The 70422-nt window shown below is 31.7% G+C and overlaps 8 protein-coding genes across 15 annotated transcripts; 4 read left to right on the plus strand and 4 right to left on the minus strand.

The window, feature by feature from the left end:
* Positions 1-1856: 1856 nt before the first annotated feature.
* Positions 1857-4728, minus strand: LOC114396389 (tropinone reductase homolog At5g06060-like). The gene is made up of 5 exons (XM_028358325.1): positions 4567-4728; positions 4268-4475; positions 3419-3635; positions 3210-3316; positions 1857-2234 (listed from the first exon to the last, which is right to left on the minus strand). The coding sequence occupies exons 1-5, from the start codon at positions 4656-4658 to the stop codon at positions 2040-2042; spliced, it is 819 nt and encodes a 272-aa protein (XP_028214126.1). The 5' UTR covers positions 4659-4728; the 3' UTR covers positions 1857-2039.
* Positions 4729-6276: 1548 nt separating this feature from the next.
* LOC114396390 (tropinone reductase homolog At5g06060-like) lies at positions 6277-9677 on the minus strand. Of its 2 annotated transcripts, none has more exons than XM_028358326.1 (5): positions 9447-9677; positions 9141-9348; positions 8423-8640; positions 7970-8075; positions 6277-6515 (listed from the first exon to the last, which is right to left on the minus strand). In XM_028358326.1, the coding sequence occupies exons 1-5, from the start codon at positions 9563-9565 to the stop codon at positions 6405-6407; spliced, it is 762 nt and encodes a 253-aa protein (XP_028214127.1). In that variant the 5' UTR covers positions 9566-9677; the 3' UTR covers positions 6277-6404. The 2 variants fall into 2 exon arrangements, with proteins under 2 accessions (XP_028214127.1, XP_028214129.1); XM_028358328.1 differs by having other exon boundaries at positions 8423-8637; positions 9138-9348.
* A 2013-nt stretch (positions 9678-11690) lies between these two features.
* LOC114396391 (thylakoid lumenal 15 kDa protein 1, chloroplastic-like) lies at positions 11691-14619 on the plus strand. The gene is made up of 8 exons (XM_028358329.1): positions 11691-11874; positions 11956-12090; positions 12201-12296; positions 12562-12634; positions 12737-12798; positions 13411-13492; positions 14145-14205; positions 14288-14619. The coding sequence occupies exons 1-8, from the start codon at positions 11767-11769 to the stop codon at positions 14337-14339; spliced, it is 669 nt and encodes a 222-aa protein (XP_028214130.1). The 5' UTR covers positions 11691-11766; the 3' UTR covers positions 14340-14619.
* Positions 14620-17477: 2858 nt separating this feature from the next.
* On the minus strand, positions 17478-21500 carry LOC114395960. 3 transcript variants are annotated; one of them, XM_028357828.1, is made up of 3 exons: positions 21266-21500; positions 20203-20502; positions 17478-18705 (listed from the first exon to the last, which is right to left on the minus strand). In XM_028357828.1, the coding sequence occupies exon 3, from the start codon at positions 18631-18633 to the stop codon at positions 17674-17676; it is 960 nt and encodes a 319-aa protein (XP_028213629.1). In that variant the 5' UTR covers positions 18634-18705; positions 20203-20502; positions 21266-21500; the 3' UTR covers positions 17478-17673. The 3 variants fall into 3 exon arrangements, with proteins under 3 accessions (XP_028213629.1, XP_028213627.1, XP_028213628.1); XM_028357826.1 differs by lacking the exon at positions 20203-20502; XM_028357827.1 differs by lacking the exon at positions 20203-20502 and having other exon boundaries at positions 17478-18777.
* Positions 21501-28970: 7470 nt separating this feature from the next.
* LOC114394855 (sulfate transporter 2.1-like) lies at positions 28971-31465 on the plus strand. Its single transcript, XM_028356522.1, has 4 exons — positions 28971-29111; positions 29225-29399; positions 29863-30093; positions 31341-31465. Exons 1-4 carry the CDS (start codon positions 29002-29004, stop codon positions 31347-31349), a joined length of 525 nt encoding a protein of 174 aa, XP_028212323.1. The 5' UTR covers positions 28971-29001; the 3' UTR covers positions 31350-31465.
* Positions 31466-35623: 4158 nt separating this feature from the next.
* Positions 35624-42701, plus strand: LOC114396806 (ARF guanine-nucleotide exchange factor GNOM-like). Of its 2 annotated transcripts, none has more exons than XM_028358979.1 (4): positions 35624-35758; positions 36158-36263; positions 36911-37690; positions 38558-42701. In XM_028358979.1, the coding sequence occupies exons 3-4, from the start codon at positions 36950-36952 to the stop codon at positions 42236-42238; spliced, it is 4422 nt and encodes a 1473-aa protein (XP_028214780.1). In that variant the 5' UTR covers positions 35624-35758; positions 36158-36263; positions 36911-36949; the 3' UTR covers positions 42239-42701. The 2 variants fall into 2 exon arrangements, with proteins under 2 accessions (XP_028214780.1, XP_028214779.1); XM_028358978.1 differs by having other exon boundaries at positions 36996-37690.
* Positions 42702-44539: 1838 nt separating this feature from the next.
* On the plus strand, positions 44540-51252 carry LOC114395652 (ARF guanine-nucleotide exchange factor GNOM-like). 3 transcript variants are annotated; one of them, XR_003663078.1, is made up of 4 exons: positions 44540-44698; positions 45411-46210; positions 46775-50827; positions 50930-51252. XR_003663078.1 is itself a non-coding variant. In XM_028357484.1 (3 exons), exons 2-3 carry the CDS (start codon positions 45470-45472, stop codon positions 50453-50455), a joined length of 4422 nt encoding a protein of 1473 aa, XP_028213285.1. In that variant the 5' UTR covers positions 44540-44698; positions 45411-45469; the 3' UTR covers positions 50456-51239. The 3 variants fall into 3 exon arrangements, 2 of the variants coding, with proteins under 2 accessions (XP_028213285.1, XP_028213286.1); XM_028357484.1 differs by having other exon boundaries at positions 46775-51239; XM_028357485.1 differs by having other exon boundaries at positions 45414-46210; positions 46775-51239.
* Positions 51253-52943: 1691 nt separating this feature from the next.
* On the minus strand, positions 52944-58054 carry LOC114397572. 2 transcript variants are annotated; one of them, XM_028359671.1, is made up of 5 exons: positions 57805-58054; positions 57484-57611; positions 55103-55940; positions 54070-54609; positions 52944-53857 (listed from the first exon to the last, which is right to left on the minus strand). In XM_028359671.1, the coding sequence occupies exons 3-5, from the start codon at positions 55928-55930 to the stop codon at positions 53750-53752; spliced, it is 1476 nt and encodes a 491-aa protein (XP_028215472.1). In that variant the 5' UTR covers positions 55931-55940; positions 57484-57611; positions 57805-58054; the 3' UTR covers positions 52944-53749. The 2 variants fall into 2 exon arrangements, with proteins under 2 accessions (XP_028215472.1, XP_028215473.1); XM_028359672.1 differs by lacking the exon at positions 57484-57611.
* Between the last annotated feature and the right edge of the window lie 12368 nt (positions 58055-70422).

Consider the following 70422-nt stretch of genomic DNA (forward strand, 5'->3'; position numbering starts at 1 on the left):
TTGGAGTACTTTTCCAGATATATGAGCAACCTCAAGGATGATGCCAATTTTAAATTTCATCCCAACTGTGCAGGTATTCAGCTATCTCATTTGGCTTTTGCAAATGATATTATGCTTCTATCTAGAGGAGATATCCCTTCTGTGTCAACTATGTTTGCCAAGCTTCAGCACTTCTGTAGGGTTTCAGGGCTTTCCATCAGCTCTGATAAATCTGCCATATATTCAGCCGGTATTAGGCCTCATGAGCTTTCTCATATTCAGCAACTTACTGGATTTAGCTTGGGTGACTTCCCTTTTAGATACTTGGGTGTTCCCCTTTTATCATCTAGATTAAATGTATGTCATTATGTTCCCTTGCTTTCCAAGATTACTAGCCTGATTCAGGGATGGAGCAAGAAGTCTTTATCTTATGCAGGTAAGTTAGAGTTGATCAGAGCAGTTATTCAAGGAATTGTGAAGTTTTGGATGAGGATTTTTTCTTTGCCGCAATCTGTTCTGGACCAGATCAAAACTTCGTGCCGTAATTTTCTGTGGGGCAAAGCGGATATTGGCAAAAACAAGTCCTTGGTTGCTTGGTCAGTAGTTTGTTCTCCGAAAAAAGAAGGGGGTTTACGTCTTTTTAATCTCAAGGACTGAAACCTTGTGTTTCTTTCCCGTATCCTGTGGGACTTTCATTGTAAGAAAGATTCTCTATGGGTTCGGTGGGTTCACCATTACTATTTCAAAGGGAACGGTGTGTGGAATTACAATACTTCTTCATCAGATTCAGTTTTGATAAAGAAAATCATTCAAATAAGGGACTTTATTATCTCGAAGGAGCTAAGTACGGAAGAGACCAAAAAGAGGATTCAATCTTGGAGCACCAATGAACAATTGCTTGTTGGCAAAGTCTATGAATACATTAGAGGTGTCAAGCCTACTGTTAGTTGGTGTTCTGTTATATGGAACCCAGCAATCCCCCATAAAATGTCTTTCATTATGTGGCTTGCTAAAAGGAACCGACTACTTACTCTTGACAAAGTTATTTTTTTGAACAAGGGTTCCCTCTGCCTTTTATGTTCAAATGAGGCTGAGTCAAATGCTCATTTGTTCTTTTCTTGCAGAAAATCTCTCCAAGTTTGGGCTCACATTCGTGATTTGACTCCTTTTCGCAGACGTTTTACTTCTTTACAACGCATTACTGACTCTTTAATTAGGGGCAGATTCACATTAGGTATTCAAGGAAAATTATGTTGTTTGGCTATAACAATTACAATCTACTGCATTTGGCTGTCTAGGAACAAGCTGATTTTTGAAGATTATCAATTTTCTGTAATAAAGATTATTAGCAAGATTAAGTTTCTTATGTATAGACAAACACACCTGTTGCATTTGTTTTAGTATTTTGATATAGGTCTTCTTGTATTAGGGAGACTTTTGATTTTCTCTAGTTGCAGGATATGCCCCATTTATTATTGTATCATTTTGGATTTAATATAATTTACATTTTTAAAAAAAAAAGAATACACGTGAAAAAGTTAAATCTAATTAATGGCACGCACTATGGGCTATTATTATTGGCAAAACGCCTCATGGCTTGTTAAATTGTTATAAAAATAAAAGTTGCTTTTTTAAAAAACGAGTGTCTTTTATGGCACAATTTAGAACCAAACTGGCCATATATTCACGGGCTAAATTCAGAGAACCAAACTAGCCATATATTCTTCAGCACTGTGTTTAGTATGCATGCATGGCTAGTGTAAAAGTTTTTATATGATTAACTAATGAGAAATCATTTTGTATAAATTTTAAGATAATTTACAATAGCCATGTATAATTTATTTATTCTATTATAAAAGAAAAAAAAACATCAAACCTAGTACTATTAAATAGGATGTTCCATTTATTATATAAGTTGTTCATATGAATTAAATAAGGCCATTCATTTTCATATGCAACTAGAAGGGAGAAAAAACGAAATTGACATGGCTTGTCACACACATGTTGAAATCAAATGAGAATCGTTGTTCTACTCCCACAAAGATGGAAGGAAAGTAATTTCAGGTAATTCTCATGCTGGGTTGAAATCCATTCACCGTTAATCCTCCATCAACACAAATAACCTGTCCAGTGATGTAAGAAGCAGCAGGCAAGCAAAGGAAAGTCACCAACGATGACACTTCTTCGGGTTCTGCTATACGTTTAATCGGAGTTCGAGACATAATATCATCCACAAACTTTTGGTCTCTCAACAACTAAAAATAAAATAAAATAAAGAAAGAAGTTGGATCAAACACATAGACGTCATAATTTTAACAAGACAAATACCAGCACTACGTTCCTTAACACACTCTTTTGAACATATTATTCATGTTGTACTTCTATCCTTCAGTGGAATAAAAAAGTATTAGTCTTTAACTGCACGTCTAATTGTGTTCTATTTTCAAAATAAACCAAACATACAATTGCCAAAACTAGTTCAAAATATCTGCCGAACTCTACCTCTAGTTCAAACTTCCATTGCCAAAACATTGAATAAAAATATTTTCTTGACAATGCACACGTCCATCCTCCCAATATAATAGGCATATAATCTCCAAGCAGAAAAAGTATAAAACTCTGCCAGGTTAGGTAGGGTCTGTAAGTATTGACTTCAAAACCTACCGTATGGCAGGCCTAGAGTACTTAATTTAAAGGTGAGTCAAGAATTTATAGAAACAACAAAATTAAACACGAAACGGTTATCTTTTATGTTAGACACAACCGGAATAGATTCTAAAAGAATCAATGAGTTGGGTTAGGTAGTGGTTTAGTATGGGGAGATTTTCATCAATGAGTCATGAGCAACCAACTATATAATTGAATCTAACACCACACTTTAGTCTAAAATCTAAAAGTTCAGATTTATGGGTTTTCTCCTTACTTATATAATGCTCAACTTTTTTAATTTTATTCGATGTGAGATTTCAAATCATATTATAGTCCAACAAGTTCTGATATTGGGAGTTCATAGTATATGACATGTAGTTATTTTGGTGAAAGTTATCATGAATGTCATTAAAATCTCTCTCTCTCTACAATTAGTTTAGTGCTTCTTAACAAACATTTTCCCAATCTTGCAGGACTTGGATGGTTCGCTAATGTATTGTCTATCAAGTAATATTGTTTTTAAGGCTTTGGTAGAAAGGAAAAGGGCCAAGAAAAATAAAAGTAGGGAACAAGTAACTTACATGTTCTACAAGTGGGGTTCTGGTTGCCCATGGTACAACACAGTTGCTCCTTATGTTGTCTTTGGCCCATTCACAAGCCAGGTTTTTTGTAAGCTGATTAATTGCAGCTGAAAATTCAGTGGACAAAAAGTTAAAATTATCTTAGTTTGTGATAAAAGTTGATTAATCACATGTATACGAAGGAAAGACTTGATGAGTATAGCACTCACCTTTACTTGCTGCATAAACAGCTCCAGTACCCAAGCTCACCACACCAGCAACAGATGAAATAAACACAATGCTTCCATTTTCAGATGCTTTCAGAAGAGGATATGCAAGTTGGCACAGATGGAATGAGGAGTCTAAATTAACTGTCATAAGCTGTGAATATTCTTCAGCAGTGTACTCAATGGTTGGCTTTCTAAAGTTTGTTCCAACATTGTTCACCTAAAATAAAACAAAGTCAGTGATGGAAGCTTATGATCTCAAATAGGCAGCATTTGCACACATTGTTCAGGTCTACCAAATGAAACGCATCTAGCTATAACCAATGTACTTGTTACATATATCATCAATGGTTTTGGAGGATAATTAACTAGCTCCCTCAAACAAATTCAATAAGCTATATATTTAACCGAGAAAAAAGTTTGTTGTTTACTTCAACTCTAAAGATTGATCAATGGATAAATTAAGAAAATAGATGTAGTAACTGTATGACATTTAAGGTGTTTTGGGAGGACAAGTCTTGTATGTTGTTTTGCTTAAACAAATTCACTTACATAAGTGCTTTTAGTACTGCTTTTCAATCAAAATGAAAGTTTCACCTCGTTAATCTAGATTGACCTTTAATGGAAAGCTTTATTATGCAGGTTATCAAAGTGAAACTCTAATTCTGATTGGAAAACAACATAAAGTGCACCTATAATAATTCTAATAATATGACATTAAATGATCATGTACAAAAGTTTTGTAAAAAAAGTGAATTAAAAAATAAACTTTAGATCTAATACTACTAGTACATAAATTTGTAAATACAATCAAATGAAATGTATAGCCTTAGCATTATGAGTAGTACTTACATAGATGTTAAGCTTGCCATTCAAGATGGAAGTGACTTCCTCAATGAGCTTCTCTCTCTGGGATGGTGAGGACACGTCACACACCGACCCAGTTACCTGAAAGCCCAGACTCTGCCACTCTTGTAAGCATTTGTTGAGCTCTGTTTGGGTCCTGGAGCAAGTGTGCACAGCAGCGCCAAACGCGGCCAAGTCACTCACTATGGCGTGCCTGAACCAGAATTTGAAATGAAAGAATCAGAACAGAGCAAAATGAATAATAATCACAAAACAGAATGTGAGAAGGAGAGAATGATCAAAACCCGATCCCACGGGTGCCGCCGGTGACGAGAGCCGTCGTTCCATTGAGAGACCATCTTGCTCCTCTGTTAATGCTGCTTCCTGCTTCTGCCATCTTCCTCTGTTTTTTTCTTTTTTTTCTTTTCACTCTAAAACGCCTTTGGAACTTGTTTATTCAAGTTGACAAAGTCTTCGCCCCTTGATTTATGTTATATAATTAATTAAACATTTAATGATTTAATTAATATATTGCATAGAAAATGATTGAATTAATTATACATTTAATGTGTTTTTTAAGTGCAGGCAATTATGTTCGTCCAAGGTCCATGTCTTGACTAGATCCAGTTAAGCCGCCTGAGCCTCCATTGAAGCACCCTATTTTTTTTTTTTATATATATTTTAAAATAACAATTTTAATTTAAATTATTTGATAGTACCGGCAAGTTATTGGTTCGTAGTCTTGAGTTTGATTGTTACAGATCCAAAAAAAAAAAGGTTAAAAAAAGATATTTTACTAAAAATGATTAAGTAAGTTTTCTGACAAAAAATAGTTATCAATAAAACTGATTAATATTGTTATATTTTTTATATTCTATTATGGTAAATATTATTATATTTTTATATTTTATTATAATATATTATTTATTTAATAAAATTATACTAATTTTAAAATGAATTTAATTGCAATAATAACATCACCAAATCCAACAAAATCCATTCCAAATCTGAAACATCACTAGAGCTCTCACTTCCGCACTTTGACCGTCGCCCTAGCGGATGAGGATTGGGATTGTTTGTGTTGGGGACAGATATTTTTCAGTTTGCAAAAAAAGATGATGAGCTTAATTAATTGTGTTAGAGTAATGTGAACAAAATGATATGGTGTACATGTAATTAATGAAAATTTCAGAGGAGATTTATGTAGTTTTTTCTAATTATTATAAAATTATCACACACGACACATTATAGTTGGATCACCAAGCAAAAACTCTTTGTATTTGCGTTACTATTTGCTGTTTGAAAATATGTATATATTGTTGCGAATTATTAACAAAATTTTATTACTCATTATTCAAAAAGTTATAAGAAAAATATTTTACATTTACTTTGAGAAAATGAATATAATATATGGTATGATGCATAAAAAATATTTTAAGGAAAAGGATTGTAATGAAATCATACATTCGATTGAAGATTAACTCTTTTGATTTTTACAAAAATAATTATTTTTTATTATTTTGTATATATATTAAATCAATTTATTTTCTTTTATTAGAAAATATTAGTTAAATTGATCTTAACTTTAAGTGGTTTTTATGTTATATATAAAAATTTATATTGATTTTTACTTCTAAATTTAATAACAAAAATGTTAATTGAAGTATATTTATTTGTGAGTAATTATAGTATATTTGAGTGATTATGTCAATAATATAAGTAAAGTTATAGGTGACAAAATAGGCTATCTAGCTAATTTGGGTTGCAGGCTATAATGGATTTAGCCAAAAAAAAACATATTAAATTTGGGTCTAAATAATGAAATCAAAATTCTGTAAAAGTTCATTTTTTATGGGCTTAGCCTGCATTTGATCATTATTGGATCAGGCTAAAACCCATATTTAATTTGGACTTAAAAAACTTAAGCTCGAGCTCAAATACTAATTACATCAATTTTGTCATCTTACATCCGCTCACACCTTTTATAACTTATGAGAGTTTAATAAGACCACCGATTCTCATAGACAACTAGAAAGGAGGGAAAATGAAATCAAATGGGAATCATTTGTTTCACAGAAAAACAGTAAAGTAATTTCAGGTAATTCTCATGCTGGGTTCAAATCCATTGACGGTTAATCCTCCATCAACACAAATAACTTGACTTGTCCAGTGATGACACTTCTTCCGCTTCTGCAATGCTCTTAAGAGGGGTCCGAGACAAAATATCTTCCACAAACTTTTGGTTTTGGAACAACTACAAAAAAATAAAACAAGTTAGATCGAACACATGGACATCCATAATTCTAACAACAGACAATTAAGATGGCTTTTGGCACACACAAAATGAAATGAAAAGAAATGGTTCTATTCTTCATATTCTAGTCTTTTTAGTGGAAACAAAACGTATTACTTTCTAACTGCAAGTCTAGTTCTGTTCTATTTTCAACATACACTAAACATATTGATCTAGTTCAAATTTCAAAATATCTGCCAAAATTTACCTCTGATTCAAACTTCAATTGCCAAAACATTGAATAAATGGATTTTCTTGATAATGCAAAAGTTCATCATCCCAATATTAATAGACATGTAATTTCCAAGTAGAAAAACTGAAAAAATTTTGCTAGGTTAGGTTGACTTCGGAATCTACAGTGTTGCATTCTTAGCAGTACTTAATTTAAAGGTGAAAATAGTCAAGAATTTCAAGAAACAACAAAATTAAATACAAAAGTGGTAATTAAACAGGAAATACTTGATAGTCAAAATAATTCAATAATTCATCCGTACACAACTAAACCTTTTTCTTTATTTGATAACATGTTTGAACTCACCCTTTGATGATTTTAGAAGATATCAGCAAACCACAAAGCCAATAAAGCAACTGCCACACCAATAGACCTTATAGATTCTAAAAGCTTCGGTATGTCAGGTTAGACAGTCGTTTAGCATCCAAACTTTAGATTATGTGCATGTTTGGATTAAAGTTTGAAAACTGAGTTTTGTATCTCAAGTCTTACTTCTCCAAAACTCAGTTTTAAGACAAAATTTTACTCTCAAACATACTTTTAGGAGGTAACCAAACATAACCTAAACTGATTTTACTCTCAAATATACTTTTGAAACCATCCCAATGGAAATCCAAACATGCCCTATGTAAACATTTGTAAAATTGGCTTTGATATTGGGAGTTTATAATATATATGGCACGTAGTTATTCTGGTGAAGTTTAAGATGAATGTCAATTAAAAATCTCTTTTTTTGTATAGTTATTGTTCTGAATAAACTTTGCAAGTTAGTGGAATGTAGTAGATCTAGGATTGAAGAAAACGATGGTGGTGACCACATGTAGACATTTGGATGCCTAAAACTATGTTTGGATGACTATTGGAAATCTGATGGAAGGTGTCAAACGTTCTTTTGGCGAACGAACTATAATGAATCTTTTGCTCTCGATGTACTTTTGAAAGGGGAGGCTGTGCCCCAAACATGCACCAAGTAACATTCCAGCAGAGTAACTGTATCCTGTATGAAACATTGGGTGTGTTTAAGTTATGGGGTAGAGTTCATTAGGTAGTTTGACAAGCATGATTTACACATCGACTGTTAGGAGAGACTCATGTCTTGTCTACCAAGTAATACTTTTTTAAGGCTTACATAGAAAGGAAAACAGGTAAGGAAAAAAAAAAAAAAAAGGAACAAGTACATTACATGTTCAACAAGTGGGGTTCTGGTTGCCCAAGGTACAACACAGTTACTCCTTATGTTGTCATTTGCCCATTCACAAGCCAGATTTTTGCTAAGCTGATTAATTGCAGCCGAAAATTCAGATGACAACAAATATAATTATCTTTGTTTTTTGTGATAACATTTTATCAAGGTTTAATTACTTATTTACTCTATATAACCGTTCAATCTTTAAGTGTTTGTTCTTATATCTGAGAACTACTTGTTTTAGTCCCAACACTTCTTAATCTATTTTAGTCTCTACCATCCAAAAATTATAGAGACTAAAATGAATAAAAAAAGTGCATGTGTAAAAACTAAAACGAATGGTTTGTAAGTGTAGGAACTGAAACATAAGGATTCTAGAAGTAATTTTTATTAATCTCACTTGAATGAAAGAAAAGACATAGTGATTAATGAGTACAGCACTCACACTCACCTTTACATGCTGCATAGACAGATCCAGTACCCAAGCTGACCACACCAGCAACAGATGAAATGAACACAATGCTTCCCTTTACAGATGCTTTTAGAAGAGGATATACAAGTTGGCACAGATGGTAACCAGAGTCTAAATTAACTGTCATCAGCTCTGAATATTCTTCAGCACTGTATTCAACGGTTGGCTTTCTAAAGTTTGTTCCGACGTTGTTCACCTAAAACACAAAGTCACGCATATGAATGCTTAACCAGTGTTACTGTAAAGAATTTATTGATGAATATCAAGTGGAAGGAGACTACTTTGAAAGCGAATCATTCTTCATGCACACATTGTTCAGGTCAACCAAATTAAACAAATCTAGCTATATAAAAATGTGCTTGTCAGTTGCCACGTAAATTCAATGAGCTATATAATTACTAGTTTCTGCTTTGACACGGATTATTTATCATTTGACACAGAAGAAAGCACGCAGTTTGTAATATATTATATTTTTCTCACACCCCTCTCCAGTTACCATTCAAATTTCAAAGATTTATACATAAGATTTTAAATAAGTCTTTTTTAGGTGAACCTAGGGTACCCCTAACTGAGAACAAGAATTAATCCGTCAAGATAGTTAGATCCATTTAAAGGGTTGAACTCTCCTAACATATATTAAGCTTATAAATAAAATGTAACGCAATGCATTGCCTTAGCATTATGAGTAGTACTTATATAGATGTTAAGCTCAGTACTGAAGGTGGATGCCACTTCCTGAATGAGCTTCTCTCTCTGGGGTGGTGAAGACACATCACACACCGACCCAGTAGCCTGAAACCCCTGAGTTTGCCACTCTTGTAAGCACTTTTTGAGCTCTGTTTGGTTCCTGGAACAAGTGTGCACTGCAGCGCCAAACGCGGCTAAGTCATTCACTATGGCGTGCCTAAAACATAACACAGTTTGAAATGAAAGAAAGAATGAGAATAAAGCAAAAGCAAAATGAATAATGATAAAAAGAGAGAAGAAGAAAATGGTGAAAACCCGATTCCACGAGTGCCACCAGTGACAAGAGCCGTCATTCCATTGAGAGACCATCTTGCTCCCCTGCTGCTTTCACTCAAACACGCGTTTGGAATTGGACCCTGCACTTGCTTTTTCATGTGCACAAAATGTACACCTTGATTCACCACTCTGGAATTGGTTTTTAAATGCAGGGTATCTTCGTACAAAAACCGTGCTTTGACTTGATGCTGTGCAAGGGAGAAGGTTTGCATATTTCTCTCTCACTTCAAATGTACATGCACACTACCTACTCAACCTGATAACAAGCCCAAAATGCAGACAATGATTCAAATCAAAAAGTTTAAATTGTAATTTTGATTCTTTTATTTTTTTTTTAATTTTTAATTTTGATTCCTTTTTGAACTATAGCATTTGGTGCTCTTAATTTTACAAAGTGAGGATTTAGGTCTATTTACTAGATTATTACCTAATAATTACTATTAATAGAATTAATAGATTAATTATAAACAATTTTTTTTATGAAAGTTAAATATAAATGATTTAAAAGCAAATGATTATTAAAAAAACTAATTTTTTAATTAACTTCGTAACTCTATTAATCATAATAATTAGTAAATTATCTAACAGATGAACTAAAATTTTTAATTTATAAGATTAGAAGATTAGATGTTACAATTAAAAATTAGAAAAATCAAAATTGAGAACTTAAAAAATTAAGAGATCAAAATTATAACTGAACCTAAATTTTAATTTTATTTTAAGATTATTCATGACATTAAATAGTTTAAGATGTGTTTAGTGTTCAAAGGCTTAAATATATTTTTTGTCCTTTAAATTTGGGTAATTCTTTCTTTTAGTCCTTTAAAAAAGAATTTATTTTTATTAGTTCCTCATTTTTGAAAAGATACTTTTAGTCCATATCATTTTTTGTGTTAATGATCTCATAATTTGTGATGATTTGTCATCATCAAAAATATATTTTTTAATTTAATTTCTTTATAAATAATTTGTGACAGTTTAAAACAACCTGAATATGTTAAAAATTGTGATAATTCTACATCTATCTTTTTATTTTTCTTCTTTAAAACAACCAAATATGTAAAAAAAAAAATCACCAAACTATACGAGTCAAATATTTTGACAATTTAAATCACCATAAATCATTTTTTAAAAAATAAATAAATTTTGATGGTTAAAAATTGTTACGAATTGTGAAATCATAAACACATGAAACAAAAAGAGACTAAAAATAGTTTTTTAAAAATTTGAGAGACTAATAGAAATAAATTATTTTTTTAAGGACTAAAAAAATTATTATCCAAATTTGAAGGAATAAAAACATATTTAAGTTTTGTTCAAAAGATAAGTTTTCAACCAATGAGTATATATTATTTTGTTGATAGCTCAATAAATGCACTCACTTTAATGGGAAAACAATTATATATCATTAATAGACTTCATATTTAATTATGAGTAAAAAAGAAAATTAATACTAGAATAGTACTCCTTTGTGTCATTTAAGGTTAACCAGTGCCCTAAGGGTATTGGTTAAAGAATTTGAAGTAAAAATATTTGTATTAAGAGACAAAAAATTGTATTGTTTATAATTTTTTTACATTCTCCTATGATTTGCACAATAAATATTTTTCTCCTTTAATTTTTCAATCAATGTCATAAGGACAATGGTTAGTAAGACCTTTTTTTTTATCCTCTTTTCTTCTCACTCCACAATAAATGCATGTGTGAAATAATTAAATAAGTAATGATATAATTATACTCCTTCTTTCCCATAATAAGTATTGTCATAGGTTGTTTTACCCATACCATGAAAAGCTAATAAACAGATGAAAAAAAGTGATAATTTTTTAAAATTAACCTTATTAAATTGATAAAAGAGAATAATATTAATATTAGATTTAAAAACTAAAGTAACACTAACCATGACATTGTGGAAAAGAGCAATAATGTTAAAAATCAAATGACACTTATTTTAGAATATTTTTTCCAAATTTAACTTATTTTAAAACAAAAATAATAAAAGAAAAATCAACACTTAAACATAAATAGAAGTAATACTATATTTCTTATTATTAGAAAAAAAAAATATATTACATTTTATTTCAAATATATAAGAAGGAAATTAGTATAAGTTAACTCTTATCATATTGTTAATGTTGAAATAACTTGAAAGTATTAAGTATATCATTATTATTATTATTTTCAACAAAAATAAAAGGAGATGATATGATGATCCTGAGACCGAGCAACATTATCCACATCCACATGGTACCTATGACACTTTGCCGTCGTGAGTTGCATCTGCGTGTGACTGCAAGAAATGGCTCTTGTTCTCAACGTCTCATTGTGTTCCATTTCTAAACCCCATCTTTCTCTCTCAACCTCCAATCCCAACAAAGCTTCTTCAACTCTTCCTCTTCCTATTCTGGTTCGTATACTATAATGCTTTTCTCTTATTCAACAATTCCCACTCTTAGCTCCCTTTGCTTCATTTCACTCATCTTCACAGGGACTTAAAACAAAGCAAAGTCTCCAACCATCTCAGAAACTCACATTTTCATTGGGTGAATCAGTGGCTGGTGCCACCCTCGTTGCTCTCCTCTCTGCTTCTTTCATCTTTGTTGATCCCGCACTTGCATTCAAGGTAATCAATAAATAACTCATCATTTTGTAGTCTATAGATGAGAATTTGAACCCCAGTTATTCAAGTTGAATTTTTTGTGGGTTGATGAATGATGGGTATGGTGAATTCAGGGTGGAGGGCCATACGGGCAGGAAGTGACAAGGGGACAAGATCTCACTGGGAAGGACTTTAGTGGCAAGACTCTGATCAAACAAGACTTCAAAACGGTGTAACTTTATTTGTTTTTCCCTTTTTTTTTTAAATGAGTTTAATTTTGATACATTGTGCTTGTAAAGAATTTTATGCTTCTAGATATGATTTTAAAGTAATAGTTATAATAGTCAATAATCTTATCATGACAATGCATAATTGGACAAAATTCTAATTAAAATCTTTATTAAAATTAAGTCTATTTGAATTTTGATGGTGGGGTCAATCAAATGTGTGATTTTGATCTAAATTTAACTAGTTGATTAACCTTGACTGTTGCAGTCCATACTGAGACAAGCCAATTTTAAAGGTGCAAAGTTAATAGGTGCTAGCTTCTTTGATGCTGATTTAACAGGTTTGGCCAACACTAAATGTTATAATAATGAATGTAAGATGCACATTAGAATGCCGTTTACCATTTACATTCATTCTCTTCCCATCTGTTTTTTGTTGTCAGGTGCTGACCTTTCGGATGCTGATCTTAGAAATGCAGATTTTTCCCTGGCAAATGTGACAAAGGTAATTGTTTTCCTGTATTAATAGGGTAATGGGAATTTAATCGAATCAATTGTCCAAGCCTTTGTTTGTTGTGTTGTGTATTGTACTCAGATCAACCCAAAATTTTGCATAATCGCAGTGACTAAATATAGGGCAATTGTATGAGTGGGGTTAAGAGAAGAGAGACTTAATGCACAAATTTCTCAACCATCTGATCAACTGTTTCCTCTCCCTTTACTATAAATTTTAAATATAAATGTTTCATATAGATGAGGTGAAAAGTTACAAAGTGACCAAATAGAGATATGAGGGATATCATATAAGAGTGAATGCTGATGAATCTAAAAAGAAATCACTACTAAAGAAAGTGGACTCTTCTGCCACCTCATTTTTGTAAAAATGCTTCACGGTATACAGTTTCTCTCTTTGAAGAATGCAGCTTCTATGATTATTGCACATTGGACCAGAATGGGAAAATTTGCATATGGATATATTCAGATGGGAAAGGATCTGATAATTTGATCATAATAACTTCAAATTTTATTTGAGTCAAAGTTGACAGTGCACCACAGTCCATTGTAATTAACGAATTTCTTTTTGGTTGGCTTCTGCATGAATGATCACTTTCTGCAGGCAAATTTAAGCAATGCTAACTTGGAAGGTGCACTTGCAACAGGAAACACTTCTTTTAGGGGATCAAATGTTACAGGCGCTGGTATTAGTAATATCACTTAAACTATAATGTGCTACTATTGGGCTTTTAAGCGAAATATGGTTGTAAAAGAGTGTATGTATCTGATAATAGCTTTCAACTAATTAAAGGACATAACATTGGTATTGGCTGGTGATTAATTAACTAATCTATAGGTCCACAATTAAAGGCATGTATATTATTGACATGCATTATGCAACTGGTCTTTGGTTTCAATCGACCTATTTATGAAGACTATAGAAGGGTTCATTAGAGAGAAAGAAAAGCAAATAACCCCATTAGGGCTAGCCTAATGGTGGTGGGTTTGGATAATATGCATGACATCATAGGTTCTAACCTTTGTGTGATCATTGTACACCAAAAAAGAGAGAGGAAAAACAATGGGAAGTAAGGTTGTTGGTATATATATATATATTCAAAGAAAAATTCTCCTTGACATGAAGATACAACTGAACCTGAATGTAATGTTAAGAACATAACTAGGCTTATTTACTACTATTACTAATACTAGCTACAAGGAGAAACTTGTGTCTTAGTATTACCTAAATGCCAAGACTCACCATAAAGTGAAGATTTACGTCTTCATTCAAGAAATTTGATACTAGGAAACTTGTGAATTCAATGGTTTGTGCCTTATTGTCTTACTTGGAACCAGACTTCACGGATGTACCACTAAGAGAAGATCAACGTGAATACCTCTGCAAAGTTGCTGATGGGTATGATTATATCTATAAATTATTATGCTTGTTTTATTGGTCTAAATATGCTTAATCTGTAACAAGTTGTTTTTGGTGACAGAGTGAACCCAACAACTGGAAATGCTACACGTGATACATTGTTCTGTAATTAGTATTCCATTGCTGAAAACTCACTACAAGACTTTCAAATGTTTGCATCGATGTAAGCTATTGGTTGAATGCCAACGAATGGTTTCATAGCTAACAAAATACTCCCTTCATGTTGCTGGAATCTTGTATTACTGTGCCCCACAATTTAGATTATTCCAAATTTCCATTCACCACACATACACTTGACAATAAGATTGTGATGTAATAATGCTCGTAACCATATTGTATCATATAGCTAAAATCCTTTCATAAATGGTAGGTATAATAGTACGCTTTGGAACACTTGGAGTTGCCTTGCATAAGTCTTAGATACAATGAAGTGGATTGAGAAACCCAAACATGAATAAGATTGCAAAATATAAAGTTTTTGGTAACCCAAGGTCTCACCGTAATCGGAAAAAAAAATACCTATGACCACGAATCGAACCGTAATTCTCTCCTTGATAAAAATTACCTATGTGACTCATCGTAGCATAGTGGGCTAAGCTAAACCCACTATAATTAACATGTAATTAAGTGAAAATATTAATTTTTTATAATTATTAATCAATCTCAAACATACATAATAATATTTAATATAAACAATATTAATTAATCCGCATCACAAATAATATATTTTCGCAAAGTCCAAATCAATAGAATTAAATTAAATATAATACAATCCATGAATCAAAGAACACAAAAGCATGATATATTTTTCTGACTGATAAAAAAACATAAAAAATGGCATAAAATACCATAAATATTGTATAAGTCATAATAAAATTCATAAAAATAATGCTTAAGTCTAAGCCTAGAATGATTTGAGTTGTATTGATAATTTACGTAATGAAAATATATTCGAAAAAATATAAAATCATTAAAATAAATACATTATCATTGAATCATTAAAGAAGATTTTTATGTGAATGTTTTACAAACATGCGAAAATTCTTTCATGTACATATTCTTTCTTTCATATGAATATGAATCCAAATGTGAAATAATCTTATTTGATGAACACTTTCATAAAGTCTATCTAAGATCTATTAAAAAAAACTTTTATACAAATTAAAATAAAATAAAAATATGTCACCATTAAGACAGAGACCTTATGGTGCAATTAATCAAGAAAATCACGATCGTCGAAAAATTCATCCACCTCAGAGAGAGACAGATCTGAGACAGATGGATGATGCACATCAACGATGGAGAAGAACTACAGACAATCTCTTCAACCATTTCCATAAAGATGGAATCTTCAACAATTGCAGTCCAAACTGCTTTGACTTGTTTGCTGGCTCAAGGATCTAAGTGGTGGAGACTGCACAAGAAGAAGCGTGAAGGAATAAGATATAATGGATTGATGAAGAAGAAAGTGAAATTGGTTAAGGAAGGATTGATGATGTTTATAGCTACATTGGACTAAGTGAAGAATATTTCTGTTTGGAGCGTGAAGGTTGCAGTTTGTTTAACTAGGTTTAGTTACAACAGGGAAAGTAGAATAGAAACCCTACCAAAGTTGGGGGTGTGGGAGAGAGGCTCGAAGGCATGCGGTAAGTTTAAAGGGGCTGTGACACGTGAGGGATGAAGTCAAAGTGTGTGGTATCTACTATCTAGAACTTTCTGTTGGTGAAAGCACGTGTGAAGAGAGAATAGGTTACAAATAGCAGTAAAAAATAACACAGGCTATTAGATTTTAGGTCACACAACTAACTGCATAAGAATGGAAAAAATCTGGCACCCCTCGCAGTTTGTAATCCGACGTGCCACTGCATTAGCTTCATGTGAACAACTCAGCGAGCAGCACCTCAATAAGGGGATATTTTAGTAAAATTACAATAATGTATTTTACCCTCTTAATAAAAAAAGGGTCTTTTTGTTTGAATTTTACATCAACTGGTATGCCTTTTTTATCACGACTTTATGTAGACTTACATGCCGTGTGCTTTCAAGTGACACAATAAAAGTCATCACCAGGTTTTCTGTGAAAATTACCCCTTCTTTTTTTCTTTTTTAAGAAAAAACTAGGCTTTTATTAGACAATTAGATTTATTTACAATATTCCTCTGCTGCTTTTGATTCCAAGAAATTGTATTAATTTCTTGTTTCTTTTCAATAACCAATTTTTCCCTTGCTTCTACTGCCAGTTTTTTTTTTCCAATATTTTGGTTGTACAAAAATTTGAAAGTAAACAAAAACAACTAATTTTATATTTATTACATGCTGGACGAACAATCAACTCAAGGCCGTCTCTGTTAAACAAGAACTTTATAACCAACATGTTATTGATTTAAGCGATTAAACACGATGTTAGATCAAACCTTATAAATAAATAAAAACGGGATCAAAAGAAAATATTTTATTAAAGATAATTAATCAAATTTCTTATTTCTCAATTAAGATTAATCATCAATTGATAGATACTCCATGTTGATATCATATTAAAAAAAAAAAACAAGTTTTACAACAACACCCTTTGCAATCAAGGAACCACTTTTATATTATAATTACAATCAACACCGCAACTTATATAGAAACATTATTCTCAATTTACTCTGAAAGAATTAATTCCCAACATGTTTTGAGCTTCTAGTTTATACCACTTGATAATTTTTCATTAACTTTTTTTTATAAAAATACCAAATTAACTGATTCAGCACTTGATAACTTTTGTATTAAATATAAATTTAACTAATTATATTATTAAATCATTTAATCTTTGTAATTGTGCATATCAAACTCTACATAAATTGGTCATTTACGTAATACCAATTAACTTTTTTCGTATGAAAATTTGTAAACTTAATATATTTTATAAAAAAAAATCATTTCAATGGTTAAATTGGTTTCATATTCTATGAAAATATAAAGTACCTGGTTTTCATATTATATGAAGTTATAAAGTACAGTAAGTACAAAAATTTGACACTTAATATCTCCCTCTTATACCCAAAACACATTCATCATAAATCTCTTTTATAATTTAGAAGAAAAAAACACAAACTCAAATTCTCTTCAGATACTCTAGCAATGAAATCATTGAACAACACAATCTTCTTCCAGCTCAAACTTATAAGCCAGGAACTACATCACACCTCACATACTATGTTTTTCTCTTCTTTTTTTATCTTACATTTAGCAAGAAGCAAGATGGGCTATTAAAAAAAATATGCACAACAGTAAATTTTATTTCAAGCTCAATCGTTCAGAATCCTTGGGAAAGATGGCAAAAATATTAAATATACTTATAACATTTAATAACCGACATGTATTCATGAGCATCGGGAAAGGTAGAAGGGTGAGGAAGAAGGCGAGCCAGGATCAATGATAATTCAAATTTGACCCATTTGCAAGTCATGGTGGAGGTGTCCGCCGCCTCCGGACACGGCGAGGTCTATTATCAGAGCCTCCATCTGAAGATTCGTTTGCATCATCAGATCCAGATTGTCCATCATAATTTTCCCCCCAGAGTGTAGTAGTGGGTCTCCTTATTCGCATTTGGAGTGTGGTACCCCTGGACATGGAAGCAGGCTGAAGAATGAGGAAAAACACAGCCAGCAGACCACCATCATCTATGGGGTCATCAACCCCAAATGAAGTTTGAAGTGTGCTAAGGAGGTCGCCAAGATCCCTCTGGCGCTCCAACCTCCTCCAGCTACGCTGACGCTCTGGGTCTACCGCAGATGGGCGCTCGAGAGGATGTTCAAGTCTTGCATGGTTCCTAAGATCTGGGTATGTGCCACTGAAGTTGCAAGTCTCACAAGAACAATTCCTTGATTTTTCATTCATGAAATGACGAGCCGCCTCCACTACTTTCCACTCTTTTATTTTCCCTCTACATAAAGGGCATACTAACTTTGATTTTGCATCATTTTCGCAGGATAAGGCTTGCATTGTAACCAAACCCTCACTTCTGTCTTCTGGCACATCAATTCTACTTTGGACAGTCCCCTCATTTCTGTCTTCGGGCACATCAATTCTACTTTCAAAAGTATCTGAAATTTGACCTTCTACTTGAGGAATGGTTGATGAGGTGTCTGCAAAAGACTTGCAGAACTGATCAAGACAGTTTGAGTGGCGATAACTAGTGTTGCACATGTAAGGGCGGCATCCCTTCTCGTGGGATGAACATATGAGGAGAACTGCATTGTGAGGGTGTTCCATGCACACTGGACACCTAGCTTCTTCCCATTCTTTAACATTTTCCTCTGACTCTTTAAGAGAAGATCTTCCAACACGACTAGAGCTGCTAGGGTAAGGTGAGGCTCTGCTACTTTCATGTGACAAAGACCTATCCCTTCTCTCCTTTGGCATTTTGAATTGTCAATATTTTAAAAATACACAAAGTCTCCACCACCCAGAGGAACAATCCAAGCAACTAGGAACCTACGTACAGATAGCATCAACATGAACAAAACTGAATTGGACATCAAAACTCATGTCAAACACAACAGACATCTGTGCAAAAAAAAAAAAAAAGATCATCAATGAGACATCCATGTGTAAAACAACAGAACCTAAACGACATTTATCAGGCCGTGCATAATTATTCCACACAGACAAATCTCATTTCCAAAACTTGATGTAAATCTTGTAAGTAGGAAACGTTATCATTAATATAACTCCATGAGAGAACTTAGTTTATGAAAAATATATTAAGTTAAGCACACAAGACCTTCAAAATAATGCACCAATGTAAGCCGTTGCTTGAATGCTAATGAATGATTTCATATCTAACAATATCCTTCCTTCATATTAATCCATTATTATCATGGACCAAATCTATTGTCTATGACTAGCCAAGAGTAGAGACATCTTCATAATTCCAAAGCTTATCATTTCCTCCTAATTTACAAGTCACTTTTGCAAAACTTGATAATAACCTTCATGAATAATAACTTTTTGAAACAAAATCATTAATGTCATAGTTTATAGCAATTCAAATCAAAAGGGTTAACAAAACTAGTATAGACTTAATAAATAAAATTGGAATAATACAACATTCTTCACATCCCTATTAGAAGAGGGAGTCTACTAAGACTCAGTGAGGACACCTCAAAATACACACATGCATACATGTAAACTGTAAACATTCAAACAATTATCCTTTTTCATATCACTTTCTCATAACACTGATTATTTTCATAACTTTTTCAAAGTAAAATAGTTATGTTCTCACTTCTCATTAAAATTTGACAAAATCCAAAGCATCAATAACACCATTACACCAAAATAGTTATATATACTATAATGAATAAGTATATGAGTCCAAACTAGAGATAAATCTAAACTGACCAAATTATATCTAGGGCCATGCCTCAATTGGCAAGCTCAGCCTAGCAAGCATAACATGCTTATCACAATATAGGGTCTGTTCACCTTCACCCTGTAATTTCAGAAGAATGCCAAAGGATCCATTTGCCCAACGGTTTGCTAATGGATTTGTTCACCCAGTAGCTTAAATAAATATACCATATGCACACAAGCTATTTATTTCCTTCACTGTGGTAAAGCAGATTATGCCAGTTTTATTCTCTCTGTTTCAGCAAAAGTGGGTGTTCTAACATAGAACCCATATAGAAATTGCATTCAAACAAATCCCAGACAATAACATGTCATTCAGCATATCACATTCCAACAATTTCATATCATATTTCTTCACATTGTTACTAGAACACAAAAACTTTGCAAGTACACTATTCTCAATACAAATTGAATAAAGAACTGATATTTTTATATATCATAGACTACACTACAGCATGCAAGTTTTAAAATATCATAAGAATCAACACATCCTAATACATGTAAATTTCAAATTGTAGCATAAAAATTGAAAACCTTACTAAACTACTCCACTTTTATCCACAACTGGGATTGACTTACAATGAAATAAATTCTGATATTTTACCACCAAAAATAGATTTTCTAAGCTTTCCAACAAGCTCAGGATCACACAAATTGGAGTTTCTTTACCCAACTTATGATCCTTCAAAGTAGACTGATTTACATCAGAATTCAGCACGACTATGGTCTGCATTTTTATGCACCAGGAGCAATCCCTGGGCCTGTGGTTAAAGAATTCTGAAACTTAATGGACCAAGAACTTATTATCTTTCAAACCCCACTGGTTCAATCAAAAACAATTTTCCTGGCTCAAGTTATGAGCATTCAAATTGGACTTAGCTGCATCAAAATACAGAACAGAATAGTCAATTTCACGAAATTATGGTTTGCAGGGAATTTTATAGTCATCAAGACATTCTGAAAATTTCCAGAATCAACTATGTAAGCTTTAAAACAAAATTGGTTCCACTTCAAAATCATATGTATGAATCAAGTTATTCTCTCTTAAAGTAGGCTGACTCATCAAAACTTAAAACAGACAACCACGTTCTCAAATTTATTATGAATTTCGTACCCAAGATTGAATGTTGAAAATTTCCAGTTAGATACTTACAACAAAAACGTCCCAACAAATTTTGTTTCACCCAAAACCAATTTTTGCAGCTCAAATTGTCCTCATTATACAGCAGCTATAGCAGAAATTTTTTGCAAAAGCTTAGTCCATTTCCAACTTCAAATCAATGCATAGATCGATATGGTTTTAAAACTTGCAGTGTCTACTATCATAATCCACACTTGAAACACAATTTATCTCATGATTTGAGGGCCGAACTCATGTCAAACACTTCGTGTCTGAAATTCTCTAACTTTCTTAAGTTTTCAAATTTCTTCAATCCTCTTAACCCCTCTTATTGCAAAACTAGATAACTCAATCCAATAGCTTATTTACCACAGAAAACAAAAGATTTCTCCGCGAGAAACACGATTCCCTTTCAAAACCCTAGTTTACCAAAACCAAACTCACAGAAGCAATTCAGAGAATCAAGGTGCACAGATTAAGAACAAAAGCAGGAAATTGAAGTTTGAACAGTAAATCCCTCACCTCTTTGATCTTCTTCCAACTCAAATCCGGAAAAAAAAAAAATGGAAGTGCTGAAACCCTGAAACGTCTGATACCGTTGAGTTAGTCTCGTTCTGCTCTTGAATTTCTTCAACTGAGACAAACGCAAGGGAGATCTTGATCTATCTTCCTCTTTTTTTCTTTGCGTTTTCCCCTTTTCTTCCTCCTACTTCTTCTTCTTCTCCCTCTCCTCCTTCACTTCCACGTTGGAAACCCTGTGATAGCTCGTCTTATATAACTTTCATTATTTACTCTGTAGGGCCTTCACTTGTCCAAATTCCACATGACTTTGCTTCTTTTTCTTTCAAGTTTTCCTTTTCTCTTTCAATTTTTTATTTAATAAAGCAAAGAAAAAGAAAAATATATAGTCATTCCATACAATAGATTTTTTAATTTTTAAAATAATTATTTTAAAATAATTCAAATAATAATTTATGAGTAAATAACCGTGATAAATCATTTTACACTGTAGTATATAACCATTCAACTAAAAAAAGTACTTTGATCCTTTTATTGTCAATTTAAAATATTTTTTTATTTATGGTAGTAAGTGTTAAGTATCATTTTTCTGTATTTTCAAAACATTAAATCTTATTTAATATTTTCTTTATAAAATATTAGGAAAAAAGGAAAGAAGATACTCAGTCAAAAAAACAAAATCATTATTATTTATTTAAATTATATTATATTTACTTTTATTTTATATATTAAAGTATACAACTTAAAAAGTGAGACTTTCACTTTCTTCATTTTCTTAATTAGACATGTTGAACACATTCTCACTTTTTTTCATAAGGATGTGCATTTTACATATCAGTATTACATTTCAAATTAGAAGATGAAAAAATTCTCTTTCAATTTATTTTTATCTATATACTATGAAAACTTAATTTTTCTTAATTATTTGTTGAATTCAATCTATTCTATCTACCTCTATAATAAAATTAAATTTAATAATATTTTTAATCAAATTGTTAATAATTAAAAATAATTTTATATCATTCATTATTTATATAAAGGTCAATGTATCAAAAAATTATTTATTATAAATTTAAATTATAATATAATCAATATATTAAAAGTTATTTATTTGATATGAATTTTAATTATATAAACAGATATTTATTTTGTAAAATATACAGGTTAAAATACTAATTAATACTATAATAATATTAATGTAGTATTCTTTTACATCTACCGCCATAAGGAAAGAAAAAATATGTATGACAATTATTCACTGGGCAATCTTTGAAGTTGGCACTTTGCAATTTGTCATCTTGTTGAAGTCTTGCAATGCATCGGCCACAATTTAGACTATCCCAAATTTTCATTCCCCGTATACTGATACCTAACAACCGGTTAGGGAAAATGTGATATTAAATTCAATGCATTTACTGTTTGTGATTTTTCATATTTTTTCTGAGGGGGAAAAATCATCCATCCCTTCCCTCGAAAGAAGAATCCAGGGTGTGCATGCATATTGCATAAATTGTATTGAGGAAATAAAATTCTGGGTAATGATTTTTTTTTTGGGGTATGGCTGGATAATGATCTTATCGGCATAGTACATCTTCCTAGTATTTGCTTTTTTTAAAAAAAATATTAATTGAGTAAAATGTTAAATAGGAAATTAAATTCATTTAATATTAATATTTTGGAAATATAAATAATATTTAATATTTACCGTATTTAGTAATTGGGTGAATTTATAGGAAGAACCATTATAGTACGATGTAAACTATTCCTGTAAAAAAAAAAAAACTATTCAACTTTTGAAAACAAACAAAAAAAATCAACTTAATAATGTACAATCATCAAGTTAATGATTTCTGTTTAAGCTTATTGTATATTAATTCAATTCAAAATTATGTAATATAACGTCTGGGAAAATAATGAACAATAAACACAAAAATGAAAGTTTTCAGTATAAGTGGCTAATTTTTCATAAATTTTAAATTCAGTAAGAAAATAAGTAAAATTTGATTAAAAATTATTTTTTTAAAGAATTAAACTTAAATACTATTAGAATAATTTAATATTAACTTATACATTATTCATTTAATTTGATAGAGTCAGCTTTAACGAATAAGACATTTGGTTATGTACTACGAGTTAAATTAGCCTTAAATGAAGTAAATTACCACATAAGCATATAACGGGTACATATATATAAGACAACGATTGTGTATAAAGACTTAAATTCTAAACTTACATTAACTACTTAATTCGACATAGCCAACTTTAACTAATAAGACATTTGACTATGTAGTACGAGTTAAATTATCCTTAAACGAAATAAATCACCACATAAGTATATAACAGGTGCATGTATATAAGACAACGATTGTGTATAAAGACTAAATTCTAAACTTATATTAACCACTTAATTTGACAGAACTAACTTTAACCAATTAGACATTTGACTATGTAGTATGAGTTAGATTAATTTTAAACAAAATAAATGACCACATAAACATATAACGGTGCATGTATATAAGACAATAATTATGTATAAAGAATTAAATTCTAAACTTACATGAAAACAATAAAAGTGCTGGAAGTAAATCAATCCAACTCAAAAAACAGAGTGAAAACACAAAAAATAGTAGCTATAAAAACTCAAAAAGCACAAGAAAAAACTTAAGTTCAGAATACAAAAAACCAAAACATAATTAAGCATCGAATAAAAGCTGATCATACTCACATGAAAAGTCCAAAAAAGGATTAGAGAATGAAAACCCCGGGGCAATTGATTAGGTAAGAAAAGAATATATGTATGGAATCACAAAAATTAGAAACTATTTAATTTAGAAATCATTTTTCATATTTAATACCTATTGTGAAAAAACAACTTTTATTTAGAACACATTAAAAGTAATGAAATTGTTTCATTACTAATTTTACTATCTTTTTTTTGTTAGAATAAGTTCAATAGTCAAATAAATTGAAACAAATTATCAATTCCAAAAATTAAAAGTAAAATCAAATCAATCAAATTTACCCATATCCACTAAAATCCAATGATTGTTTAAACTCCCATATACATGCATATTAAAAAGTCTTAACTTTAAAACTTTCCTAACAATTTTTTTTATATAAACTGAATTTTAAAACTAATAATTTCAATAACTTACCCGACAAATTGCACGTGGACTTGTACATGTATGCTGCACCCAACTATTTGTTCTTTAATAATCACAATTGTTAACCAGGTTGCAGTAATGGTTAAGGAAAAATACAAAATAATAATGTGAAAATATGTTTATCATATAAAAATAATTTTGTATTTTAAATAATTAAAATATTCATTAAACTATACTAAATGCCATTTAATTCAATATATTTAGAGAAACAGTATTTTATTTTATTGGAATTTTGAGAGAATTTTTAAAAGTTAAACAAATTCACTATTTACTCTTATGTTGTAAATTATAAATTATTATACGCAATATGGAGAGTGAAATACTTTCAACACTCTATCAATCAAACATTTTCAACAATTCAACAAATTGATTGAAAATCCACCTCATTTTGGTGTACTCAAAATTCTCCCTAGTGGCTTTGTCCTTCCCCGCCACAACGACCTCGCATCGCACAACGAGTCCGTGATAAAATAAGCACTTTTGGCAACAGAGGTGTGGTGGCAAAAAAGTGTTTCTAAGAGGAGAAGCCCTCACAAACAGGGAAGAAGGAGGGAGCAAGGCCAGAGAGGGTGTGGTCCTTCTCTTGCTGAGTGTAGGAGGCATTTTTAGAACACAAGAGAGTGTGATCAATGACAATCCAAAAGAAAAAAATAGTCTATAATATTTTCATACACAAACATCATTAGTTTTTATAAAATATTTTTTTTGGTGAAGTTATAAAATATATAATTTCATAATAAAAAATTAATTTATTTTATCTTTTATAACTTTCTACATTCATTTAAACAATAATGTTTTATGGAGACGAGATCTATTTTTTAACGGGAGCAAAAAAAAATAGTTAATATGTTTTAAGCAATTGCCCTCATTGCTAATAACATTCTTATATATGTCTCTCTGAGTATTAGTGTGTGTACACGTGTGCTTTAATGTAATGTAAATGTTATTGTCCATCATCAATGAGACTCAATAAGACATCACAATCAGTAAGCTTATGAAAGATGTCATAATCCTCTATTTTTATATCAAACCCTCAACAAACAAAAATTATATTCTTCCTTCCTCAATTCTTTCATTTTTCCTTTTCTGATAATCAATTCAACCTTCACAATTTTTGTTTATATTAAGTTGTTATCTATTTCTTTTATTATCTTTTATTACAATTTATGGAAAAAATGTAAATTGAATGAGGCAAGGGGTCAAATAAAAAGTAAAGTAAGGGATTTTTTTTTCCAAAAAAAAAGGGAGAAGTCAAATTCTTGACACCAAAAACTTACCCATAATACTCAACCATATGAGTCAATTTCCTTCATAAAGGATGGTAGTTTGAGATTATTGAAAGAGATCTTTTTACCTATATGTGGAATACATATCTTAAAAAAGAGAATATAAATAATGTCTACTATATAGAGTAAATATACCCACCTTTTCTTAATATTTTTTTATAAATATATTTTTTTAAGTAATTAAGACTTTTGCTTTGTAATGAGATATTGATGTATCTTCACAAAAGCTTCAATTTTTTTGGGTTAGAAATGTTATTTAAATTTAAAAATGCTTGTGAAAAGCAGAGCAAACTTGCTACTTAAAGCAAAAAATCATTACAACACTAAATACTCGATCCTATGACCTGACTAAAGCTTGTCTCAAATTTAGCATATATATTTGCATAAAATATTAATCCCTATTGTGAAGTACTTATGTGTTTGGTTGTTTGTTGGAAATAGCCAATTAACGTACATTTACTAGAAAGCAAGTAATTATCAATTTTTCTTTTGGATGAAAATTCATGCAGCCAGATACCAAGTCACTAGAAGTAATGGTAACATCCACACTACTAGAAAGTTATGATTTTACGACAGCTATCCTACGACGGTCCCTGCGAAACCGCCTTAGAAAATAAAGCAGTGGCATTTTTGTAATTATTTTATTAAAAATTGTCTTTTACGACACACATTCTAAGACGGTTATTAATAACCGCCTTAGAATGTGTCTTAGTGGCAATCTTGTAATTATATGACATAAAGATTATGACGGGTTTTAATAAAAGACCGTCCTCGTTCTTCGAAGAATTTAACAGCCCTAGCTACGTCGCTCTAATGCGCAACCAGAAAACTATTACTCCCTCTTGAGCTAGAGTATGATTTTTCAAGAATTGCACGCTCCGTTTCGCCTTCGCCTCGCATTAGAGTATGATTTTTTCAAGGATTGTACCTTCTAGAAGATTCGAAACGAGGGAGAGAACTTCCAGGTTCTGGAATGTTGCGAATGAGTCAAGGATGGGGCCGAAGAAGTTGTTGCCGGTGAGGTCGAGGTAGCGGAGGTTAAGAAGTTGTGGGAGGGTGTTTGGGAGTGGGCCATTGAGAAGATTCTGGGAGAGGTCGAGGTGGATGAGGTTTTTACAGAGGGAGATTTCTGAAGGTAGGGTTTCGTTGATGGAGTTGTTGAACAGGTTCACATAAATGACCTTTGGGAGACAATACAAGATGTTTGAGAGGAATGGGCCTCCGATGTTGGTGTCGGACAAGTCCAACTCCGTTACGGTGGTGTTTGTTGTCGCGTCGCAGGTTACGCCGTACCAGTTGCAGAGAGTAGCATCTCGTGAGTTCCATGAAGAGAGTTTTGAGTCTGGGTCGTCTAAGGAGAGTTTTAGCTGGTAGAGGTATAAGCCTTCTTGGTTCAGACACGACACCAAAGTTGTTGCTAGTGAGAAGAAGAGAATGTAGACTATGATGATGATGGAAACTGTTGTTTGGTTTTTTGGGTTTGAGTTTGTCATTGCAAGAGAAATTGTTGCGTTGAGTGTGGGAGTGGAGAGTGTGGGTTCAATTTATTTGCTTTCAATTGGAGGCTTAGAGAGAGTGTGTGTTTATGTTTGTGTTTGAGTGCAGGAATTGTCAATGGATTCTTTGCAGCATGTTCGCTCTGCTTTGGCTTCGGTGATAATGGGAATGGCTCCAGTTTTAGGAAAGGTATAGGTGCCAAATAGCATTGTTTACAATTATTGTGGTCTAAGCAAAAAATATCATTGTCCATATCATTCATGCTTAAATGTGGGTTGCGTGTCCTTCAAATTACTCAAATTTTCTTTTGGAACCGAGCTGCAAAAAATTATTGTGTTCTAAGTGAAGCCTACATTTTTTTTATTTTCCTTTTCACTGTGGTCTAAATTTGAGATGTAGACATCATTCAGTGCTTTGGGTCATTCTGTATATTTTTCTGTTTCACATGTGAATCACCTGATTGTGATGCATTGGCCATTGGACATAAAACAGCTATGTACGGACATATATGATTTTTCTAAATATGTAATTTTGTCTTTTGCAAGTTTGTTTGGTGATATAAATGCGATGGAGTTTATTGACCTGTGCAGTAGTTAAACAGGATCACCCTTTAGGAGGCATTTGGTGATATAAGTTTGTTTGGACATATATGATTTTATTATTCTTTTCTATCATTCCATCACTTGGCACTTCTTTTTTCTAGTATTTTAGATGCTAATATAACTAGTTATGTCTTTTATTTATGTAGTGAATCTTTTTTCTTGTTTTGCAAACAAGATTTCGTGTCTGTCAACCATCTTTGATATCATGGTTTGTGCTAATGTTATCCTCTCTGACCCTATTCTCACATGCCGTATTTCATATTGTTTTGGTTATTGAGGGGGATCAATGGAGTACTGTTGATGCTCAGTGGGCTCAGCTGATTGGACTTATAAGGTCCTTGGAGTTTCTGTCTTTTGGTTTTACCTTTTTTTATAGAGTTTTTCACTGATAAAAAAAGATTAGAGGTTATCTCATAAGTGTATTTCCATTGAGAGTACACTACAAATACTGTATGAAATGGTTTTGCAGAGTGTATGAAATGGTTTTTATTAACATATGTCATATTTTTAGTTTTAAAAAAAACTAATAACAAATAATTTTTTGTTTGTGGTTCTAAAGCTTGAGCTTTAGTTGCCTTATTCTTGGGTAGGCTCAATTGTTACAACAGAATTTAGAGTTTGAATTTAATAAGTTCACTAACTCTGGTTTTTATGAACTGGTAGGTGGTGGAGATATATTTTATGCTGGCTTGAATATCATTTTTCTGTACATATGTCAACTTCTTATTGATCAGATGTGTGGCACATATGTCAACTCCTGTTATATGTTCTGTAACAGACATTTTCAGCTTATTAAAATTTGTTGGCGGGCCATACGATCGTGAGATGGTGGACTTGTAGTTTGAGTGAACTATTTTTCTGAAAATGGAGTATCTACTTGTAATAATCTTGCTTGTATACTTTTTTTATTTGTTTATAATTATGCTAATGTAGGATTTATTTTCAACTCTTTTCCTCGTGTTTAATTTGCCAGCTTCTCTTAATTGTGACTTGTTTGACTTTTTTTTTTCTTCCATTTCTTTTTTTCCTACTTATTATCATTACAATTGTTTTTCATTCCATATGATGCCTTTTTAAATAATAAATTTAGTACTCGATATTGGTTTATTACTAATTTGTGAAATAAAATGATTTATAAAATGATTTACTAATTTGGTCCGGTGGCAGTGGTTTCTCTTCTGTTATCCTCAATGATGGAGAAATTAGTAGACCCTGCTACTGATCCAGTGGGTTATACAAAGCTGATTTTGCTTGCTACTCTCTTTGCTGGTATCTTTCAGACTTCCTTCGGACTCCTCAGGTGAACAATTAATTAACATACTATGCTCATGTTCCTATCATTATATTTTTATAACTTTCCCATAAGGTTGAGAGTGATCTTTTTTAACTTTGGCATCCATTAAAATTTAACAGACTTGGGTTCCTTGTGGATTTCCTATCCCATGCTGCAATAGTTGGATTTGTGGCAGGAGCAGCCATTGTGATTGGGCTTCAACAGTTAAAGGGACTCTTAGGAATCACCAATTTTTTGACCAAGACCGACATAGTCTCTGTCATGAAAGCTGTTTGGGAAGCAGTTCATAATCCAGTATGCTACTTTTTATTCTTTTCCCAATAAATTGGGAGCTGGTGGGGGAGGGGGGGGGGGGAGGGAACTAAGAATAAAGATAGTTTTGGAACCAGATTCCAATTCACCATTCAGTACATTTATTATAATAAATTTAATTATAAATATTATTAAGCATAAGTTTAATGATTAAAAAACATGTAGTTATTTTCTGTTTGTTTGTTTATTGTCCCCTTAATTAAAAAAAATCTGATGGATTAGGTACGTGTTTAATTTGATTTATTTTTAAAAATATTATTATATACTTTTTTTTGATAACTTTTTTAAAAAATAATCACTCATATTCTGCATCCATTTATTAGTGGAAAGGTAAAATAATAACTAATTAGCTTCCAAATTAAACAGGCACAAGAAATGTAATTATTAAAATTTCCTAGAACTAATAAATATAGTTTGAAATTAATTTGTGCTAATTAATTGGCAGGGTAAAAGGAAGAAGAAACTATTCTGGTTGGCATCAATCTCTCCTCTTGTATCTGTTGTTGTGTCAACTTTAATTGTGTTTATCACAAGAGCTGATAAAAATGGAGTTAAAATTGTGAAACATGTCAAAGGGGGGTTGAATCCAAGATCCATCCATCAGTTAGACTTCAACAACCCCTACATTGGAGAAGTGGCTAAAATTGGACTAGTGGTTGCTGTCGTTGCCCTTACTGTGAGTAACCAATTATAATTATAATTATATATGAAACCCTCAACTTAATTAATACAATATACGAAGTTACCATATTCATTCCCTATCTATTTTTTTTTTTGTCAAACCTAATTATTTTCCATTTCATTTTTAATTTATACTCCAATAGCTATTTTTGCTTCTGTGATTCTCTCTGCCCTACCAGGACTCATTGACCTAAGTGAAGCTTACAAAATTTGGAAGGTTGATAAGATAGACTTTCTTGCATGCGCTGGAGCATTCTTTGGAGTATTGTTTGCTTCTGTGGAGATTGGTCTACTTGCTGCGGTAATCATTGCCACTTCCATATCTGCTCACTCCCTTCTGAAATGACTTTACTTATTAATTATAATTTGTTATTTAAAATAAAATAATAAGTATATTCTTAATTTTCTAGCATAGACGACTTTAAAAGATATTTGAAAAACTATATTAATTTTTTTCATATGCTAGAAAAATTATATTAATTATTTAAAGTATATTTTTAATATCATTATGCTAATGTGATGTTCTATTAGTTTATCATATCATTACTTATTTGATAATTGATATTATGATAATTTGTCACGTTATCATTTAATTGATAAATAAAAATTAATAAAAAGCACCAAAAATAAAATTTTGAAAATGTTAGATATAATAAAAAAAATTAGGTAATATACTGAAAATGAAATCTATTAGTATATGAAAAACATATTATATCTTGTAGTTTTTAAAGAAAAGAAAACGGAAGAGATGTCAGTCAGGCTTTTCACTTTTAATTCTTGACACCTCCAGTAAGACTTTCTGACTCTCGTTATTAAATGTAGGAGGATATTGATCTTTCCACAAAAAGGAAAAGAAAATGAAATTAACAGCATATTTTGCACCTTTTACTTTTACTAAAGTACCTATAATAACTGATTACGTAAAGATCGAAAAAAGTACACATATATACATCTTAGAATATTATACATAAGACCATTGGTGAGAAAGCAATGTGGTTAAAAATTTTACAATTTCGATCAGCTGTTGTTTTTTATTATTATTATTAAAAGAAAAATGATACATGAACTACTCTAGTTAATAGCCATTGAACACCTAGAAAAAGAAAAAAGTATATAGATTTGATAGATTTTGTGATGTGATGAAAAGAAAGAGAAAAAGAAATAAGAAATATTAATATGGTGTTTAAAATAACAAAGTGTATGTGTATTATTATTTGATTCATGAGGCTTTTCTTCTGATAGATTTGGTGAACATTGACACCGTTGGAATCACTGCTCTAGAGGAACTGCATAAAAGTTTGTCTTCACATGGAAAACAGGTAACTTCTTTTTGTTTTGGACATTAAGATATATGTTGGTTGCTTGAATGGCTCACCTAAAAAAAAATCATAAACTTAATGATGAGTTGTTAGGTGCGTTTCTGTTGAACTTTTGAAGATTTCAGTCATATTAGAGTGCTTAGGAAGCCAAAAAAGAATATCAGATTCCATGCATAACTAGAGTTATTGGATACTTTTTTATATGATGCATCTACTTGCTTTTAAGAAAATATCTTTTCTATCTTATGTTCTGGACTATAAATAAACATCTTTTCTGCTGGATATGTTACAATTTTTGAATTTTCATAATACATTTCTGAATTTTCACAATTTCTGAATTTTTATAGTGACTTGTCAAATCTCAAGACGCAAGAACACAGTGTTTTCAATTTAAAAGTAACTTTAAATTAATTTAAAAATTTTGATCTAACGATTCATACAAATTCAAACTTCCTTTACATAAATAGATATATTAGATAGATTCAAATGAGTTAATTATTTTTCATAACTAATGATAATAATTTTATATCACTAGTTAACAACTCTAATTGATTCGTGTTATACACAAGTAAATAGTATTCATGAATATTTTAAATATATAAATATTTTTTAAATTTATAGTAGGAATTATTTATAATTAATTTTTTAATTTTTGATTGTAAAGTATAGTTTTTAAAATACAATAAATGGGAGAAATAAAAAACATTTTAGTTAGGTAAGGTAATAATATTTAAATAATTGTTGAAAAATAATATTTCAATCAATCTAAGATAAGAGTTCTTAGTTACAATATAAATAAAACAAATCAATCTATACTTGCATATAAAAATAAAGATAAACTTGAAGACAAGCTTGTCACTGTTGAAGACATAGTTTGCCAGCATTGGGCTACTTATGGGCGCCATTATTATACTCAATATGACTATGAAGTATGATACAATCACATTTTCCTCCTACTTTGTTATAATCTGTTTTGAGAATCATTTGGTTCACTCAATTAAGAAAAGAATCTTAACAAGTTAATTTCTCATTCTTTAAAACTCAGTACATAATGAGTTTTGCTTTTACATAACAAGTTAATTTCTCATTCTTTACCAGAGATTAATGTAAAAAAAATTGCATCAATAAAACGAAGTAAATTAAAAAAAAATTAGACATACAAAGACGGTTCCCTAAAACGTCGTAAAATGACAACATAATGTAGACCTACAAAGACGGTTTTCATAACCGTCGTAAATTGGCTTAACATACAAAGACGTTTCCTATAAAACGTCTTCGTATGCAGTCTTCACATGTCATCTAAGACGGTCACAAAGATCATCGTAAATTGGGATAACATACAAAGACGGTCCTCAAAACCGTCTTAAAATGTAAATTTTGATTGTCACCTACTAAGACGGTTATCGGAACCGTCTTTATAATCCAAAATTATCTGTTCACTTTAAGACGGTTATAGAAAAAACGTTGTAATATTTGACGCATACTAAGACTGTTATAGATAACCGTCATAGTATTAAAACCTTACAACGACGGTTTCCATAACCGTCGTAAAATAGCTCATACATTTTACGACGTTGACATTAACGACGGTTAAAAACCGTCGTGACATGGGCATAAGAACCGACTTAAAATCCAAATTTTCTAGTAGTGCCACCGTAGGGACCAATTAGCCTACATTTTATGGGCAAAACAACAAGTGGAGCGTTTCAAGTCAGGTAGCTAGCTAGGTTGATGTGAAGGCCAGGACCCGCGGAAAATTTAGAAGAATAGTAATATTAATCACACGAGTGTGTATTGCACTATCATATCATAGCAAAACAACCATATGTGTGTCCACTATTTTGCACAATTATTTCTTATACCGATGATGAAAATTCATGGTAATTGTGTTGATGGGAGTTTTAGGACAGAAAAATGGTTTCATTTTATCCTTATATTATGTGTGCTGTCTTTGTCTGATAAATACTACTACTAGGGAGAATCAATACAGAGAAGACTCATTTTATATATAGTGCAAACAAAGGATTGAAAGTAAATTGAATCCTCTAGGTAACTCTTTCCATGAATTGGCTAAAACTGCCGATAATAATTAAGCTCAGCAAAGAAACGCTATTGGCGTACGTCCATGACCATATGAACGCCATGTACTTTATGATGACCTAAGCAATATAGACATATATCATCATCTAACACACCGAGCATTTGAATTAACTAGTACCTAATTATTTCAATTTAACTTGTTTTGAGTTCAAAATTTAGATATATTACTATAGTAATTGATATATATTCAAAAAAAAAAAATTGTGGTCCCATAATAATTTTATTGATCCGATTCGTACGGGATTGCATGACCTCGACCCTATAAAGAATACCTATAATCTGGTATCAAAGAAAATAGACATAGTAACAGTGACTCTTGCATATATAAACATGGCCTTTTTAACAAATTGCATCGAACTAGTCAATAACAGCTACAAATACTCTTTCAGCCTCAAAAGGCTGCACTTAGCTTGTGGTATCTGAAGATAAATCAAACTTTAATATAGAAACAGAATGTTCAAACAAATGTCAGAATAGCGAACAGGCCGAAGTATTCATGTCAAGTAAACATCAAAGTCACAGAAGCTTTTATATCAAATTAAACAAATTATTAACTAACTAATTTATAGAATCAATTTAGCTGCTAGTAAATTGTATACCAGTTTGTGCATGGCTGCACATAAATGAAAATGAAAAGAAATTAGCATGCCAAACTACCGCTCTAAATTAAAAAGCATACCAAACTAGCAATATATCACTTCTCACTTGACTTGCATATCAACTAAGAACGCCAGCCTATAGTCTCTGCCTAGCTCCACTAGTATATGTGCATTTTAATAAATAAATAAATAAAATATAACGCACATATACTATGGTGTTGCCATATGCAAGATGTGAGGTGTATGCGTGGTTAAGTATTACTATTCGTCGTCATATTGACATTCTTTTGGTGCACATATTGAACAATCTTGGCTTAATTTTTCTCGACAAATTAAAAGATTGCTTAATTATGATTTTGATTATAGTAATACGCATGCATTATTAAGCGTAAGACACGGCAACATGTATGCAATTCTCAACTGTAGGATGATCTTGACTGTTGAACACTAGTGATAATTAAGTACGTACATAGATGTTCTTTGACCTAGGCTTATTATATATATATATATATATATATATATATAAATAAATAATTTTCCCGTATTCCGGTGACCCTGACACCTCTAGATATATTAAGTGCTTCATGATTCACCAGATCATTCATCTAGGAGCTAGCTTAAGAATACCAAAGCAACAAACCACCAAACAAGAAACGATACTAGTATGAATATTGGACAAACTAGACACAATAAACCTCCAAACAAGAAATGATACAAGTATGAATATTGGACAAACTAGACACAAAAAGCAACAAGGCAACGACAAGAAGAAATCTACCTTCTAGCTAGTAAAAATTGTTTAATATGTACTTCATCGAGGAGTGAATGTGTTTTCTCAAGAACAAATCACATTACCAAATTATTTCTAAGCACGTTATGTTGCATATTTTAGTTGTTAGACTTGGTGAAAAGATACTTGATCCAAGTTAATAAATTCCTTTTTAGAGAAATCTTAGTAACAATATTCAACACACTCTTTTGATTACATTCTTTGAAAAGAAATCACAAAATTTTGTTAGTCTTAAAATTTAATAATAATAATCTCACTCTTGATTTTATATTTTTCAATCAATTTTAATAAAAATAAAGTAGGCTATGAAAGAGGATATAATACGAAGTGTATAGATTAATTGGTGTGAGCTTATACCAACTTAATTAAAGATATTAAGTTCAAGTTTTGAATATGCATCATGTAATTACTATTTTAAGAATTTTTTTATTGCATGTAATAATTTTATCCTTTAAAAAATGATAATCTTTCACGAAAGATGAACAAATTCTATAAAAAAAAAATGAGTATTTGAAAATACTTGTTAACACCTCTCTTCATTGTGCTAGGTCTCACCATGTGATGATGTATGAAGCATGAAATGATACACAGGTAGAATGTGAAAATAGAAAGAAAGTAAAGATGGTTGTAGTAATTTGTGGTTAGTTAAAGGGTATACAAACAAATTCAAATAACGGTTTTTTATTTTTTATTTTTTAAAAAACAAAGAAATAGAGAATGCCCCAACCAACAACAACAGCAGCAAGAGGGATCTTCTCGACAGGAAGTGGCAGACACAACACAACCCATGATTTACAATCCAACCAATGTATCCCCGCTAGCTCTGATTCATGCCCTTAACACGCTACCCCTGTAAGTTTTCATTTTTCTTCCATTTTAATTCTCAACATTTTTTTGGTTGTCATTGTGGGAATTTAAACTTCAACGTAGATTTTGAGACCCCTTTGTAGAATTTTAGTTTAATTCAAAATAAGAGGTTGTGTCCAATGGATTAGAATATTATATCATTCTTACTATGCCCATAGAATTATCAATGGAATGGGTTCAACGAGAAGGGTGAGATTTCATGGTAGATCTAATGTTTTACCAATTTCATGTTATGGGTTTAAAGTTGTATTATGGTTCTATCTGGATTGATTTCATTCCATAACTGGTTTAATTTTGTTTTTGATTTATATCTGTTTTTCCATTTGAATGTGTAACTTCTGCGCCTCTAATGTTGTCTTTCTATGTTCCCGTGTACTTTTTCAGAGAGGAAAACGCCTTTGAATTTTCAGCTCACAAATGAAGCATTCAACTTTGAGTGAGAGGAGCCAAAATCTACATTCATTAACCTCTAATCTACATGATTCAATGAGTAAGTGTACCTGTACAGCTCAATTTTTTTTTTTATAAGCTATGAAAAACATAGTAACCCAATTGCTGGATTTTACTTGGTGTTGGAGACTTAAAGGTCACTGTTGGTTAATTCTAATTTTTTCCTACCAAAAAAAAGGTTCCTGTTGTAGGCCATACATATAATTTATCGAGATATAATGTTAATCTCGGCTACCGATCCGTGTTGTAGGCCAAACATTTAGTGTCTGATGAAAGGCTTGAAAACGTTGTTTAGTTTGCTTTGATATCCAGTCTTGATCATTTTCTTTGGGAGTTCTTTAATAGGTAGTCCTGTGCTTGGATAGTTTTCAAAATATTTTATACATCCCTATTACTCTGAAGTAAGGCTTCTTTCGAAATGTGTTTGCATTTGTATTTATTGTTTATATGGTAAACTTATATATTCACCATGCATTTCTTCCTTGACCAATCTCTCTAGATTCTAGAGTTTTACTGGATCCTCAGGCTGTGTTTCATATGTTTGTACTTTGCTTCTGTTTTGAATTTGGATTATTTGTGTTACTGAATACTAATGCTTGATTGGAGTCATTAACATGGGGAAATCCTTAACACTGTATTGATTGTCTCTTTCTAAATTGTTTTTGTTTGGGCTTTTGTTCATCTCAGCATTCTTTTAATAAAAGTCAAGCTGATCCTTTTGTCAAAATGGGACATCTAAAGATTCAAATGCAAACTGGTCTTATTCCCACAGAGGACGAATATGTACAATGTGATGCTGGATATCCAAACAAGACTACCATAGCATGTATGATCAATGCAGAAATTAGTGCTGTTTTGGCTGTCATGCGAAGAAATGTTAGATGGGGAGTTCATTACATGTCAGATGATGACCAATCAGAGCACTTTCTTGTTCAGTCTTTAAAGACATTAAGGAGGCATGTTTTCTCATGGCATAACCAATGGCATGCCATCAACCCTGCCTTGTATCTCCAGCCCTTTTTGGATGTGATACGATCAGATGAAACTGGTGCACCTATTACTGGTGTTGCTTTGTCATCTGTTTACAAAATCTTAACTCTAGATGTGATTGATCAACACACTGTCAATGTTGGGGATACCATGCACTTGGTGGTTGATGCTGTCACAAGTTGCAGATTTGAAGTTACTGATCCTGGATCAGAAGAAGTGGTATTAATGAAGATTTTACAAGTTCTTCTAGCATGTGTGAAAGGTAAAGCATCTGTAATGCTGAGTAACCAACACATTTGCACCATAGTGAATACTAGTTTCCGTATAGTTCATCAAGCAGGAACCAAAGGTGAGCTGTTGCAACGAATAGCACGGTATACAATGCATGAACTGGTTAGGTCTATATTTTCTCACCTTCAGAATATTGACAACACAGAGTCTGCATTCATAAAAGGGACAGCTACCTTAAAACAAGAGGTATAAGTTTTGTGTTTCCTTTGTCCTTTTTGGTTGCATTTCACACTTCTTTATGTGATTATTTTGCTAGTTGCTATGGATAACAAAAACTGAAAGGAGATATAGGGACTGAGTGGGATAAAATTCTAATTTGCACTAGAATTTTTGTTTTGCTATTGTAAGTTTTTCTCAGCTTACAAATATGAAATAGTTAAAAAGGGAAATATCCTTAACTCATTGACGCTCTTCTCATGTTACTGTTCATTATTTATGTGAAAATTTCAATTTTGAATAATTTATTATTCCCAAAATAATTGTATCATGCCTATCTTGGGACACCATACAGTGTTTGGCCAGCTGGCTTATAGGTCTGAAGTACAGCTTAAAATGAAATAGGGTACTTAGACCTCTCTTCCTGCTTTCTCTTCAGATGGAGGGCAGCAAAATTAAGAAAGGACTAAGACTAAGTACAGGACCTAGAAATGTTCTAGGTAGATTATCTGGAACTTACCAGGAAAAAAGGAAAATGCTTGTAATAACTTCTATTAGTAAAAAAAAATAGTTTTTAATAAAATTTAATGTATATAACTATAATTGACTCCCCGATGTCCTGCACGCAATCCAGAAAATGAGGGGGGAAAAAGAAGCAAAAAATAATTGCTGGATGCATATATGTTGTTACTAGTTAGGGTTAGAGAGTTGTTTCCTTATATATTATTACAAATTACAAATACCAATATTGTATGGTCAAATCTATAAATTCTTAAGGGTAATAGTTCAATAGTTCTACTGCGGTAAACTATTTTGCTGATGCAAATCTGAATTTTGATAGTCAGGACATGCATAAATTTGTAATTAAGTACTAATATACATATAGTGTTTTTGTAGACCAATGGACTAAATAATGACCATGCTTTGGCCAGCAGACAATTGGAAAATGGGAGGCTGAATTCTGCACAGGATGCTCAACCATTATCTACAGGCATTGCTTCCAGTACTGCAACAGACTTGACAGCAGCTGTAATTGATGAAAACAAAGCTATTGCTTGCAATGGCAATGAGATTGATCCACATGAATTACAGCTCATGACTGAACCATATGGGGTTCCATGTATGGTGGAAATATTTCACTTCTTGTGTTCTTTGCTGAATGTTGCTGAGCATATGGGAGTGAATCCTAGATCAAACACAATAACATTTGATGAAGATGTTCCTCTTTTTGCATTAAATTTGATTAATGCAGCCATAGAGTTGGGAGGGCCATCCTTTCGCTGTCACCCAAGATTACTGAGTTTAATTCAGGAAGAATTATTCCGCAATCTTATGCAATTTGGTTTATCAATGAGCCCTCTTGTACTTTCAATGATGTGTAGCATTGTTCTCAATTTGTATCACCATCTTCGTACGGAACTCAAATTACAGCTAGAAGCATTTTTTTCTTGTGTTATTTTGAGGCTTGCTCAAAGCAAATATGGGGCTTCATATCAGCAACAGGAGGTTGTGATGGAAGCACTTGTTGATTTTTGCAGGCAAAAAACATTCATGGTGGAGATGTATGCTAACTTTGACTGTGACATAAGTTGCAGTAATGTCTTTGAAGATCTTGCTAATTTGTTGTCCAAAAGCGCATTTCCTGTGAACAATCCATTATCTTCCATACATGTTCTTGCGTTGGATGGTCTTATTGCTGTAGTGCAGGGAATGGCCGAAAGGATAGGTAGTAGATCTTTAAGTTCAGAACAATCTCCTGTGAATTTTGAGGAGTATACTCCATTCTGGATGGAAAAGTGTGACAGTTTTGGTGACCCAAATGATTGGGTTCCTTTTGTCCGCCAAAGAAAGTACATAAAGAGAAGATTAATGATTGGAGCTGATCACTTCAATCGGGATGTTAAGAAAGGTCTTGAGTTTCTCCAAGGAACACATCTTTTGCCTGACAAACTTGATCCCCAAAGTGTTGCCTGCTTTTTGAGATACACTGCTGGGTTGGATAAGAATCTCATTGGTGATTACCTTGGAAATCATGATGAACTCTGTGTTCAGGTTCTTCATGAATTTGCTAGGACATTTGATTTCCAAGATATGACCTTAGACACAGCCCTGCGTGTATTTTTGGAGACTTTTAGGCTGCCTGGAGAATCTCAGAAGATACATAGGGTGCTTGAAGCTTTCTCTGAGAGATATTATGAACAATCACCACACATCCTTGCTAACAAGGATGCTGCTCTTGTGTTGTCATACTCAATTATATTGCTTAATACAGATCATCATAATGTGCAGGTCAAAAAGAAGATGACAGAAGAGGATTTTATCAGGAATAATAGGCGTATAAATGATGGCAACGATCTTCCTCGAGAATTCCTGTCAGAGATTTACCATTCAATTTGTAAAAATGAAATCCGTACCACTCCTGAACCAGGCTTTGGATTTCCTGAAATGACCCCAAGTCGATGGATTTCTCTGATGCACAAGTCAAAGAAAACTGCTCCATTCATCGTATCTGATTCTAGAGCATACTTGGATTATGATATGTTTGTGTTATTGTCAGGCCCAACAATTGCTGCCATTTCTGTGGTTTTTTATGATGCTGAAAATGAAGAGGTATACCAAACATGTATGGATGGATCCTTAGCTGTTGCAAAGATATCAGCCTACTATCATCTTGAAAATGTACTTGATGATCTGGTTGTGTGCCTCTGTAAGTTCATTACCATTTGGGATCCACTATCAGTTGAGGAATCTGTCCTGGCCTTTGGAGATGACACAAAAGCAAGAATGGCAACTGAGACAGTTTTCACTATTGCAAATAGGTATGGCGATTACATCCGCGCAGGGTGGAGGAATATTCTTGAATGCATTTTAATATTTCACAAGTTAGGCCTCCTTCCTACTCGGTTGGCCAGTGATGCAGCTGACGAGTCAAAGGTAACTATAGAAAATGGACATGGGAGGTCTAATTCAATTTCTTTATCATCAACTCATCTTCAATATATTACTCCAAAGAGATCCTCGGGATTAATTAGCAGGTTTAGTCAACTCTTGTCTCTTGGTGCTGAAGAGGCACAATCAATACCAACTGAAGAACAACTGGTCGCTCATCAGCAAGCTACACAAGCAATTCATAAGTGTCACGTTGACAGCATATTCACTGAGAGCAAATTTCTGCAAGCTGAATCTCTATTGCATCTTGCGAAAGCGCTCATTAATGCTGGAGCTCAACATCTGAAAGGGAGCAGAATATCTGAGGATGAAGACACTTCAGTTTTCTGTCTGGAGTTACTGGTGGCAATCACTCTCAATAACAGGGATAGAGTTGGACATCTCTGGAGGGATGTTTATGAGCACATATCCAATATTGTTCAGTCAACTGTGATGCCTTGTGCACTGGTAGAAAGGGCTATTTTTGGACTTCTTAGAATTTGCCATCGCTTACTTCCCTACAAAGAGAACATTACTGATGAACTTTTGAGGTCCCTGCAACTTGTCTTGAAGCTTGATGCTCGGGTTGCAGATGCATACTATGAGCAGATTACACGGGAAGTCAGTCGCCTTGTGAAGGCAAATGCTTCACATATTAGATCTCAGTCTGGATGGCGGACAATTTCATCACTGCTTTCCATCACTGCTAGACACCTGGAAGCATCTGAGGCTGGATTTGATGCGCTGATATTCATTATGTCTGATGGAGCTCACTTGCTCCCTGCTAATTATGTTCTATGTGTAGATGTTGCGAGACATTTTGCTGAGTCTCGTGTAGGACTGGTAGATCGGTCTATAGTTGCACTAGATCTAATGGCAGGTTCTATTAATTGTTTAGAAAAGTGGTCTAATAATGCTAAGAAAGCAGTCAAAGAAGATGAAGTGGAAAAGATGTTGCAAGATATTGGGGAAATGTGGTTTAGGCTAGTTCAGGGACTGAGGAAAGTATGTCTGGACCAGAGAGAGGAGGTTAGAAATCATGCATTGTTATCTTTGCAACAGTGCTTGACAGGAGCTGTTGGAACTCACATCCCACGCGAGTTGTGGTTAACTTGTTTTGATCAAGTGATCTTCACTGTGCTGGATGACCTGCTTGAAATTGCACAGGCACACTCTCAGAAGGACTACAGGAACATAGAAGGAACACTTGTTATTGCCTTGACACTCTTGTCTAAGGTTTTCCTCCAGTTACTCCAAGAACTATCGCAATTTGAAACCTTCTGCAAACTATGGGAGGATATGCTAGGCTGTATGGAAAAATGTGTGAAGATGAAAATTCAGGGAAAGAGAAGTGAGAAGCTTCAGGAGCTTGTGCCTGAGCTTCTGAAGAACATTTTGCTTGTTATGAAAGCTGGGGGCATTCTAGTGCACAGCAGTGGCTCAGGAGATAATAGTTTGTTGGAACTGGCATGGCAACATATGAAGAATATTGCTCCGTCGTTGCAGTCTGAGGTGTTCCCTGAGCAAGATTCAGAACAGTTACAGATTCAGCACAAACAGATTGAACCAGTTGGAAGCTTGGGACCTGATGCAAACATTTCTGTTCCTTCAAATGAAAAAGTGGGCCAAGATGGTGCTGTGATCAGTTAATTCTATCTGCAGTGCCTAAGCAACCTGAATTGGCTTTTCTGTGCCCCTATGAACACCCCCACAATCTTAGTCTAACCTTGATAAATTCAGTTTTTTCTATTTCAAGGATGTGAGGGTGTTCTAGCTGATTATGCAGAACATGAAATTCCTATTCTGGCTGGAGCAGTTTGATCAAGTCAAGCATGAAGTAAAGTTGCCTGTTATTTGGTATTCTCTCTTTCTCATAATTGCCCCCAGGGATTTGGTTGGAGATATGTTATAGTTATACTACACAGATATACTCAAATTATAAACATTAGTATTGTCTTTATAGGTTGTACAGAACTCGATAATGTTATCTTTTAGTATTTTCTGGGACATGTATCTACTTGTTATGTTAATGATGTAAACAGGAAAATTTTTGAGATGATAATGATCATAAATATGTACACACATAATAAAACATCCAAGGATACTTGAGGAATGAGTGTTGTTATAGAATTAGGTTTCGTTTCTAAAGCGTGTAAAATCGATTTTGGTTAAAGCAAAAAGAAATTGCTGTTGTTCTATGTGTTCCTATTTCGTGCCAAACTCAATTTCAACCATTGATCTTACTTTGGAAATAGTGCTTTGCAGAACCAAGCAACACACAGGTTTGTACTCCATTTAATTATTGTTTTATGGAGATTGAATTTCATCAATTTAATATTTGGATTGAAAGTTTTCATTAAAAAAATTTAAGTATATAATGTTTCATGTGATTTTAAATCAAGTGAATGTTTTTTCAAATAGTTTAATTTTAATATATAAAATATCTTTAGAAATATAAGTGAATACCAATAATAATATTGCAAATTTATGAATGTTTATTTTAAAATTAGTATGTGTGATCATCATTGCATGTATTATTTATCGAAAAATGAAACTGTTGGAATTTATGTAATTAATTCATATAATTATGTTATAGTCTTCATTATAAAATATTGATATAATGTTTTCATTTTATTATTTTATGATTATGATTACTAAAATTGAAAAATAATATTCAATGTAAATAGTAGTATTATATTTATTATTATAATTATATAACCTTTTTTTTGTAAATAATAATTATCATTATTAAATATTTCAAGAGACATCATTTTTTTTATCTTTATTTTACATTTTATTAACTTTTATATCATCATTAGATTATTATTTATGATTTTTTATAATGCTCAATATTATTTATTTTCATTGTCATTTTAAAATATGATTTTATTTTTAATATTATTTTATCTTTCAATATTATGTTTGTTTCATTATTTTCATTGCTTTTATTAATGCCTTTAATGATATCTATTTTGGACATTTTATAATATTATCTTATTTTCATTTTTGTTAGCTAGTTATCTATTATCTATAATATTATTTGTTTTAATGATATTTGATTACTTCTTTATTTCTATAATATGTTTTGTTTCATGTTAATTGTATTATTTTTTCAAATTTTTACTTCGTAACTTTTACAAACTTGACAATATTTTTTTTTATAATATTACTGTTACTGTGACAAAAACATAATATTATTGTTGCACTTATAATATTATTTTAACATTATTTCCGTATTTTACTATTTTAGTTTTGAAATTTTATGTTTTTATGATTACAATCTTACTTTTTGTTTATTTCCTATGAAATCTTCTTTTTTTGGTAAAGTCATTATAATATCACTTCATAACAATAATAATTCTTATTTTATATTTTATTCTGTCATTAGAAAATTTTAGACAAAATACATTCATATTCTTGAAGTATAACAAAATCTTACTTAATATTTCTTTCCTCTCTTCCCTATACAAATTTCCCTTAAATTTTAGGAAGTGAGAGTGTAATTTATTCTAATATTTTAACTTATAATAACATTAAATTATTTTTGTTATATATATTAAGACAAGTCAAAATAATGGAGAGAGAAAGGTATTGGGTCTAATTTATTAAATTTTAGAGGATGAAAATATAATTTATCCTACAATTGGGTCTAAGTTTTACTTATTCACTTTCATATATAATAATAATAATATTATAGTATTATGAAATAAAATTCTGAAAAACGGGTTCATTTTTGTACATATTTTTAAAATAAAATATTGAGAGTCAAAATTTTGGAGAAGATAATTATATTTATATTATCATATTATATTATTTATATAGATATATAGATTTCTTTTTCAGTGTAAACACTATTTAATAATTTTTCAATTATTACATCGCATGTAGTAGGATGACTCAAATTATTTACACCAATATAATAAATAAAATTTCCTTAATTTTGGAGAGCCATTTCCTTTTCTTTTTCACGTAGTTTACAGAGAAACGCAGTAAAGAATAGAAGACTGAAGATTCCGACGAGGATCAGTGCCACGGAGTTCCGTCAACGTTTCCGTTGAATCGCCGAATTACGCGACGCGACGCAACTTCCCGATTCGCAGCGAGCAACGAGTGAGTGTGATTTTTTTTTTTGCTTTAGCTGGATGTTTCAATTTTGGTCTTCTCTCTGTAGTGGAAGAGCTTTGGCTATTCTTTCAAACTACGTTGAATTTTGTCTCCAATTGCGTCAGTGTAAATGCTGGATCCATCAGATCTTCTTCTTCTGCATGTGCATTTGAAATACCTGAACTCATGTATATGTGTGTGTGCTTAGGAATTGTAATTTGTGTGTACAGTGGTTTATACTTACTTTACATAGGGTAGGGTTGCCTTGTGTGTTCGACATTTACTTTTGTGTTGCTGAGTTGAATCTGAAGCATTCTCAGTTTGTGTTTTTTGTGCTTGTATTTCGTGCTTCATTTTAATTAGGGCATTACTCTGCTACGTATATGACAAATGTTATGTCCAGCTACAAAATTGTCTTATTAATCCTAATAATTTTATGGAGAAAGAATCCTGAAAGCATAAAAAAGCATTTAATACTATGTTTAGGAAGTAGGAAGATTTAGAATTATTGTTAATTATTTGGTTTGTGGAAATTTGGACTTGTTATTTTTGTTGTCTCATAGGATTTCATAGAATACATTCAGTAAATGCTTGACAACTCATCTTGGTTAATGATTACCATACTTGTCAAAGACTCAAAGTAACATAACAATTGCTTTTAGTTATTTGGTTTGTGGAAACCCTAATCTATTTATATTTATTGTTTTGGACTTCATAGAAGACTCTCGTTGAACAACTATCAGATCCTTGGTGTACCCTAGAAAGAATATTACAGAAATGGGACGTCTGAAGCTGCAAGCTGGTATCAATGCAATAGAGGAAGAGGAACCTGAGGAATGTGATGCTGCCTATCCTAACAAAACAACTTTGGCATGCATGATCAATTCAGAGATTGGTGCTGTTTTGGCGGTCATGAGAAGAAATGTAAGATGGGGAGGTCGTTATATGTCTGGCGATGATCAGCTGGAACACTCTCTTATTCAGTCTTTTAAGACAGTAAGGAGACAAATCTTTTCGTGGCACCACCATCAGTGGCAAGCTATTAACCCTGCCTTGTATCTACAGCCGTTTTTAGATGTAATTAGGTCTGATGAAACTGGTGCCCCAATTACTAGTGTTGCTTTGTCATCTGTTTACAAGATTTTGACTCTTGATGTGATCGATCATAATACTGTCAATGTTGAGGATGCCATGCACTTGGTTGTTGATGCTGTCACTAGCTGCAGATTTGAGGTCACTGATCCTTCTTCGGAAGAAGTTGTTTTAATGAAGATACTACAAGTTCTTCTAGCTTGTATGAAAAGTAAAGCATCTATAATGCTGAGTAACCAACATGTTTGCACCATAGTGAATACTTGTTTCCGGATTGTTCATCAAGCAGGAAGTAAAGGTGAGTTGTTGCAGCAGATAGCACGGTACACAATGCATGAACTTGTAAGGTGTATTTTCTCTCACCTTCAAGATGTTGGCAACACAGACCATGCATTGGTTAATGGGAGCACTAATTTGAAACAGGAGGTATGAGAATCATGCTTACCTACTTCTAAAGACTACATTTTTTCCCATGATTATTGTTTTAGCTGCTGGGGAAAAAATTCATACAAAGGGGAATTGAGGTAGGGGAGAGTGTGATGTTTTTCTTAGTAATTATGGTTCCTGTTATGCAAGAATTTGTGCTATGCTATCAGTTAATTTTCTCCATTTGCAATTTGATTGATCATCATATAAAGGTTTATTATTTGCAATAAATATATCCATGGATTTTTGAGTGTCATATATCATTGATAGTGTTTGACCTGCTAACTATAGCTGGATCTTAAGTACTTCATACATCCTAAGATACGATGACCTTCCCTTTCCATCTGTCTCCCCACCCAAATCAAGAAGTATCTTTACAGTCCTTGGCCATTGTTATAGTCTTTGTGGATAGTTACTAATAATGGCATTAGCATATTAAAGGTTTCAGACATTCAAAGTGATTCTGTTAGTTGTTTTGCCAAGAGTTAACAGTTTGGGTGATCAAGAACTTAATATTTATAACATCTGTATATGAATATTTGCATTTGTTCATTTTTCTTGCAGACCGGAGGCCTAGATAATGAGTATGCGTTTGGAAGTAGACAATCGGAGAATGGCAGCATGACTTCTGAATATGATAATCAGTCATTATCTACAAACTCTGCTCCCAATGCTGCAAGTGTTGTGAAAACAACTGTGATGGACGAAAACACAGCGATAACTATTACTGGAAAGGAGGGTGGACCACATGACATGCATCTCATGACTGAACCATATGGTGTTCCTTGCATGGTGGAAATATTTCACTTTTTGTGTTCTTTGCTGAATGTTGTCGAGCATACAGGAATGGGTCCTAGATCAAACACACTAGCATTTGATGAAGATGTGCCTCTCTTTGCCTTAAATTTAATTAATTCAGCAATAGAACTTGGAGGACCTTCTATTTGTCGTCACCCAAGGTTGCTGAGCTTAATCCAGGATGAATTGTTTCATAATCTGATGCAGTTTGGTTTGTCAACGAGTCCCCTTATACTTTCGATGGTGTGTAGCATTGTTCTCAATTTGTATCATCATCTTCGTACAGAACTCAAATTACAGCTGGAAGCATTTTTTTCTTGTGTCATTTTGAGACTTGCACAAAGCAGATATGGGGCTTCATACCAGCAGCAAGAGGTAGCCATGGAGGCCCTTGTTGACTTCTGTAGGCAAAAGACATTTATGGTAGATATGTATGCTAATTTTGACTGTGACATAACTTGCAGTAATGTCTTTGAAGACCTTGCTAATTTATTGTCCAAAAGTGCATTTCCTGTGAATTGTCCATTGTCTGCCATGCATATTCTTGCTTTGGATGGTCTTATTGCTGTTATACAGGGAATGGCTGAAAGGATAGCCAATGGATCTGTAAGCTCAGAATATTCTCCAGTTAATCTTGAAGAGTATACTCCATTCTGGATGGTTAAATGTGAGAATTATAATGATCCAAATCATTGGGTTCCTTTTGTCCGCCGAAGAAAGTACATAAAGAGAAGACTGATGATTGGTGCTGACCACTTTAATCGTGATCCTAAGAAAGGTCTAGAGTTTCTCCAAGGAACACATCTTTTGCCTGACAAACTTGATCCCCAAAGTGTTGCCTGCTTCTTCAGATACACTGCTGGGTTGGATAAGAATCTTGTTGGTGATTTCCTTGGAAATCATGATGAATTCTGTGTTCAGGTTCTTCATGAATTTGCTGGAACATTTGATTTCCAAGACATGAACTTAGACACAGCTCTGCGTCTATTCTTGGAGACTTTCAGACTTCCTGGAGAATCACAAAAGATACATAGGGTGCTTGAAGCTTTCTCTGAGAGATATTATGAACAATCGCCACATATCCTAGCTAACAAGGATGCTGCTCTTGTGTTATCATACTCAATGATAATGCTTAATACAGATCAGCACAATGTGCAAGTTAAAAAGAAGATGACAGAAGAGGATTTTATCCGGAATAATAGGCATATAAATGGTGGCAATGATCTGCCTCGAGAAATGCTGACAGAGATTTACCATTCAATTTGTAAGAATGAAATTCGCACAATCCCTGAACAAGGTGTTGGATTTCCTGAAATGACACCAAGTCGGTGGATTGATCTAATGCATAAGTCCAAAAAAACTGCTCCATTTATTGTATCTGATTCTAAGGCCTACCTTGATCATGATATGTTTGCCATAATGTCAGGCCCAACGATTGCTGCCATCTCTGTGGTATTTGATCATGCTGAACAGGAAGAGGTATACCAAACATGTATGGATGGGTTCTTAGCTATTGCTAAAATTTCAGCTTGCCATCATCTTGAAGATGTTCTTGATGATCTGGTAGTGTCGCTTTGCAAGTTCACTACACTTTTAAACCCATCATCAGTTGAGGAACCAGTCCTTGCCTTTGGAGATGACATGAAAGCAAGACTAGCAACTGTGACAGTATTCACTATAGCAAACAGGTATGGGGATTACATACGCACAGGTTGGAGAAATATTCTTGATTGCATCTTAAGACTGCACAAGCTTGGTCTTCTTCCTGCCCGTGTTGCCAGTGATGCAGCTGACGAATCAGAGCTTTCTGCTGAAACTGTGCATGGAAAGCCTATTATGAATTCTTTATCCTCAGCTCATATGCAATCTATTGGCACTCCAAGGAGATCCTCGGGATTGATGGGTAGATTTAGTCAACTCTTATCTCTTGACACTGAGGAACCAAGATCACAACCTACTGAACAACAACTTGCTGCTCATCAGCGCACCCTACAAACCATACAGAAGTGTCATATTGACAGCATATTCACGGAGAGTAAATTCCTGCAAGCTGAATCTCTATTGCAGCTAGCAAGAGCACTCATTTGGGCTGCGGGGAGACCACAAAAAGGGAACAGCACACCCGAGGATGAAGATACAGCAGTTTTCTGCCTGGAGTTGCTGATTGCAATCACTTTGAATAACAGGGATAGAATTGGGATTCTTTGGCAGGGTGTGTATGAACACATATCCAACATTGTTCAGTCAACTGTAATGCCCTGTGCCCTGGTAGAGAAGGCTGTTTTTGGACTCCTGCGGATTTGCCAGCGGTTGCTTCCCTACAAGGAGAACATTGCTGATGAACTTCTGAGGTCATTGCAACTTGTCTTGAAGCTTGATGCCCGGGTTGCAGATGCATACTGTGAGCAGATTACTCAGGAGGTCAGTCGCCTTGTGAAGGCAAATGCTTCTCATATAAGATCTCAGTTAGGATGGCGGACAATTACATCACTGCTTTCCATCACAGCTAGACACATAGAAGCATCTGAGGCTGGGTTTGATGCACTATTGTTCATAATGTCTGACGGTACCCACTTGCTTCCAGCTAATTACATTCTGTGTGTAGATACTGCCAGGCAGTTTGCTGAGTCTCGTGTTGGACAAGCAGAGCGATCTGTGCGGGCACTAGATCTCATGGCAGGGTCTGTCAATTGCTTGGCCCAGTGGACTAGTGAGGCTAAGGGAGCAATGGAGGAGGAACAAATGTCTAAGTTGTCTCAGGATATCGGAGAGATGTGGTTGAGACTAGTACAAGGTCTAAGGAAGGTATGTTTAGACCAGAGAGAGGAGGTTAGAAATCATGCTTTATTATCGCTGCAGAAGTGCTTGACAGGGGCCGATGGCATTTATCTACCATACAGCTTGTGGTTGCAATGTTTTGATCTTGTGATCTTCACTGTGCTTGATGACCTGCTTGAGATTGCACAGGGACACTCTCAAAAGGACTACCGCAACATGGAAGGCACACTTATCTTAGCAATGAAGCTCTTGTCCAAAGTTTTTCTTCAATTACTCCCAGAATTATCACAATTGACAACCTTCTGTAAGCTATGGTTAGGTGTACTGACCAGAATGGAAAAATATATAAAGGTGAAGGTTAGGGGGAAAAGAAGCGAGAAGCTTCAAGAGACAATGCCAGAGCTGCTTAAAAACTCCTTGCTTGTTATGAAGATGAGGGGTATACTGGCGCAGAGGAGTGCCTTGGGTGGTGATAGTCTGTGGGAACTTACATGGCTACACGTGAATAACATTTCACCATCATTGCAACTTGAGGTATTCCCTGAGCAGGATTCTGAGCATTTGCAGCACAAGCAGGGCGAATCAATAGGAGGTACGGTGCCTGATGAAAAGGTTTCCATGCCTTCAAGTGAAACAGCAAGCCGTGAAGATGCTGGCATTGTTGGTTGATTAGAGGTTCTATGTCGCTGCTACTTGAATCAGTTTTCCTGTTTATAACCATACACACAATCCCTGACCTTAAAATACTGATTGTGCAGAATTTGTGGATCATATTCGCATCCTAATTTTGTTTTGCCACTGATAGATGCAGAAGTATTATAGGAGGGAAAGTATAGTTCTAAGGCAAAGACGTGCTAGTTCATCTAGTTAAATCTCATTGTCACCTGTCTGTTGGCATTTGCCCTTTTCCGTTCCCCCTTGAAGCTTCTTGTTCCCGTAATTTAGATGAAATATATTGTACTTTGAATTGAGATAGATTTCTACATTTCAGCGGGGTACTGTAGGGCTTCCCCTTCTACCTATGAAGCTGCGTCAGGGATAGTAAGCCTAAATTTCCCAAAAACATTTATACAGAACCTCGATTTTCTCTTAATGCAGCTTGCATTTCAATGGGTAAGACGGCAGATAGTTCTCATTTTGCAGGCTTTCGTATCCATTGGAGTGTCTGTGATGAACCTTGGTGCGTTAATGCGTGGCATTAGACATATGAATGGTGGTTGGGTTTGTAGCTTTGTGCCTTTGTATTTAGTATTTACATCCTGGTATTTGCCTTTTTTTTCCTGAGCCAAATATTGATTCTTGACTTTTGGCCTGCGCACAGATTTGAGATTTACACTCCTAAAATTTGTGGACTAGCATCTTTCCTTTGCGAAAAACTAGTTCCCGTGTAATTGGATGTCAAACAATGGACACTAGACAATGTCATTCCTAACAGAATTACAGATCACATATATATGCTTTGAGTATCTTCTTCAGAAGTTTACTGTTCGTAATAGTTTGGAATGGTAGCCATGCTTAATGGAAGCGTGTTGTGTACCCTAGTTTCAGTTTATAGTATGGATTACCATTTTTACGTGAAATTCAATAGTTATATCTTATATGTGCCGTGAAAAAAAAAAGACAAAGTTCTGACATGTATCTACTGTTTTCTATTAACACTGGGTTGAGATTTTTTCACGGAGTGAAGTTGGTCATGGTGCTGCTTACGAGTCCCACCCCTTAAAACAATCAACCATCCCAAACACAAGTATAACAGGCAAGAGTAATCTTGAAAGTTCTGGCATGTGAAAAAAAGTGTTCAGCTTTGATTCATTTATTTAAATGAGTTATCTTATGGTAAATAAAATAAAATCTCACATCAACAAATACAACTTAAAAGAGTAAACGATGAAATTTTCGTGATAAAGATGATGATTCTTTTTAAAGGTTAATGACATTCATTTAAATTATAACTCTTAATAAGTAGTAAATTCTACAAGAGATTAATAATATTTTCGTGATAAGTGTGGATAGAGAGAGAGTACAAACAATATTGTAATTGTAGCTGTCAATTTTACAGTTATCAGAAGTTCAAAAAACTGGTATAGAGTTCCACGTACACCACAGTGATTTTTTGGCAGTTTCTAACTGACAATTGCTTTTCATATGTGGTTTGTTTTATCAGATTATTTAAAATTTAAATCGTGGTTTTCAAGTGCATGGTTCCTCTTTATTTGTCCATGTCCTCGCTATCAATCAATAGTTATATTAAATCCGTTGGACCTCCATTTTTAGCTTTCACGTGTAAATCATATAAATTCACTAACATTTTTTTTTCTCTGCATTTGCTTTTTTTACTGACACGGTAAATGTTAGTTGCTTTTATTCTTCGTGCACCGTGCATTTCCATGCAAATGCACGGGAGCGACTCTAGTTTAACAAAAGAGTAATAATGAGTGACAAAATGACCTGAATACATATCCGTGCAAAACAAAACGGATATTTTGCTATTACAAGGTGAAAGTCGCTATTGATACACATTCTTTTATATAATAATAAAAAAAATGTTCTTGAATATTAGGGGGTAAGCGGATCGGATTTAATACATCAACTCACTCAATCTAATATCATGTAATTAGATTTTTTTTATTGGATTGAATTATTCGATTAAATTGATTTTAGTTTAATGAATCGAATTAAAATTGGATTAGATAATATACGTAAAAGTTTGGATGATAAAACATGAGTTCAATCCAATCCAACCCACGTATAATTAAATTACTAATATAAAAATTCTAAACTAAATATATATCATTCTCAAGGTGATATAGTTATATCTTAAGGTAATATATTATTTTAAAGTTTATTTTTGTCTATTCAGTTTAAGGTAATTCATTTTTTTATGAATGATACTGTGAGTATATATTTATGATTTTTTTTATCATATGAACAATATAATGTTTTATAAATATTGATTTTTAAAAATATTCTTACTATTATATATAAAAATATCCTTATTGTTTTTGAATTTGATTTTTTTTTTAATTTTTTTTCAAGACTTAAAAATTAGACAATTTTTTAATAATCCAACCCAATAATCAACCCAATTCAATCCAATCAAAGTTGGATTAGACTGACAAAATAAAATAGTATATATCTAATTTAATCCAATCCAACCTAATTAAGTTTAATTAAAATTCAATCTAATCCAAGTCACTTACACCCCCATTGAATACCCATTGTATCAAGTTAAACATTTAGACTGGACAATTGAATGAAAAAGAAAGAAATACAATAGTCTTAAGCAAAATGGACAAAAAAAAAAATACTTGGCCACAAAACCAGGCCTAATTGAGGTTCCAGTCACCAAATTTATGCATGCTAGAAAAGAAAAGAATAAGCAACACCTTACCGAATTTTCTAAATAGAGCATAAATGAGATTGGTCTATAGCTTTATCCAGGAGCCATGGTCTGCATCCTCTGCACAACAATCAATATTCAAATATTTGCCAAGTCTGCAGTTCAGTTCTCAGCATTTGAACCTGCACATAAAGGCTCACCAAAGTAATATTAAAATGTGAACAATATCAAAATATGTAGAGCGATCATCTTTACCATTGCAGGGTGAGGTGGTGGCAATTTCTAGTGTGGAAGACATTTACATCAAATGAAGAGACATAATGAGGGAAGAGGTCTATTCCTGTAGTCATAAGAAGCAAGTGCTTGCATGATTGGAAACGGAAGTCAGAATATGGAAAATGGAGAGAAAAATAATACATATTTCCCATAATATCTAGATATTTGAGGCTATACATACAAGTGAAAAATTTCCTGGGACATTTATTCATTAAAAGTCGAAACTATATGAATATTTTGATAACTATGTATGTACATGGGTGGAAATGTTAGTGGCCAGACCTATAAGACTCACTCTATAGTAATCTACTAAGTAACTATGCCAACCAAACAAAAATAGCTGATCCCTAAATAGTAATTGTTTCATGAGGTCTGCACTTCTTAATCCTGATATTCATACTGCCATTCTTTATGCTTCCACCACCCAAAAGTTGACAGCAATGCCTACGGGGTACCTGGTTCAGTACGGCCAAATCAAATGATCAATTTAAATGCCATTTGTTAAACTCCAATTTAGATGGAATTCAAAGCTATTCGAGTACATTACTATCATGGCAAGCTAAGAAGTTCTAAAATCAAAATCCAATGATGTATTGATGTTTTTGTCTTAATTGTATGTGCACGCATGTGTGTGTGGAGAGAGAGGGAGAGAAAGAGAGAGAGGTACATTCTTCCAATATTCTGGATCCAGCTTCAAGGCAGAAACTCTAATTCTTTGCACTTCCTCATTATTAGTGCCTTCTCTGTTGCACTTTGCTTCCTTGCCTTCATGTCTCTTGTAGATAGTGATACTTCCACTTTTTCCCACCTTTGTAGCCTGATCCAGGAAAAACCTAGCTGGCTGCTGGCACGGGTCAGAGCTCATAGGTCGAGTATTGAATATGAAGGGACCATCCTTCCAACTTCGCCAAGTCTGAAATGTCTGCAATGGCATCTGCAAGTCTGCTGCTATCAACAATTTTGTATAGATTTGTATAGTGTAACCCCATGAAATAGATATTGACCATCTACGCTTATGATCATAGCATATACTTTGCTGCACTATCCGGGCAGGGTCAATGTGGTATGCACTGATGAGCTTTTTCATTGAGTGTAATTGAGTCTGGTTGGGAAAGAAGGGGCTCAATTGGTCAAGGTGATGGAGTGATACAAGTGGTACCAAGGGGTGAGCTGCTAGAAAACCATATGGATTTCCTCTTATGTCAAACTGAAAGAAATGAACAACAAAAAAAACCAAAATTATTATACATGGATAGGTCCAAAGACTTTGCATCCAAGCTGAATTTACTAAATTTGAAACATGCAACATGATTCCTTGTTCATTCCGTATATAACAACAGTCAAAAGATTTGAGTTGCATCTAGGCTGATATTACAAGGAGTTTAATTTTTATGCATTGTCAGTGACAAGATTTTTTACCTTGTCAAAATCAGAAATCATGCTAAAAATGACCTTTAAAGGTAGTTATTGTAAAAGTCAACAAAATTAGCATACATGACAAATTGACAATGTTTGATTGGCTAACAATGTAAAATCCCTTTACACTACTGTATGTTCTATTTACTTTATTGCTAAACTTCCAAGCTTTGTAGTACATGGATGTTATGCAGGAGGGGAGTGAGGGGAAATTGATCAAACTATGCATATCAGTAGTATATTCCAAAAACTACACAAATGGAACAAGTGGAAACAGAGTATACCTGGTGGAATCCATTTTCTCTGGTAAGGGGCACCCCAATTTCATGAATACAGGCCCAGACTCTTTGATCAGAACCATAAAAATAGAAGTATCTACTTAGACAACCATCCATTATTTTGGCTAGTTGAGCTGCTAATGCATAACTGATTGCAAATCCACCACCACCAAATGCCATGTTATAAGAATGCATCACATCTTGTTCCACACTCTCAGAATTCCCACCAATATAATACATTTCATTGTGATCATATTTTCCTAACACAGTAACCAAGTTCTCAGTAAAGAACACGGTATCATCATCTCCCATCACAAACCACCTGACATTTGGCAAACCAAGTTTAAAGCTCTCATAAACTATCCGAGCTATCCGAACAGCAGATGCTGAGTGCACGTGCTTGAACCGAGTCCAGCCCCGTGAGATTTGATAAGGTGGTACTAATATGTCACTGTGCAAAATCTTAGGCTTCTTGTCAAGCCAAACATAACCTCTAGTGGTGTTAGGATCCCACCATAGTTTAGTGTAGTTGCTACGGCCATGCCACGTGTTTGCTGATCCAGCAATGCCAAATTGAAGATGTGAGATGTTTGTTGGTCTGTTGTCAATGACTGAAGTATTCTGGACGGCGCGAATATGCTCAGGTAACGGGAACCACCGGTCTGGTTTAGAGAATGCTGAGTGGAGAGCAAGTGATATGGATGCAACAAGACACACAAGAATGCCAAACCTTATTAAGAGTATAACCATATCACCAAGTTTTTCTGGGACAAAACAGAATTTGTATACTTTAAGGGGAGATTCATGACAAGACTCCAAGCGAGTGTGATTCATCTTCTTCTCCCTGTTACATTTGAAATAACTCATAAGCAAGAATTTTGACATGAGTTGTAACAAATCATAGAACTTTCAATTGATCGAAGTTACTATATGAAACAATTCAATTACATTGCTACTAAGGATGCTTTAAGTCATGAAAAGATGCACCAAGTTTTATTGAGCAAAAGAGAATCCTTAACCCTGAAGAAGTTATAAACCATATTTTATTCAAACCATTACCCAGAATAAGCCAAACTGAGGTCCTTTTCTAAATCCATTATTTTCATATACCTAATCCATCATACGTGTAAAGCATTAGACTGTCTTACTTTCATTTCAGACCTATGGCCCCTCAAAATTGCTCAACTAAATGCCTGTTAAACATATCTTCTACAACTAAACATTTATTGAATAAGGTACAAGTGAAAACGGTGCAATCCATTTGATTCGTTCCCTATAAATTTTCATTCTTAGATCGTTTAAACAGCTTACCTTCCATATCACATAAACTATGCTACTGTTATAAATTCTTCTGTATAAAAGAAGAAACAGAACGAGGATTCAGAAAATTTTCCATCGCATTTTATATAAAAGTAAGAAACATGTTCTTCATACAACAACTCATAACCTAAAAACATTACACTAACAAATTTTAAAAACATGTTATTCATACAACAACTCATAACATGTTTTTCTCTATCATATGATCATATCATTTATTTATTAGATTTCATAATTCTCTTTCTTTCTCTCTTTTATTTCTAAAAATTTAATGTTTTAATTTTAAATTTTTTTTAAGCAATCTCTACAAAATACTGTTCAAATTATTTGTTTAAGAGCACTTACGAGTTACGACCCTTTTGAACCTACAGTTCTACACGCCGAAGCTTACTCTAATGCAATGAAATTCAATTGACCCAAAAAAATAAATACAATCTCGTACCTTCTTAACCAAAAAAACCTTCTGCGCTATTAAATGGCAATCAAAATCGCATCACATACCATTATCAAAAAAAAATATTGACCAGAAAAAAAATCAAATCACATAATTAATTAAAATCCATAACTATAATCACCTCCAGTTTGAAGTTGACATGAGAGGAAATTTAAGCTGAAATTCCTTCGTTATCTTATTTTGTTTTATATATTTTTCCGCTAAAAATTGCTTGATTGTTTATATGATAAATAAATAGAACTGTATTCTACTGAGAAAAAAATATATCGGGAATAAGACAGAGCAAGTAATATTTTTTTGGGGGGTTAACATAACAGGAAAGAGTTATTCCCTTTAATTTTAAAATGTATTTCTGAGATTCAAGTACAAAAATAAATAAATAAAATTAGTTATCACGTTAAACTTGAAATAAAGCTCAATAAATTTCATCCTCTTCCTCCAAAAAAACTGTTCAATAAATTTAAAATAGAAAGAAGTAAAAGTAAAATTGTATTGATGATAATTTTATCTTATGTTCCAAAATAGACATGGGGAGAGAGAGAAGTAGAATTCCAACAATTGCAGAAAACAGAAGAGGAAAAAAAAAACCTTCAAACATTCAGAGTCGTCATACCTCAGTTTAACGATCAAATTCAAACACTTCTTTTCTTTTCCTTTACTTTCGGTTTGTTATATGGTTCTGCTACTCCTCTTTGCATCAAGTTATATTTTTTTAACTGCAACCTGTTCTGGTTCTTATTCCTGGACAATTCCCAGGAATGAACAGAGGAACAAAGTTAAAAAAGAAAAAAAAAACCACAAAAATAATATCAAAAAAATAAAAGGTGCAAACTTTGACATAAAAGAACGATCATGAATGATAGAAAAAAGAATGATCCTGAAGAAGATTAGAAAGAAAATTAGAAGAATTGATGCACAGAGATTTTCATCGTACTCAATCAGCACAAGAGGGTAGGTTCCTCATCATTCAACAGAAATCTCCTTCTCCTTCTCCTTCTCCTTCTCCTTCTTTATTTTTCCCTTTTTTATGGATATTTGTTGCTGATTTTGTTATGGTGCAGATTCCTCATACTATGTCTGAAATCATGATTCGCTATTCACATTGCATTTAAAGGAGAACATCGTACATTTACACAGAAGAAGAGAGGGTGGGGGGTGCAAGCGAATGACACAATTTTTTTGTCGGGACCTTAAGAGGTCGGTTTATGGAACATCATGGTCATGTGCCATATATGCTCCCATGCATCATCATGCATTCATAGGAATACACACATTCATAGAAATTTGTTTGAAAAGGTTGTTCTTCTACTTGTCTTTTTTTTTCCTTATTTTATTCAGAATAAATATAAAAAAAAAAAGTTAAAAAGTTGTATTTTCCACCACTAACAATAGATGGCACATATTCTTTCTAACAGATAAAAGATTGCTTTGTGGTATCGGCGGTGGTAATGATGCCCAAATGTCAATTTCAATAACTTTACCCAACCTGCCTCTTAATCTAACATCCACCCATAATAAACACATTTCATAGTGTTAAAATATATACCACACAAAGTGCATGCTCCATTTAAATCTAGACAAATAAAACTTTCGATTAAATATGGTACTTTTTAATAAGTTATGCAATGGAAGTAATTTTATAATATCCTCTAATTACAAATAACTGTATACTAGCTCGTCAACAATTAAAATATTTATCTAAAATTTATATTTAAGGATAATTTTTTATTAATTAACAGTGTAATTAGCATTTTACAGTCATAAAATTATTTTTTATTTGAAATTAATGATAATTCACTGATCATAAATCCTCATTGTCATTATTATTATTATACAATAATAATTCCATTTGTTAAATTGTAAATATGAATTTTTATTGTATCCCAACCCAGTAAGTTGTGCATATATGTATATGTCTGTGTGTATTAAACTCAAAATTAATTTTGAATATAAATTTTAAAATAAATATAAGAGAAACAATTTTGTATGTTTTAAATATTTAAATTCTTTTTAATAAAATAATTATAGAAATTAGTTATTCTATCTTATTTCATTTGATATATTTAACATGTGTTTGTCTTAATTTAAAATTATTAATTTTTTTAATAATACCCTTAAAAAATGAATAAATATATAGTTCTACTTATACACTATACTTATTAATTATTTAGAAAATAAAAATATTTTAGTTATATAAATTATTTTATCATAAAATATAATTATATATAATTTTTTTGTTTTTAAATAATTTTTATAATAAATATTTTCTTTTCAGTAATATCACTAAGAACATTAGTGAGCAAACACGTAAGTTTAAAACATGAATCCAAACCCTAATCAGGAGTATTTGAAATTTTGAAATGACACGTGGCTTGCAACAAAACGTGACACCTTTGAATTGAATCAGGTGTAAGTTAGTGTGTTTTACGTTAATGCGATGCAAGATCCAAGTATAGGGAAGGAGTGGGACCCACCCTGTGAGACTCGGCGAAAATTCATTGGCACTCTTCATCTCTTCGTTCAAATTTCACAACACGACTTTATAAAAATACTAATAAACTAATAAGTAACCATTTAATAATTTAACGCAATAAAAATTAAAAAAAAAATGCGATCTGACAAGTGAGTTTTCGATGATAATAATATATTTTTATGTTTGGTTCTATTTTTATTTAGAATAAATTACAATACTTTAAGAAAATATAAGTATTATGTCTTTTTTCTTTGATGTTAAAATAAAATATATAGCTTAATCCTTTTGAATTAACATTTTAAAGTAAATTATACTTCTCTTTCTTAAGCAATGTAAGTATTACACTATCATCTCCTTTTATATTGAAATATACAATTTAGTTATAAAAAGATTGTAATTTAGTTCGTTCGACTTTCATGACCTAATACTACTAACGAATGTTTTCAAAATATTTTTTTAATTAAATTATAGTAAAATCTTTTTAATTTACCAAGTTACTCTTTAATCATTTAATGTCTAACATTGCTTCCTATCTCCACACTAACATTGTTTCTCTTCGTAAGTAGTTGTAGCCTTATAAGCAAAGTATATACATTAGGAGTGACAAAATAGTTAAGCAAATCTGTTGCTAGTGGTATGTAAAAAGACTAGCATTTGATGGAGAAAGAATTTAAGATTAGAAAATAGATTATAAAAATAAATTAATTTAGTACCTATAATTTTATTAAAAAAATGTACAAATATCTTAACAAATGTTTTTTTAAAATTATTCTTTAATATGAATTATTATATTTTTTTTATATAAAACAAAATTTGTGGTGTATTTTCATCTATTAAAAGAAACAAAAACTGCATATCTTAAAATAGGAAAAGAGAAAATTAAGTGCAATACTTTAATTTCTCAAAATAGTAAAGTGTGAAAGATATTTTAATCCTGAAATTATTTTTAATGAAAATTTTAAAATAGAGTATAAAGTGTAATGTATTTACGTTTACCAACGGAGAGGAAAGTGTATATCTTAATACAAGAGGAAATGACAATGTAGAGGATATTTTGTTATAACTCTTTAACGAAAGCTAACGAAACTTGAACGAAAAAATTTAAAAATAGAATAAAGTGTTATATACTCAAATTTGTCAAGTGAGGAGAGTTTATATTTAATATAAGAAGGGAATGCAGTGTTGATACTCTCACGTCTTAAGGGAGAAAAATATAACTTACTTTTTTTTAATTAAAATTATAAATATACACTCACTTATTCTTGCATTTTTTTCTGTTGAATTTTCTTTTCATCTCCTTTTTCTCTTTCTTTTATCACTTATTTGTCACGTTTATTATTTTTCTCTTTTTTACTTTTTTTCCCTCTCATCTTCGACCCCAATTTACTAAAAAACAGAGTAAAAGATATTTAAATTTTGACTCATCAAAGTTAAGTTAAATTTCTTCAAACAAATGAGTTTTTTATAATTATTTTTATATGCAAAATTTAAGTTTGATATTTTTTAAGAGAATAAAACTTTGAAATAATTAATTATTTTAATCATCACTATTTTAAATAAATTATTTACTTATATTTACTACTCCATCAAAATTTTAAACATTCACAAAATAATAACGCTTTTAACGAAAAATAAAAGAAATTATTAAAATAAAACTTTTAAAACGAAAAATAAAAGAAATTATTAAAATAAAACTTTTAAAAACATAAAAGAGTAAAATAAAAAATTTAAAACTTAATGAATTAAAATAAAAAATTTAAAAACATAATAATAGCTCATGTTTTACTTAAATATTCATAATATTTTGGTTGTGTGACTCTATATATGACAGCACTAGTATAGTAATTGATCCATTATATGTTTATGCTTCCTCTCTGCAACTCCAGAATTAAGAGTCTATGAAGGACACCAAGATCACACCAAGATCAGCAAGAAACTTGATAAAAGGTTTGTACTCCTTGTAACATCTTGGACGTTAATTAACGATGATAAACTAAAATGAAATTTTAAAATTAAGATGATATTTAGTTTGAGTGTTTATTATTTTAATTTTTAAAGAAAACAGAAAAAAGTAAAAATGCATTTGCTTAAAATTTAAAAATTATTTTCTCTGAAAATATTTTTAAAAAATAGAGTAAAAACTAAAAACAACAAATTAACGTTTATAGTCTCGTGTGAAAAAGTAAAAAAGTAATTTCATGTTATGCAATACATATTTCCTAATTCATATAAATTTAAAAAAGGAAAATTATATTTAGAAAAGAAAAACAGATGAAAAGTGAGATTTAGGGTTTTCTAAATTAATCTTTCTTATGATGACAGTGTTTAAAGCAGCACTTTCTGAAAAGAAACCAAACAATGAAGGACTCAGTACAAGAAGGCAGAATTGATCCCCGATCACATAACTTTGGATGTACGAATAATAAAATAAAAGGGTCCATTGACTGAAAATTGAGGGATGAGAAACACGACAAGGAACCGAATCAGCGAACCAGAATGTGCCATGAGGCACATGCACACCCACCTTTTTATGATGTGTCTGCTAAAGAACAGAAAAAATAGCGTACGCCTGGGCCCACACACCACACCACATGCCTCGTCTAAGTTAATGATGTGCGCCCACTGGCCACTGCTCCGTTTTTCATTTTTTCTATTTCCTACTTTTCTTACCATCATTAAATAACTAATGCTTCATTTGATGGGAAAAAAGATTACAAGATTATTCAAATATTTTTTCTGTTTGTTTTGAGAAAAAAATGAAAGGAAAAGTTGCTTTTATAAATATAAAAATTTTATTTTTTTCTTTTTATCATTTTCTTTTCGATTCAAATTTTAAACTTTTTCATCTTTTTTTTATTTTCTTTCCATTCAACTAAATATATCATAAATTTGCATCATTCGAAAGGTTTTTTTTTATGGGAGTTATTTGAGATTTTTTTATTTAAATCTCAACTATTCATGTTTCATTGGATTGGTCTAGTAAAGTGATATTTCTTATTATGACTCTGTATCTAAGTTTGAGGATAAGTTAAAGAATTCAAGTATCAAACTTTTGTTAATAACTTTTAGTGTTCTTAGAGTTTATATCAACACTAAATAACTTAGTCACAAAATTATTTCAATTGTCAATTAAAAAATAATTATAAACATATTCATAATTATATATAATATAAGAAAAATTATAAAATATAATCTTTAATTCATCCTTTTAAATACCCATTCTCTAATTAATTAAAAACAAATAATTTTCTAATTCTACATTTTATTTAATTACTCTCACTATTTTATAATTTTAACTAGATTTTTTAAGGAATCCCATAAAGCATGTTAAAGAATGTCTTTTTAACAAATAATGTAATGTCAATATTATGTTGGTGTGAGTGAATTAGATTGAAATCTTAAAAAAACTAAACTTAAGTATTATAGTTAAAAAAAGTATACTTTGAATAAGAGATTTCATTAAAAACAATTAATCAAATCTTTCACGAAAATTAATCATAAATAAAAAATTGATAAATATTTCAGCTTATAACTTAATAAAAATATACATAATATAACCTTTGACTTTTAGTTAATAATTTAACTTCCTTATTTTTCTTTTTTACAAATTTCTATTCTAATTTTTGTTCGTATTCTTAATTTAATTTTTCTTATATGTTTCTCTTACAAATTAGTACTATATTTTTGAAAATATATATTGTCTTTTCTCCACCTCTTCCGACACTCCGGATCCGATATATGTGTTGGCAAACGCAATGCAGTTAGCGGTAGACTATCGAGAAAACAACATACGGCTACGGCGCAACTAACATAAGGTAAGATGATGGATGTGATGTGATTCTCATGTCATCCATTCAGTCATCATCCATCCATTTCATGCATTACTATTTAACCATCTTCAATCAATTCAAATCTATTAAATACCACCAATTCTTTCTGTACATCGGCAGGGTTGAGATGGATCTATTTCTGTTTCACTTTCACTGAAATTTAAATTTTTATTTTGATCTGAATTTGATTTGATTAGAGTCCAACTAATACTATATAAGATAAGAATGTGTAAATTTAATTTATTATTATAATATTATATATAGTTAATTCATAAAATTAAAAGTGTGTAATATAATTATACTATGTATATTATGTAATTTAAGATAAATTATATCAATATAAATACAATATCATGTTGTTCATTAAATAAAGATGTTGTATTGTCTATATATAATTGTTTAAAAAATTATACTTTATATACGAATAATGTAAAATATTAGACTTAGATTGAAACAATATGAAGTATAGTTTAATTTTGTAAAAAAAAATGCCGTCATTATTTTTTTTATAAATGAAAAAATAAACTTATAATATAAAATAAATTATTAGTGTAATAGTGTGTAAAAATCAAAGGTTATATTAGACCTGATTTATTAATGATGTATCATTGATTAGGTTTGATGATGTGATATTTTATTTGTCACATCATCATTTAACCTAATGATATTAACAGTTGATAGTAAATTGAAATAAAAAAAAGTAGATATTTAATTGAAAGAAAAAGAATTTTTAAGTAGTAATCTAAAAATGACTTATTTTTCATATATAATTAGTGTTTTGTTGTTTATGATCAATGTATGCATGCAACATGCTATATTTTCCTTCACTCTTTCTTCTATTCTCTAGTCCCAAAATATATATTTCATCATTTGATCTTGTTGGATATCTTTTCAACTTTGGTCAAATATTAAATGTATGCATCTTAACTCTTTAATTTTATCTTTTTAATCTATTTCAATTGGTTAAATATGATAAATTGATAGGTAAGTTATTGTAAATTTTAAATAGTATTTTTTTATTCTTACTAATAAAAAAATATCTTATTAATTTAATGTATTTCTTATTTTAATTGAAGAATTATCTTAAAAAAAGGACAGGATAAAGTTTCTTAAGTCTATATAATAGTAAAATACATATATGTCCAACAAGTTATTTTAGTTAATTTTTAATTTTTTGACAACTTTTACAAATTTATTTGATCTAATAAAAGTGTTTGAGAAACAATTTTTTCTTATTGACTTATAAGATTTGCTTTTAAACATAACTTAAATTTACAATTTTTTTTTATTTTCAATAAAATAATAAAATTTATTATTTATCATTTTATCTAAAATTAAATTGTTTATTTTGATAAAAACTCTTCCTTATCATTTGTTAACTAAAAAATTATTTTTCATATCTAGAAAATAGATCATTTTCAGATTACTACCTAAACATTCATTTTTGGTCAAATGCCTACCTGAAAAAAATAATTATGTTTCAATCTACTATCTATTGTTAGTCCCATTTCATGACAAACAGAGTATCACGCTGTCAAGCATAATCACTGACACGTCATTACCATTGAAGGTGATGATGACGTGACACTCTATCTGTTACGTTATCACTTAACCGAAGTAGATTAACGATAAGTAATAAATTGAAACATAACTTTTTTTAAGTAATCATTTGAAAAAAAATAAATATTAAATAATAATTTAAAAATAGTCTATTTTTCATATATAAAAAATTTAATTAAGTAAGAACCTTAATTTATTTGTGTAGAATTAAGACATTCGTTCCTAGGGCACTTATGACCGACCTCCAAAGACTTGCGTCATAGGTTGAAACACAACCCAACATCAATAATTGGACTTTTTATTGGAGCCAATAGCTTAACATGGTAAAATATATATTATGATAAATTAATTATGTCATAATAATATATATTATGCTAAAAGGGACCGGCTGCTTACTCTTGACAAATCTGCTTTTTTGAATAAGGATTCCTTCTGCCTTTTATGTTCAAATGAGGCTGAGTCAAATGCTCATTTGTTCTTTTCTTGTAGGAAATATCTTCAAGTTTGGGCTCACATTCGTGATTTGGCTCCTTTTCGTAGGCGTTTTACTTCTTTGCAGCGCATTACTGACTCTTTAATTAAGGACAAATTCACATCAGGTGTTCAAGGAAAATTTCGTTGTCTAACTATAACAATTACAGTTTACTGCATGCATTTGGTTGTCTAGGAACAAGCTGGTTTTTGAAGATTATCAATTTTCTGTAATAGAGTTTATTAGTAAGATTAAGTTTTTTATGTATAAACAAGCCCACCTGTTACATTTATTTTAACATCTTGATATAGGCATTCTTATATTAGGGAGACTTTTGATTTTCTCTAGCATTGTTATATCATTTTGGGTTTAATATAATTTACATTTTTCCCAAAAAAAAATAATAAATTAATAATCATAACAATATCAATTACTACTACCTTTCTTTTTACGTCCTTTGACTAGATATTTGTATATACATGCGTAGTTATAAAATTAAACTTCAAGTCAAATGTGGTGCTTAAATGAAGTCATTCGCGCACAGTGACAATTTTAACTTTTAAGATTGGAAGACGTTTATGTAAGGTCATAGCATATTTTTATATTGTGATCCATTATGATTGGGTACGAATTACATATAGCTTTATTTTATTGTTAGTGTTAATTGTTTCATAATTTGAAATTGATTCCTATATGTATTCATTAATAATTAATAATAGTAAATAAATAATTATTCCCTCTTATGTAAGAAGTGCACGTCCACAGAGACCTGAACTTAGTTTGTGATTTGTAAAAAGAAACAAAAACACCTAAAGGACAAGCTTGTTTGTTCTTTCGTCAAGAACCATGAAACACACGCAAGAAAATTGTCTTCGGAACTGATGCCAATTCCAACTACATCCACGAATCCGCGTTGGAGAAGACTAGAGAGTTAGTTGATGGAATGGGGTGTCTTGACCTCCACAAAACTTCCACTAGGAAACATCCCTAAGAATATGGAGGCTTTAGGTTTGAACTGCGTCATCACTAGTGCTATTTACTTGCTAGATAACTCTTACAATTCCATATTCGACTAAAAAAATTGTGCATTAACTATGCATAATAGATATATAGTGTAATCACAAATTATTATTATAAAAAGTTTATTGATAATTAATTTTCGCCAAAGAATCTAATTAATCATTTTAAGTGAAATCTCTCCTTCCAATTATATTTTTTTCATCCACAAGATTCAAACTTAAAATATTATTTAAGAGAATTGAGTCTAAAACCACTCAAATCAATGACTTGTTGATTAATTAATTTATATTATCAATACATCATCTTTTAACCCCTAATAATTCTCCTGAGTGAAACTAACATGATGCTAGAGCTAAAAAATTTGTTCAACGAACTCCTTGTAACTACAAATGACTTTCCGACTGCGGGTGCTTGTAGATCAACAACTAATTTATCAACACCAAACAAATGGAATTCTTCTGATTCCATAGGCAATAACTATGGTCACGAAATCTAAAAATTCACTCAAATGTTTTTCAACTTTTCCAACTTTCAGCGGGGTAATAATGAGCATGTATATACTAATCCCATCTGTCACTTTAATTTAGTGGTACACCAGGACACTAAAAATTGCGGTGGTAAGTAAAACATTGCATTGATCACGGAACGTGTTTCCTTTAATAATAATTGTTGCCTTAACTTGAGGCAAATAATATTAGTTGAAATGAAATTGAAACAGTTTTGGGGTATAATTTCCAAAGCCCGCAATGCCCCTAGACGTGCCTGAAGCGGTCGCTCAATTTAAGCCATGGGCACCATATATATCATAAATTGGGGCCTAAACTATAAAGTCTTGCTTCACAATTTTTCAATTTGGCCCAAATAACTAAATTATATTGGGAAGAGTTTATTTATATTTTATTTAAACGTATCTTATGCATAAATATTGAAAAAAAAAAACATAAAAATACTTTATCATACTCTTAAGTTATTATTAGCTTATTTTAATAAACTCTCTAAGATGAACATCTTGTTAATATATATCTATAAGGACTAAAATTACACAATTGTGATACTTTTGAAAGATTCAATTAGTGCAATTGAAACCTCAAGAATTAAAATCATTTAGAAGAAAATCACACTTTTTTTTTGTTTAAATCAATTGAAATAAAAAAAGATAAAATTGCACAATTGAGGTACCTAGAGCATTAGAAGTGTAATTTTTTTATCCATAAAAATAAAACTAAATATTAGAGAGTTTATAACAAATTAAATAGCTAATTTTGTTAAACAAAATCGAGTTAGATTCTAGAAGTGTAATTAAATCCAATAAATAAAATTTGATATTTAATATCAAAAAATCACATAAATAAAAAAAACACTTCTAAGGAACACTCTCACAATCACAAAAACATTTTTTTAATGGCAAAAATATAAAATATTCTCTGCATACAAAAATCAGCTTAAATAATGTATATACGAATCATGAAGTGCGCGTTTGAATGAGCATTGATAAAATTGATTTTAAATCAAAGTGATTTTAGATCAACGTGATTTTGAAGTAACTAATTTTTGTTTGGGTAACTTATATTAGAAAATTGATTTTTAAAGAGAGTAATGTTTGAATACTTTTAGTCATAATTGATTTTGAAAGCAAAATTACTAAAATAGACCTTAAGTCTTTGAATACTTATTTGTTATTATAATTTACTATTTTTTGATATACATATAAATAAACTAAAATTAAATAGATATATAAACTCGTATTCATTGTAAAAAATTAAAATGAACATAAGTACACAAATGTATCTAAATTAAAAAGTACAAATAAGAAACATATATAAAGTCAATCAAATTCAATAATAAATATAATATTAGTTTTTTTTTCTTGCACCGTATAATTTCATCTCGAATATAGTCTCGAACATGATTCATCTTTGGTGCAGAAATTATATTTAGAACTTGGGATTGATCAAAGCTAGTCTCATTGTGATTATTATAATCTACATCAATAAATTTTTAACTACCGAAATAAACAAAGTCTTAAGAAAATATGAATGTTCAACTAGTGCAGTATAACATAGTCTGTCACAAAAAATACAAGGGTATTATAAAGAAACATGTAAATAATAATATTTTATAATTTCTTGAATCAATTCATGTTGAATTAAAAGTTCTTCCTACCTGTTTCGAAGTTACAGTAATTTTGAGGACCAAACATAAAATTATAAAATGGTATCCAAACATACAATCAAATCAAGTTTGATCAAAATCACCATAATTTACCGTGGTTATACTACCAAACCAAACATGCTCCAAAACATTATCCCCGATTCCCAATAATCAATGTATTAACTATTTTCTTCATGACCTATATATATTATAAAATCATAGGTATTAGTTACATAGCAAAAGATGTGGTTGAAATCTTCACGTCATTGATTTTATTTTATTTTAGGTGTCACCACTTGACGAAAAAGTTAACTTATTACCCATTAGTTTAGGGGACACATTAATCATGAACAAGTGTATCACAGCCAGCATGGCTCATACTTCATACAGCGCGCGGGATACTTTTACACCATTTGTCTTTTTCTAGTATAAAAAATATTATTTGAATTCCTTACATCAATTGGATTGGAACTGACATTATCTACTTTCCTGTGTCAATTTCTCCCCCCTCTCTCTATATTAAAAATTTTAATAAAATTTAATTACGTTACATGGTTGATTACCAAGTGTTATGTCACGTTCAATAAATGTCGAATGCATGCATACATCAGTACATCACTCTCCTTTTCATTTTCTTCCAAAAGCACATATTAAATTGATCTATGACACAGTACTCGCTAGCTGTTTGCAGACTCTGCAATTAGGTAGGCATGCTAAAATAATTTCCTGTACTTAATTAATTAACAACTATATTATACAGTACTTTTACGAAACCATTCATCTTTTTCATTGAGCCATCTTCTTGTTGTTTTGTATGATAAATTTGCAAATATGCATATTAGCATATAATTTCTTCCAACTATCCTTCCAAAGGAGTGACTAAATTTCCTGTAGAATATTATTTAAGTTCTCACGAGTCAATGACCCTGACATCTAAATATATTAATTCATTTCCATATCATTATTTATTTTGTCCGTGGTGTTGGAATCATGTGTCTGCAACTATCCTAAGTCGTTCCATTTACTAACTTTTCAGTTTATATTATCTCTTTTCATTATCAGATTTTTCAACCATCGAATTCATCATTTTGCTTTTCGTTGGACCAAACCTGTATTTATGAAATCGTCTGCAACGGTAAATTAATTTTATAGACCAACAAAAACTGGATAACTTCCACACCAAATTACCATAAAAGTTCTTCAAATTTATTTATTATATATTTAGAAGCATATATTTTACTCAGAATATATATACTCGAAGAAGAAAAGAAAGATATTTGAGAAATAATGATTGAAAAAAATGATAATGATTTATGTTTATTGATTATTTTGTATCAATATTATGATAAAAAAAAAATCGATTTCCGCTTGCTAGATTAATCTTTGGATTATTTATCTTTTGACTATACATAGTTGCAGTGAGCTACTATTGATTAAATTGGTCCGGTTTCATGATCAAGGATTTTCATTTTTTTTTTTTATCGTAATAGCTGATATCCTGATTATGATTGATCATAAATATTCGAAAAACAATTACATAATAAATTACACGGTTTATTTCTGTTCATATTCAATACCAATTAATATCATATATAATTGTCGTATACTAATTGGCTTCCAGATCCACGTGTGAAGGAACACTAGCATAAAAACATAGGTATAGTAGTTCTATTGCCTTATATCAGCACAAATGGTAGCTAGGCACATCCTTTCTGTCTTGGTCACTTGTACAAGGCATTTGTTCTTGCTTAAGAACAAGGATTAGGTACTAATATATTTGAATCACTACCTTGTGGGGCTCGGAGTGTATAATTGATTTATATTACTACTGATTTAGTCTGACCAATAATTATAATTGTTCTTAATAAATAGGCCCTTGGTAACTATATTCCTCCCCACAAAATTAAAGTCCACCAAACATTAAAAAGAAAATAATGGCAAGGATCCTAATTAGTTTATACCATTAATGACAGATAATTCGTTTGAAAATACAACCATTCTATTATATAATTGAAAGAAGCCAATTCACCACCAAATATATAAGAA

This window comes from Glycine soja, chromosome 18 (assembly GCF_004193775.1).
Source record: "Glycine soja cultivar W05 chromosome 18, ASM419377v2, whole genome shotgun sequence".
Taxonomy (NCBI): domain Eukaryota; kingdom Viridiplantae; phylum Streptophyta; class Magnoliopsida; order Fabales; family Fabaceae; genus Glycine; species Glycine soja.

Excerpts from the sequence above, each read along its gene's own strand:
- LOC114396389 (XM_028358325.1), bottom strand. The coding sequence starts at position 4,658 with ATGGCAGAAGCAGGAAGCAGCATTAACAGAGGAGCAAGATGGTCTCTC. Across the intron at positions 4,476-4,566 it reads GGCGGCACCCGTGGGATCGG|GCACGCCATAGTGAGTGACT; the intron begins GTTTTGATCATT and ends ATTCTGGTTCAG. Across the intron at positions 3,636-4,267 it reads ATGGCAAGCTTAACATCTAT|GTGAACAATGTTGGAACAAA; the intron begins GTAAGTACTACT and ends GTTTTATTTTAG.
- LOC114396390 (XM_028358326.1), bottom strand. The coding sequence starts at position 9,565 with ATGAAAAAGCAAGTGCAGGGTCCAATTCCAAACGCGTGTTTGAGTGAA. Across the intron at positions 8,641-9,140 it reads GTACTGAGCTTAACATCTAT|GTGAACAACGTCGGAACAAA; the intron begins ATAAGTACTACT and ends TTTGTGTTTTAG. Across the intron at positions 8,076-8,422 it reads GTCTATGCAGCATGTAAAGG|TGCAATTAATCAGCTTAGCA; the intron begins TGAGTGTGAGTG and ends TGAATTTTCGGC.
- LOC114396391 (XM_028358329.1), top strand. The coding sequence starts at position 11,767 with ATGGCTCTTGTTCTCAACGTCTCATTGTGTTCCATTTCTAAACCCCAT. Across the intron at positions 12,297-12,561 it reads TCAAACAAGACTTCAAAACG|TCCATACTGAGACAAGCCAA; the intron begins GTGTAACTTTAT and ends TGACTGTTGCAG. Across the intron at positions 14,206-14,287 it reads CTCTGCAAAGTTGCTGATGG|AGTGAACCCAACAACTGGAA; the intron begins GTATGATTATAT and ends TTTTGGTGACAG.
- LOC114395960 (XM_028357826.1), bottom strand. The coding sequence starts at position 18,633 with ATGCCAAAGGAGAGAAGGGATAGGTCTTTGTCACATGAAAGTAGCAGA.
- LOC114394855 (XM_028356522.1), top strand. The coding sequence starts at position 29,002 with ATGATGGAGAAATTAGTAGACCCTGCTACTGATCCAGTGGGTTATACA. Across the intron at positions 29,112-29,224 it reads ACTTCCTTCGGACTCCTCAG|ACTTGGGTTCCTTGTGGATT; the intron begins GTGAACAATTAA and ends AAAATTTAACAG. Across the intron at positions 29,400-29,862 it reads GGGAAGCAGTTCATAATCCA|GGTAAAAGGAAGAAGAAACT; the intron begins GTATGCTACTTT and ends ATTAATTGGCAG.
- LOC114396806 (XM_028358978.1), top strand. The coding sequence starts at position 36,191 with ATGAAGCATTCAACTTTGAGTGAGAGGAGCCAAAATCTACATTCATTA. Across the intron at positions 36,264-36,995 it reads TAATCTACATGATTCAATGA|AGGACGAATATGTACAATGT; the intron begins GTAAGTGTACCT and ends TTATTCCCACAG. Across the intron at positions 37,691-38,557 it reads CAGCTACCTTAAAACAAGAG|ACCAATGGACTAAATAATGA; the intron begins GTATAAGTTTTG and ends GTGTTTTTGTAG.
- LOC114395652 (XM_028357484.1), top strand. The coding sequence starts at position 45,470 with ATGGGACGTCTGAAGCTGCAAGCTGGTATCAATGCAATAGAGGAAGAG. Across the intron at positions 46,211-46,774 it reads GCACTAATTTGAAACAGGAG|ACCGGAGGCCTAGATAATGA; the intron begins GTATGAGAATCA and ends TTTTTCTTGCAG.
- LOC114397572 (XM_028359672.1), bottom strand. The coding sequence starts at position 55,930 with ATGAATCACACTCGCTTGGAGTCTTGTCATGAATCTCCCCTTAAAGTA. Across the intron at positions 54,610-55,102 it reads GAGAAAATGGATTCCACCAG|TTTGACATAAGAGGAAATCC; the intron begins GTATACTCTGTT and ends CATTTCTTTCAG. Across the intron at positions 53,858-54,069 it reads ATCCAGAATATTGGAAGAAT|GTACCCCGTAGGCATTGCTG; the intron begins GTACCTCTCTCT and ends GTACTGAACCAG.